Raw genomic sequence first — 72,089 nt, 5'->3', positions numbered from 1 at the left:
TTTTCAAAGCTATGATTTTCAAATAAAATTGACGTAATAAATACGCATTTAGCGATTACATGAGAAAACTAGATTTTTTTTAATGCGTTATACTCAGTATTTATTGATTTAAAAGTTTCCACATTTTTTTATAAAGAAAGTTATTCTCAACAAAATAATTATGCTGAATTATAATTGTAACATAAAAGTAGTTACCTATAACTTTTACTGGGTCACAAAAAGCTATAAACGTATGTATTAGATATTACAACAATTGCACTGCTTTGTTAAACATCAACAGAAAGAGACGGTATAGAGTGCGATGGAAAGGTTTTCGATATTCGTGATAGCAAGGGTGGCAACGTTTTCTACGCGTCTCGAGAAGAGGTACGGTTATCTACGGAAACACTATTAGTGGAAGGCCCAGGCGGCCTAGCCGTGCGGAGTGCCGTCCAAACGCCACTGATACAGGCGCCGCCAGGATCCGATTTACAGTAAGTTTTTATGAGTATAGTTAAATATCACGACGTGACGTTTTTAGTCAAAAAAATTAACTATATCAGTATGCATACTTAAGTGATTTATTAATTGTCCTATTTACCTGTACGTCATCATCTATATTATGATAATCGTTCTAGTAAGTATAGTGTTCTTCCTTACCCAGGGATAACCATTCCTTATTTAATAATCCTATTTTATATTTATAGGCTAGAATCCTTGACGAGACGACTAGATATGAGGGCTCCGCAATCCATATACCTTGAAAGTAGAGCAGGTAGCATTGACATAACTTCGCACAGCAACATCAAACTAGACTCAGTCGTGGGAGCTGTAAGTAAAGTAAAAAAAATTAAATCTCATTACTTAAAAATTGTTCTTGTCTGAATCTACATTTTGAACGTCTAATGTTTAATGTTATTTCATGTGTAGTATTAAAATACACGTTTAGTTGCTAAATAAAATTAGTATGTAATTTATTTCTTACAGATTAAAATTGATGCACCAAATATTATAATTGGTAATTTGAAGGAGGCACAAGCAACTGAAAAGTCACAGAAAAATTTAAGAGGGATAAAATTTTACCAGCTCTGTGCCTGCACGTCTGGTAAGCTGTTTCTAGCTGCTTCAGATGGTACATGTGCGGTGCAAGACAATGACGTAGAATTGTGTCGATGATTATAAAAAGTATACATTTATACTGATATTTCAGTATTTACAAAAATGGGCACGGACGAAACTGCACAGCTCTCTAATATTTTAATAAACAGCGGAAACTAAAAGTTGTTAGGAGAAAGACTAGAACCTACTAAAACGAATCTCTTAAATTATTCATAAGATAGGAGGAAAATTGGGCACACAACAAATAAATTTTAATATATAAATTTATTTATAGTATTTGTTAGGTAACAAATATTTATACAGTCTTTTGATTCAAAAATAAAATTTATATAAGAGTTAAAAGTTATCAGCGTAATTAATATACACACAAAAGTAAAATATTTTGATGATCAGCACAATGCACTATTGACATTTTATCCTAGATTACAATCTTCGTCCAAGAAATCAATTACATATAAGTATTGTAAATCATGATTAATAAAAACAAAATTAAAATAATGCATTCTGAGATGAAATAAAATATAGAAAATATATTTAAAGCAGTCCTTTTATTTCTTTACAGTCTTCAACAAATCTTAATGTTAATGTAACTTGAGCAAATATTTAGTTACATAGATCTGAAACAAATTTAATTCATTAATAAAGTTGCACAACATAATATTTTAATTTATTATATCTTAAATTTAAGTCGCAATTATTTTTAAAATAATCCAAACCAAACATTCATTGTTCAAGAATTCTTCAAAGAACTTTTGAATCGTCATTTTACAAATTATAATTACAAAAAAAAAGTGTTTAATACATTCAATAAAGTGTTAAGCTACCACCAGAATGAAATACTACCTGAATGTAAATTCTGCAAAGGAATTCTCCTTACGACAAGATACTCAGTAGTTACTGTTCATCAAAGAAACTTTCAATCATTACAAATTAAATCATGTCTTGCATAAAATACAGCGCCCACACATTTTTATCACTAATATAATATTTCTATTAACAATAGGCTTGTTACAACTGAAAATAATTTAAAGGCATTTTTATCCATATTTTCTTGTTCATCGTCGCTGGTACATCCCATGCGTAATCAATCTTAGCGGTTAGTCGCGTAACGTCAGCGGGCGGCTGTGCAACCGCTACTTGCCTCTACCCCAGTAATTACTACCTACGACCACCCTAATTGCAACCACAACGGGCTTTTTTAAACCATTTCCAACGAGGAAAAACATTAGGATTCATTTCTAAGGTTTTAATTGTTAATGATATATTAAAAATGCACAGTACTTTCAAAAATATGTATATTCGTTCATTTAATATCATTCAGATAATAAAATTTTATAAAACTTTACTTTGTTTACAAAATTAAATCAATATATATTGAGGATTCATTGTTACCAAGTATTACTATGTATTAAAAAAAGCAATAAATACTTATTTATTACTTTGACTAAGTTTTCAAACTTAATTTCAATCATTTGTAACTAAAATTTATTTACAGATCAAAATATATAATATAAGTTACCACGTTGACCTTTGGACAGATACAATCGACTAATTTCAATATCGTATAGCGTTGTCTCTGACCCACATCTACATAATGGACTATCAGTATTTCGTAGGATAGATCTAAATAGTCTAAGATCTCAACCACTCCAGACTTTTCTTATTTTTTGACGGACAAAATGTATACGATAAACGTAATATATTAGTCGTAGTATGTATTACGTACGATGAAATGATATTAACTTGTTTATTTTACATTACTTATTATATTAATAGAATATTGTAAAAAAATATAAAATTAATACTGCCAGACATCCTTTTGTCGGCAATATTTATTACCAGACACTCATTAGATTAATATATATATTAATCTTTTAAATCCGTACAAAATATTTTAGCAAACTTTTATACAATTATATTGTAAATATTTTGCCAAATTTGAAAACAAGGACGCCATCCTTATTTTCTGATTGTCTAGGGTCTTCAAAAGTGTAAAACTGTAAAACATCTTAATGTTTATAATAGTTACATAATATAGGTACCTACAAAATATCGACGATACCAGCATACAAATTTAGATTCGCAATTTTGAAATGTATGAATGTCTTAAACGTTCAATGATAACAATGACAAAACAAGCTACGCCGTGTGCCTTCGTTGATGTTTATGACAACAACTTCGGAATTGCAGCGTGAAGAATTATAATATAGCCTAAATTTATATATATAAATATAGCCTAATAATAATATAGCCAAATAATAATTGAATATAGCATATCAATTCCCTCGATAAAAATATTTGAACGCATAACATTTTTTAATAAAACGACTGAACGAACAAACAAACTCTACCGATTTTTTATATTAGTGTAAATAGTGTAATAGGAAACACATACAATAAGAATTTTATTTCTTGCTTCGTTTTTCCCCTCACATGAAAGAAACTGTGAACATTTATTTCAGCTTACTTTTTTAGTAACGACTCTATAAACAAAAACAATCAACTCTCAAATATTTGAACACTCTGATTCGTGTTTTACGAATGATTGTTTTTCGTTTTTACTTATAACAAATAGCAATATGAAACATATTTATAATACTTATATATAATATATTTTTTGTAACATTTGTCTTCGAAATACCATATCAATGACATAAAAACTAAATAAGTAACTCTTACTGGTACTTCTCTTACTGGTATACGACGTAGCAACAGTGAAACCCCACCTATCACATCTTATCGAGGTTTGGGGGAGTTCTGCTGAAACCAAAATAAATCAACTTCAAGTTTTACAAAATAAATTAATCAAATTGCTTTTGAAGTAAAACTTCTTTACGCACGCTTGACTCGGGGAGTAAGCCGGTGAATGCGTGACGAGAGCGTCACGAAAAGTGCGATCGGGCGAGGCGAACGGAAGTTGAAAGGAAGATATAAGCTAGTAAAGATAGAAAGAGAGAGAGTAAAATTATTACCTAAGTACCGTAAGTAAAATTATTACCTAACGCCTACTGAAAATATACAATGAAACAAAAATAATGCATATAAAAACCTTTACTTATACAACGTTTTTGCAATTATATCCGTAAAACACTCAATACGTATATTAAGAAGCAATCTTAGCACTCGTCGAGCTAGTTTTCGCGTTCTACCCAAGATTCGGACAAAATACGGTAAAACAATGATTACTTTTGAAGGTGCAAAAATTTATAACCAACTAGAAAAAATGTAAACTCAATTAACGTATTTTAAAAGGAACTTGCTACATTTTCGATAATAAGGTACTAAAATGTACATTTTCGATAATAAGGTACTAAAATTAAAATAATACCTTAAATTAGTCTTTCTTTTATTTAAAACAAAAGTTATTAAAAGAAGAGAATTATTAGTCACAAGAATCCAAAGAAAAGACCTCAAACAACGACGTCAACTTGTTTGCCTCGACTACACATTAAACATAGAAATATCTAAAGAAATATCAGAAAGAACATTAGTCAATTTGCATATTTTTTAAAGCTTTTATTTAACTTGCAGTGTATGAAAATATGTATGTATGTTTCTTGGGTTGGAATCTTTAATCTTTAGTAATTAAGTTCAATAACAGAAATTTCAAGCTATGCGTGAATAGTGAGATGCCAACTTTTGATACTTCTTTATTGAAGTAAAGAAATTTTACTTCAGCCGTGTGGTCTAAAGCACACTCGTTTTTTCCTTACAAGTGCTATGTCGAATTGTGTTTTTAATTGTTGTTATTAAAATGTTCTCATGTACGTGATAATTATGTCTTAATAAGAATAAATGTCTTCAAACCTAAACCAAGAATATTAAAATAGTGTGTTGCTTTGAAACCCTAACATAAAATATAAACTATTTTAAACTTTTTTATCGCCTTTAACTAAAACGAACTTTATCAAACTACTTAACAATAAATGTAATACATGTTTGAATCGCATTTATGTATATCGAATATAAATTGGGAAAAAATCTTTTACGATGCATAATAAGTAGTACAGTAGTTGCATAGTAGTGACAAAATTCTGAATCAATCTAAGAAAAAAAATCAATCTAAGAAAGATAAGGAGCACAAATCATCCGGTTGCTTTAAGTTCAACGACTTGTCCACATTATGTAGATGAAGCCGCAGGTGCTCGTTATGCGAGTCGCCGACGCACCTTGCTAAAACTTTCCCGAACCAAACGACCCTCACTATTTCAGGTGATACTCCATCTGTTGTTTATCTTTTAAGTAAGAAATGTAAAATATCCTACTTCATGTAAGATTATTATCTATACTTTATTGTATTAGTCTTATCTTATAATTCACAAAAACCTAGAGGGAGATTTATACATAAACTAAATTAAATTAATACAACAACACATAAAATATATAATCATAACTATCAACTTAACGCGTGACACTATTTACTTCATATAATTAAAAGCTGTGAATGTTAGAGTCAGTAATATATGAAATCGTAAATACTTACTTGACAAATGGTAACATTTTGTGGTACGCGGATGACAAATATGTCTATTAGAGCCACCTGACTGTAATGCTCTTCTATGTGGAATAATCAGAACAATGTACCTGTAATTAATTACGTACCAAATTATTTATACTATTACGTATTTGTGAGTATTATATCGTTTATCCTAATACATTTCATACATATGTCATTTTTTAAATATGTTATTTATATTTTCCCAATTTCAAAACAATGGGTATTAGTCACAAACTTTTGTACTACAAATGTTACGCATTAACACCTTTTTGCCCTGCTACATTGAAAAAGAAAATCACCATCGTCATCTTTATCTTAAAATTTTTCGTAGGAACATAATGAAAGCGTGCAAAATATAATTTTAATTTCGCTTCCAACCTTTTTTTCTCTCACCTGGCAGCGCTTAATCACAATCACGGCTGGGCGTGATAATCCCGCAGCTCGAGCTATGAATGAAGAGGAAACGACACACGTATTACTTTTTCTTGTTATCTTTATGAAGATTTTTCACACGACCCTTAAATATTACAATGCGATGAAAAGGGTGCTATCATTAATGATAAAAAGTACATCTTTATTTTAATAATCTTTATTTCATATAATTTGCTTCAAAAAAGAATTGTGTCTCATTTTTTCACACCTATATGTCATTACGTATATTCTTACGTATATGTATACTTAACTCTTTTTTGTGATTCGAGAAAATTAAATTGCATGTTTTTATTTATTTATGAATATTGTTATTAAAAGTACAATATAAGTATAATACACCATAGAGTATTGGTACTATTAAAATTGTCTTCATCCAACTAATTTGTATTTAATAGACAAAAGCAGGTGTGGTCGAGACGGACGCTTAAAGTTTCCCGAAAATAATTGCAAATTACCTTTCGTCTTAAGTTTTACAAAATGCCTGTCATTCTTATAAAAGTTTTTTCATTATTTATTATATACAGTCTGACTATGACGTGGGTGATTTGATTGACAAAGATAAACGAATTAGAGGCTCATCTAATTGAGAAAAATACCGTTACTTGTTTCTTTTTTTTACAGAAAAACATTCAATTTGCACATTTATATACCCAAAGATATGCATGAATTTTATATAGATAAAAGTATATAATTGTAGAATTATGTTTTTTTTTTCATATAATTTAAGCGCTCTATAATAATTTTATGAATTCCCAGACTAGCTTAACAAGATGTTTTCTTAGAAAGGTTACAGATTATCACATATCACGCTACTCTTTATAGGAAGCGAGCAGTAACTGTTAATATAAACTAATTTTACAAGTATGTTATTTTAACGCAGGTAAAACTGCAAGAATGTCTAGTAAAGATAGATAAGATATAATAGAAAAAATATATAATAGAAAGTAACTAACTAATGACTAAAAACAAAACATTTTCTTAGAAAAAACTAAAAACGCTACTCGTATACACTCCAAATCATTAGACAGATATTTTATAATCAAAATTACAACGTGTAGAAGCAAGTTTTACCAGAATTGAATAAGAAATGAAATATTTAATAGAAGACTTACATAATATATTGACGATTATTTACGGCAGTAACAATATGATTTATTAAAAGTCGCCTATAGACGTAGAACCGGTAATGTGGAATGTTTCACCTGCAACACTCACGTACTGTAATAACATTTACACAGGGGAAATTCGAACGTCGAACTATTTGCGCATTTGCCCCAAAATGGAATTTCTTTGTGATCTATACAAACGATAAATATTCTATGAACGGAGTGACAAAGACGAAAAAGTAGATATTTTATGCGTACATTAAATATTAAAACTTGTTTGAACATTTTTGCTTTACAACTAACAACACAAGCATGTTTATCGTGTTCGCTTATTTATAATTTGTAAATTTTTAAAATATATTTACCGCAAATTGTCTTTATCTTACGTAAATTTAAATCCGTTTTTCTATATCTATAATATATATAAAAGCGAAAGGTCACTCACTCATCACGAAATCTCCGAAACTATAACACCTACAAACTTGAAATTTGGCAGGTAGGCTCCTTATAAAACGTAGGCATCCGCTAAGAACGGATTTTACGAAACTCGATCCCTAAGGGGGTAAAACGGGGGTTGGAAGTTTGTATGAAAGTCGTATGTTTTTGAAGTAAGAGACTTGACATTTAAAATGTAAGCTCTATAGATGGTGAAAAGGTATCCAAATAATGTATCTTTAAAAATCAACTCCTTTTTGGGGTTAAAACGGGGAATCGTAGGTTGACTCACTGATCACGAAATCTCCGAAACTATAACAGCTGAAAAATTGGAATTTGGCAGGTAGGTTCCTTATAGGGCGTAGACATCTGGTAAGAACGGATTTTACGAAATTCGACCCCTAAGGGGGTAAAGCGGGGTTTGGAAGTTTGTATGAAAGTACTATGTTTTTGAAGTAAAAGACTTGAAATTTAAAATATATGCTCTATAGATAGTGAGTAGGTGTCCAAATAATGTGTCTTTAGAAATTATCTCCTTTTTGGTGTTAAAACGGGGGATGGTAGGTTGGCTCACTCATCATGAAATCTCCGAAACTATAACACCTACAAGCTTAAAATTTGACAGGTAGGCTACTTATAGGGCGTAAACATCTGTTAAGAACGAATTTTACGAAACTCGACCCCTAAGGGGGTAAAACGGGGGTTGGAAGTTTGTATGAAAGTCCTATGTTTTTGAAGTAAGAGACTTGAAATGTAAAATGTGTGCTCTATAGATGATGAGAAGCTGTCCAAATAATGTATCTTTAGAAATCTACTCCCTTTTGGGGTTAAAATGGAGGATGGTAGGTTGACTCACTCATCACGAAATCTACGAAACTACAACACCTACAAACTTGAAATTTGGCAGGTAGGTTCCTTATAAAGTGTCGACATTTATTAAGAAGGGATTTTATGAAACTCGACCTCTAAAGGGAAAAAACGGGGGTTGGAAGTTTATATGAAAGTCCTACGTTTTTGAGTAAGAGACTTGAAATTTAAAATGTATGCTCTATAGATGGTGAGGAGGTGTTCAAATAATGTATCGTAATCTATATATATAAAAGAGAAAGATCACTGACTCATTCATCACGAGAACTCAAAAACCGCTGGGACCATCCAGTGGTTTTTAATCCATCCAGGATGGACAAAGATGAAATTTGGTAGGTAGGTAGATTATAGAAAGTAGACGTACGCTTAGAACGAATTTTGCGATATTCCACCGCTAAGAGGGTTTAATTGGGGATTATAGAAACATAAACAGCAGCGAAACATAAGTTCGCCTTATCAGGCGAACAGCGGCCAGGTTATTTATACTGCAGCCTGAAAATAAAGCTAAAAATGTGGTGTATAAAGAGGTTTTATAAAAATAACTATTAAATTATACTAAATTGTGCCTTTTAAAAAGTCACTCAGTGTGATAACCATTTCAAGTGACTGAAATAAAAAAAAGTTTGCGTTAAACATCTTAATAGTAATGCGTATCTTCATAACCACGCGAACGTAGTCGCGGGCAACAGTTAGTGTATTATAAAACAAAGTCCCCAAAAGCGTATGTGGTCGATTCCCTCAAAATCTACTGAACGGATTTTCATGCGGTTTCACCAATGGAGTGCTTCAAGAGGAAGGTTTACGGAATGACTAAGCCGATTTTGATGAAAGTTTCACTGGAAGTTTGCTGGTAAAACTTTGTGAAACACTGATTTCAACGCGGGCGAAGCCGCGGGCACAGCTAGTACTAATATATAAATAAAAGCAGATGTGACGTACATGTTATAACACATATTATCATTCCATTAAATCGACTACATTTCTTGTTAGAATTTTGTCACGGTCGTGTTACTTTGAACACTTATTGAAACTGGTCTTAAGTGTTGTCCTTTTATGTAGGTACTCCATAAATGTTTGATAGGGCCATCTCGGGAAATCTCTGTCTCCATTCGCAGAGGGTCTACAGTCAAATAAAACGAGAATCTCAAATATTATCCCCTACATTTTCCCTATTCCTTCAATGCGAACTTTTATTTTTATGCCCTTACGTATTCTTATCAGAAGAGGAACACACTCGGAAAGATTCACTGACATACTGATACCACCTAATCCCACCTAATTCTTTACCCGAAAAATGTCTTTTTATTAAACATTTTCCTTTAAACGAATTTATAATTAATAAAAAATATAATGGGCTTTCTCTTTTGATTGCAATGAAATAGTTGTCAAATATTTTTATGATATTAGTATTTATTAAAACAATTCGTAAATGTTTGAAACTCATAAGAGCAGGTTTAAAATCACACGTTATAACTACTTTAGTTTTCTCAGCAAAAACAAAGAATTTATAAACAAGAATAGTATTAACAACCGTGACATATTTCATTCAACGAGTTTCGACCTATCCCGGTAAAATTAAAACAAATTTTTACCACATAAAACAACCATGAACGTATTACTCACCAAGTAACTTAAATGTAAAACAAAAAGTTTTAACTTTTTTTAGTTTTTATTTACTTTCAATATTTTTTTGTCTTTCGTGACTTGTAGAATGTAATCTTACTTTAAAGAGACAAAAGTGTTTTTATTCCAACAAAATATGTTGATTGCTCTAATTTTTATTTATGTCTTAAATTTTCTTTTGCGTTTAAGTGATGTGACATTTAAAATAACAAGTACCTGGGTGACCGAGCTTAGCTCGGTATTTTAGGTAAATCGTGTTTTTTTGAAATCATATTTAAATACGAATTACATATTGATAAAATATGAATAATATTTTCCAATTTTACCAACATAATAAAAAATATGAACTGGTTATCTAAATAAAAAATCATGAGTGCAATTAGAAAAAAAAAGGAAAAAATAATTGATCTCAGACCTGGGTTTGAACCGTGATCTTCTCGGTCTCGGAAATTTACTTCCGTATTCTGACGATATTGTAGCCAATTTTTCACTGCCTCAAAACATGGATAAAACGACATCTTTTAAAAATGAAGCTTGGCTAAATCGATTTATCACCCCCAAAATCCCCTGCATACTAAATTTTATGAAAATTGTTAGAGCCGTTTCCGAGATTCAGATTATATATATACAAGAATCGCTCGTTTTAGATAACGATATTGGAAAAATATTGTACTAATCACTATATATGATACCACCAGCGAGTAACATCGTTCATAATTTTATCGTACGGTTCTAAAGAGTGTACGAGGGACAGTATGTTATTAATGGTAACTCAACTTACCAAAACCTTCATGTGATGCCTAAACATCATATTGAAGGAAATCTCGTTGAAGATATAATAAACATAAAACAATACATTTAGTCATCTGATTTTACCACTTAATTTGTGTCGAAGACGATTAAATAATAAAATGTTTGTTTAGTTTACGCAATTTGTCTCTTCACTTGTATAGCACATGACTGTATCGTTGCGACCGATTACTAAACTTATGGGGTGGTCGTATTAAATTGTAACAAATTTTGTATTTCTGCTATTAACATAATAAAATCAGACGGGTATCTTTACTGCACCCATATAAAATCTGTTTATGCTCGAGTTAAGTTAAATGATAGTTCCAAACCCTTGGCTTATAATTTCGCAGTTGTAAGTTTTGTGAAAAAAAAAACTTAGTACGTAAAGTTACTACACAGTCGGCACCAATTTAAAAAAAAATATTTTAAACTCGTGGTTCGTTAATGATTTGCGTGACGGGGTTTTTATTTTTTGTTATAGTAGGAGATACAAACTATAGACGAACTTCACCCATCTGCTTAGTGATAAAACGGTTCAGCCTGTAATATCCCGCTGCTGGAAATAGGTCTCTGTCCCCATGTAGGAGAAGGATTAGAACTTTATCCACCACACTACTCCAATGCGGATTGACGGATAATGGATGGCGGCAGGTTGCGGGTAATGGATAAAAAATATTTTACATTTATTTTAGTATATTAGAAAAATAATCGTGAAAGCGTTGCCTGGCCAGGCTATATTTATTTATTTTTATTTAAAAAAGCACCTACGAGCTTAAAGAATAAATTTAATAAATACCGACAGTATGAAGCCTGTAGAAAAAGCAATCGTACGGTTGTCAATTATTTTCCTGGTATAACTACTGAGTGGCAGATATAAACAGGTATATTAATATATATTGTTCTAGTTGCTTTCACCTACATGTTTAATTAATAAATCTTACATTAAAATGAGCGCTGAGTCATTGCCAGAGCGATGGGTTGCCGGCCAAAAATCTGGTTTAAATGGCGGTCGCCGAATAAAGTATAGCCTGATCAGGAATTTTACAGCTAACTTTTTTTGCGATTTATCTTTAACATACTAAACAAAATAATAATTAATTTTTACCCATAAAACAGATGTTTGAATATCTCGCCTAGTTCGTATCATAGACTATTAGTTTTGTATGTAAACTATACAAGTATTTGTAAATAATGTTGAACAAAATTGCTTGATGCATTAATACAACATATCGCAACACCAGGTCCACCATTCCTTTTTTAATTAAGTTTTATGTTAGAAGAATTTCAATAGAAATTATATTACAATACCTACAAATCCTACAATACAAAGTTATATGTTGTAAGTACACCTGTCTATTCACTGGTCATAATATCCTCCGCAACACGGTTGCCTGGTAGAGATCGCTTTTTAGCGATAAGGCCGCCTATTGTACAAAGCTAAGACTAATTTTAATATATTTTGTTTTTATTTGATGTACAATAATGAATATTTATAATTATTATTAAAGTTTACTATGCCTAATCCTCGCACAACCGCTCCTTTATTCACAAACGATGTTATCACAATTAACAATAATACTAAACCAGCTCTCATGTGTTTGTCGTATTCGCTTCTCCGTGAACCCAACTTGCGGCACTAATTTACGTCTCACGATCAGTTGTACTATGTGTATAAACGGAAATTCGGAACTGTATAAGCGAAATAGTAATAACTTTAACAATAAAGTACACTATTATACGAATACGGCCACAGCTATTGCGGAATCAATAATTTGGTTAACCAAGTTTATTGTTGTGCTAAATTGTACACGTGGTCTGCGGTTTCCGCTCGTCAAATGTTTCAGCAGAGTCACCGATGAGCAGATAGATACCTCATATTAGTATGCCGCACCACAATAACCAATGTTGAATCACAAAAGATTTCCGGAGCGCGACTTACACAACGAATGAAAGCCAACATTGAGTAATCAGAAGGGTCGCAATCTCACCCCACTCCCGCCACTGTGTCGAACACGGCTTCATCAACAACGGCTCTTTCTAGTCACGGTGACATTCATTCCTCAAACCTTATTTCATTTCTGATCTCTCCTTTGATCTTCATATATGTTTTAGGAGAAACGCGGTTGATAAGTTTACCTAATGGTATATTAAATAATATAATACGTTAGTATAATTCGTAAATAATATAATACGTAAGGATTACAACACTTTATATTTTCTTACGCATTTGTTAATGAATTCACAAGCACCTATTTTTCTATTTTACCTCTAACCCTCTAGTTACAATAAAAATTATTTTCTGAATAAATAAATCAAGAACATTTTGTTTCACGCAACGTTAAAATATTTTTTATAAAACGTTCCGATGCCAAAGGCTCAGCATAATATCGTAGCCGATAAACGTACGTATACGCTACACCGCACTTCTCAACAGCAATAGTTTCACGTCTGAATTTCTTGTACAAATGCTATTACTCCTCCAATGGCTGTACGTCTCGCTGAAACAATTCACAATAGCGAGAACTCCAATGTCTAAAGAAAGAAGATTGGCACATTTCGATTCACCAATTTGAATGAAGCTAACGTGTGAAATTCAAAGATTTTTTAAATTATTAATTTCAAAGTTAACTTTACGGTAATAAAAAAACTAGTTCCGTAAATACTTCAATGTTTTAAATGCAATTTATGTCGACATTAATTTCTAAAATGTGGCACGCGAATCCTTTTTTTTCTTTTCTTTTCTTAACAAATACATATCTTATAATATATTTCTCTCTCTCGGAGGACTCGTATCACTTATAGACATTAAGTATATAATTTAAATAAAATTGCAAATTTTTAAATATTCAATTAACACTTTATTCCAATTTTGAAATTACATAAGGAAAAAGCAATATTTTAATTTAAAAATAAGAGCAAAAGTCTAAAAATAGAGAAAATATTGATAAAATCGTGGAACATGGTACTGGTCTGGTGGTGGTCTGTACATGGAAGATATACTAATGAAAAAAAAATTAGGACCTTTATCAACGCAAATAGCACCCAAAAGAATGATTGTTAGAATTTTTGTCTGTTTATCCGTGCGTTTATGCAAACTAATCTCAGAAACGGCTTATGCGATTTAGATGTGGTTTTCACTAGTAAATTGTGGTAGGCTTCACATAACATTTAGTATTCGTTTCATGTCAATCGGTTCATAAATAAAAAAGTTATGTCAATTTAAAGAAACACGTTGAACATGTAAATACCCAAAACGCGGACGAAGTCGCAGGCACAACTAGTAAACAATAAAGTATGAAAATGCAACTGACATAAAACGTACTTGACTTTATTTTAACACTGATTTACCTAACATTGACCTTTCGGGTATAACTTAAAACAAAAATTTTGTGTCTAGATTATAATGGTTTAAATTTATGTATTATACTGCTTTAGTTTCACTATATGTGTTTTTCTTAATCTATTAATACTGTTTATTTTTAATTAAGAATTGCAATGTACACATTTTAATTGATTAAATTATACATTAATAGAGATAGTGCGAATATGCAGATTTTTTTTAATAAATACTGCCAATAAGAATTTAAAAAGTCGTGAATATCTGCATAAAGTAATAACTAAAAGTAAGTTACAAAAGAATTATTTAAAAGGTCCAACTAGGATAATAGTGATCATTCATATTGTATTCAGCCGTGAGCAGTAATTAGAATTTCAAAGTTCTCGTACGCGCCAGTTGAAAAATATTACCCAATTTAGTTTTTAATAACATTAACTTTAATGTCAGATCTGAGAACTGAGATACTTCTGTAAAGATATCATGTACCTACTCTTATTTTTAAATCTACTTCGGTTCGAAGCTATTCCAATTCAAGGAGAATAACATGGCATTTGGTTTTGAGTGATCTCTAATAGACAATTTAGTACAAACATAATATGTATGTAATTATTAGTCCACAATTTTTAAATAGTTTTTTTTTTAATAGAAGCAGTACTATAGTGGAATTATCAAGCAGTAGTCACAGCACTAGTTTGTGGCTATTGGACTAGCGGTTGCGGGTTCGATTCCCGCACATGACAAACATTTGTATTGGTCAAATAGATGTTTTCCGTGGGCTGGGTGTTTGTGCAGTCCTTGAGGGTCTCCCCGTGCCTCATAAAGCACGCTAAGCCGTCGGTTCCGTTTGTTATCACGTACACCTGATAGCGATCGTTACTAATTGTCGGGAATATATCCACCAACCCGTATTGGAGCAGCGTGGTGGATTAAGATTCTCCTACATAGGGAAAGAGGCCTATGCCCACGTCTAGTACAGTCAGTCAGCCACGGCCACATTAACTTGTAGACTGCGTGCTATGTTAGTTATTTTCGTTCTCTCTCAGATAGTTTCATTTCTAATCCTATTTTTGAGAGAGACTCCAAGCATAGCCCGTTCCATTGCACTTCAAGCGACTAAAGTTTGCGGACCACACAGTCCCCTCGTCAGTGTCCACGTCTTGACAATGTATGTTAAAACAGAGAGGACGCATTGCTCGAAGACTATACAGTACAAACTTCTAAATATCAAACTAAAGCTATAGTTAAGTCTCATCTCAGTCATTAGTCTAGACAAGATGACGACCGGATCATCAAGGACAGCGCTTATGATTTTTATAGGTCGTTTAAATTATTAATTCCGTAATCGAGTAAAAATGCCGCTCCCTTTTTTTCTTTCCATAAAGCTAACTATTATCAATAACCTAAAGTGTATACATTTTATTTTGACAATTTTTTCTTACTAGCTGCCCGGACAGACTTCGTTCTGTCAAATGTTGATAGTATTGTTTTTAATTTTTTTTAATTAAAACCTTCCGTGGACCTTAAGGAACATACAAAAAAATAGTCGAATTAGTTCAACCATTCTTGAGTTATGCGTTTAGCAGCATTCATTTTTATTTATATAAATTTTTAGTCATAACTCAAAAATATATAAATTTGTTCTTGAACTATTACTTGATTCAAAGTAAACTTTCTTCTGTTTTCAACCAATAAACTAGTCCTTAACATATAAAAGAAAATCTTATAGTAATTATCATTACTATTTAACCACTTAATCGGAATCAAATAATTGGTATACTTCTACCCTTTTTGTTGCTGTAACTAAGTGACTAGAATGTGCTGTAACTAGAATGTAAAGTGAGAGTCACTTTACATTCTAGTCAATATCAAAAAATAAATATAATACATAATTAAAATTGTGACAACACAACAGTGTAATATCTGGTGCGCAAGCACGCCACTAATGCGAAAAGAGGCTCATTACATTGTGTTGACACCGACAAATGCCCTTTTACATATTCTCACAGAGATCCCGAAGATTGAGCCATGAAATTGAAAACGATCCCTTTGAAGAAATTTATTCCAGGCACGAACTGTTCCCACTCCAATGACGAGAAGATTTGCTCGTTTATTTTTATGAAATTATTGAAGACAGACTCAATTTTCATTAAGATGCGACATTGTAATTTTATCTACAAAACTTTCAATATGTGCTTACAAATATATTATTCAAAAGACCGATATTCGCATATCGTGACAAAAATATTAAAAAAAAATGCTAACTCGCTATTTAAACCACTCAACTAGCATTTAAGTTGAAATGAGAATAAAATTATGAATTTTAATTAAGTGGAGCTAGAAGTTTTCAAGGGGTTACCATTTTCATAACCCAATTGAAATTTCTACCGAATACGCTTTTCATTCGCTATAGAAATAACACTTTTAATGCGTTATTGGAATCTTTAATATAAGTTTTAAGTTGAAAATACTGTAATTGTATACTATTATAGATTCCACATAAAGATTAAGATGGTTAATAAAAAAAAAACATTCATTTTAGTCAATAAATAGTTTTAGGTGTTATTAAATAAGTATAATTTCTAATGTTTGCAAAATTCGTACGGAGTACAAACAACTTTTGTCCTTTTTCACCCTAGCTTGCCAACCACACGTGCTCTATTACACAAAACTCACGCTTTCCATTATCTCTGCAAACAAATTTGTTCAAAATTTTTTCCATGTTCGTTTTTAATTCAAAACTTTGAATTCCAACAACAACTTTTTTAACACATAACTACATAAATAACTTGCTTTCATTTTCACAATACTAAAATCATTAACATATCGCTATCTATGATCGCGTATCTTTTCATCTTCTCCATTTATTTAATATAATAACTGATATGCAATGACCTCACAGTATAAAGAAGCACAAAAATATCGTGAACGCAATTCGTCATGTCATTATGCAAGGAAAGGGCGAACTTTATGACTATAATAACGCGAGATGTCTGACTCGGTGTGCCTCATGAATGGTGAAACGCTCTTTATTGTACGATGTTTTATGTGAACGATTAACCTTTTAATGCTAGCAGGCCGTGCAAAATGAAAACCCTATTGAATATGAATTTGCTGTCCGAAAAATCATACATTTTTTTCTAGACAAAATTTGGTGTAGACATAATGAAATAACCCTTTATGTCATTGCGTTGCGTGGTTTAACAACTACCTAATGAAATGTGACATATCAACTTTATTTATTATTAATTTTTTAACCGATTTCAAAAAAGGAGGAGGTTACTCAATTCGACCGCATATATTTTATTTTTAACCGACTTCAAAAAAAGGAGGAGGTTACTCAATTCGACCGTATATATTTTGTTTTTTTTAATGTATGTTCGGGGATAACTCCGTCGTTTATGAACCGATTTTGATAATTCTTTTTTTGTTGGAAAGGAAATATCCCTAGATTGGTACCATGATAAGGAAGCCAAGATCCGATGATGGGATCCCAGAGAAATCGAGGGAAACTCTCGAATATCTGCATATTTTTTTACTGCGTGTACCGATTTTGATGATTTTTAATTTAATCGAAAGCCGATATTTATCATCATTCATCATTACAGCCTATACAGTCCATTGCTGGACATAGGCCTCCACAAGTTTACGCCAAAAATAACGTGAACTTATGTGTTTTGCCCATAGTCACCACGCTGGGCAGACGGGTTGGTGACCGCAGGGCTGGCTTTGTCGCACCGAAGACGCTGCTGCCCATCTTCGGCCTGTGTATTTCAAAGCCAGCAGTTGGATGGTTATCTCGCCACCGGTCGGCTTTTTAAGTTCCAAGGTGGTACCGGAACCGTGTTATCCCTCAGTCGCCTCTTACGACACCCACGGGAAGAGAGGGGGTGGCCATATTCTTTAGTACCGTAGCCACACAGTACATTTTAATGTATGTTCGGGGATAACTTCGTCGTTTATGAAAAGATTTTGATAATTCTTTTTTTGATGAAAAGGAGATATCCCTGGTGTGGTAGCACGATAAGGAAACCAGAATCTGATGATGGGATCCTAGAGAAATCGAGGGAAACTCTCGAAAATCCGCATAACTTTACATTAACTACATAATACTTAACATACTACTGGGTGTACTGATTTTGATGATTTTTAACTTAATCGAAAGCCGATGTTTATCATGTGGTCATATTTCATCGACATCTGATTAAAACTTTAGGAGTAATCTTTGACAATGCGTATTTCTTGACTATTTTTTCGTATACCTACGTTGTATTACTTGTCGATATAATTGAAGTCGGTTTTTTTTCGTTTGCCTGCAAACACAATTATTAATAACTAGCTGTGCCCGCGGCTTCGCCCGCGTTGAAATCAGTGTTTCACAAAGTTTTACCAGCAAACTTCCAGTGAAACTTTCATCAAAATCGGCTTAGTCATTCCGTAAACCTTCCTCTTGAAGCACTCCATTGGTGAAACCGCATGAAAATCCGTTCAGTAGATTTTGAGGGAATCGACCACATACGCTTTTGGGGACTTTGTTTTATAATACACTAACTGTTGCCCGCGACTACGTTCGCGTGGTTATGAAGATACGCATTACTATTAAGATGTTTAACGCAAACTTTTTTTTATTTCAGTCACTTGAAATGGTTATCACACTGAGTGACTTTTTAAAAGGCACAATTTAGTATAATTTAATAGTTATTTTTATAAAACCTCTTTATACACCACATTTTTAGCTTTATTTTCAGGCTGCAGTATAAATAACCTGGCCGCTGTTCGCCTGATAAGGCGAACTTATGTTTCGCTGCTGTTTATGTTTCTATAATCCCCAATTAAACCCTCTTAGCGGTGGAATATCGCAAAATTCGTTCTAAGCGTACGTCTACTTTCTATAATCTACCTACCTACCAAATTTCATCTTTGTCCATCCTGGATGGATTAAAAACCACTGGATGGTCCCAGCGGTTTTTGAGTTCTCGTGATGAATGAGTCAGTGATCTTTCTCTTTTATATATATAGATTACGATACATTATTTGAACACCTCCTCACCATCTATAGAGCATACATTTTAAATTTCAAGTCTCTTACTCAAAAACGTAGGACTTTCATATAAACTTCCAACCCCCGTTTTTTCCCTTTAGAGGTCGAGTTTCATAAAATCCCTTCTTAATAAATGTCGACACTTTATAAGGAACCTACCTGCCAAATTTCAAGTTTGTAGGTGTTGTAGTTTCGTAGATTTCGTGATGAGTGAGTCAACCTACCATCCTCCATTTTAACCCCAAAAGGGAGTAGATTTCTAAAGATACATTATTTGGACAGCTTCTCATCATCTATAGAGCACACATTTTACATTTCAAGTCTCTTACTTCAAAAACATAGGACTTTCATACAAACTTCCAACCCCCGTTTTACCCCCTTAGGGGTCGAGTTTCGTAAAATTCGTTCTTAACAGATGTTTACGCCCTATAAGTAGCCTACCTGTCAAATTTTAAGCTTGTAGGTGTTATAGTTTCGGAGATTTCATGATGAGTGAGCCAACCTACCATCCCCCGTTTTAACACCAAAAAGGAGATAATTTCTAAAGACACATTATTTGGACACCTACTCACTATCTATAGAGCATATATTTTAAATTTCAAGTCTTTTACTTCAAAAACATAGTACTTTCATACAAACTTCCAAACCCCGCTTTACCCCCTTAGGGGTCGAATTTTGTAAAATCCGTTCTTACCAGATGTCTACGCCCTATAAGGAACCTACCTGCCAAATTCCAATTTTTCAGCTGTTATAGTTTCGGAGATTTCGTGATCAGTGAGTCAACCTACGATTCCCCGTTTTAACCCCAAAAAGGAGTTGATTTTTAAAGATACATTATTTGGATACCTTTTCACCATCTATAGAGCTTACATTTTAAATGTCAAGTCTCTTACTTCAAAAACATACGACTTTCATACAAACTTCCAACCCCCGTTTTACCCCCTTAGGGATCGAGTTTCGTAAAATCCGTTCTTAGCGGATGCCTACGTTTTATAAGGAGCCTACCTGCCAAATTTCAAGTTTGTAGGTGTTATAGTTTCGGAGATTTCGTGATGAGTGAGTGACCTTTCGCTTTTATATATATTATAGATTAATTAACGCAAAATAAAAATAAAAAATGACGATAAATTAATGTGTATATCAAAGCCAGCAGTTGGATGGTTATCCCGCCATCGGTCGGCTTTTTAAGTTGCAAGGTGGTAGCGGAACTGTATTATCCCTTAGTCGCCTCTTACGACACCCACGGGAAGAGAGGGGTGGCTATATTCTTTAGTACCGTAGCCACACAGTACAAGTACAAAGGAGATATTCTAAGTGTGGTACCATGATAATGAAACAAGAATCTGATGATGAGATCCCAGCAAAATCGAAGGAACCCTCGAAAATCCGTATAACTTTTTACTGAGTGTACCAACTTTGATAATTTTTAATTTAATCGAAAGCCGATGTTTATCATGTGGTCACATTTAAATTTCATCGAGATCTCATTACAACTAATTAAATACATTTTTATGCAATTAAAAAAAATATTAGCATTCTGCACCCCTTCTCTATATAAACTATGAGTGTACGAAATTCTGTCCGCGCAATTTTCGTACAAAGTTTTTGCTTTACGTATTAATATATAGATTACACAAAATTTGCAGAAATATTTAAATATTACAAAGAAAAGTAATGAAGCTTCAATTTTTTTTTTTTTTTTGTTTTTGTTTTGTGATTTTACAAAAATTTCTGGTAAACCAAATTACAAACAATATTGTAAGTCTCAAAGTTTTTTAATATAGTTCGATTAATAGTTCCGAAAAATTACAATACAAGTAGGATTTTTACATGAAGATCGTAAAATTAGAACACATCCTACTAAGTTGACATCTTTTGAAAAATTATAAAACTGTTCCATAATTCGCAATGTAAACATCGATTAGTAATCCAACTTTTGTATTGTAAAATTAATGTAATTTAATAAATGTTATAAATTTTATAAAATTTAAAATTGATTTTGTTCCCTAATTATATGATAATCGAAAACTTTTATTTTGTGCTCTATTCAGTGTAAAGAGAAAAAAACTAATTTATTTTCATGAATAGAGCCCGCCTGAAGACGGTGTTCTTGTCAAATCATTCGCTTAATGAAGACTTGTTTTATGTTTTTCCTATACTCCAACAGAACCTACGTACACCATGACTTTTGAACATAAAATATAAAAATAAAAACAATTTAACAGATTCAGTCACTAATATTTTATAGATACATAAGAAATATCAGAGAGATATCAAAGTCGAAATTAAGGATAAAACGTGACTTGAAGGAAGAATAAAATAGGTTTTCATCACAGTGTTATTGTGAGGACACAATGATAGCAATTGCGGCCACACTCACATCTGATATAATTCTATGACTGTAGGATAATTTCAAATTAAGCTCTCTTTAAAAAATACAGACGGAGAAGTTAAGGTAATCAAAGTTCGAATATCATCATTAAAAACCATACTTTTATCCGACATGATATCGATGCATAATATTGTGGCTTACTTTGTGAGGAGAAAATTCATTAACGCTGCACATGTTCAATTATCGAATAGTAGATGTTATTGGATGGTGTTAACTGATATCGCGCTCACTCTATTGATTGATAAATAGGGTCAGATAACTTGAACTGTGCTTTATGTATTAGCTATGTACAGTAATTAAAATGTTATGTATTATTTCATATCTATACTTAATTAATTTATCGATATTGACCTTTTCACGTCATAAAGAGTAGCTAATTAGATATTTTTATTATAATGGCTTGAAATGGTTTTGTCTTAAATTGATTCAGATATATTTTTCTACTGCTTACATATTATGCGAGTAACATCTAAACGACAAGTCTAACGATTAAAGCTTAAAGATTATTATTTTTTTTAGAAAAGTAATTTATAACCAAAATTCATACGGTTTTTTATCAAGTTACAAAAAAAATACAAATACGATTTCATTTAATTTTTATTTTTGAAAATAAATTATATTTTGTAGTATTTTTTCATAATTAGCTTTTAGTCATAACGTTCTTAAAACATTCAAGAATTTAAATGTATGGATAAAATTATACTACCTCATCATTTATCTCATTGCGGCAGCCGCTAAAGCAGATATATGTTGCTAAACCCGATTATCCTGCTGAAGTTTCCCTTGTGTTCAAAGTGAATGTATTGGAGCGGAATGTTCCACGTCAGGGGTAAAAGCAAGTATTCATGTTTAATTTCGCCCGCGTATGAGGGCCCGAAAAAATCTTTTACCTGGACCCGAATTCCAAAGAAAGAATTGTTTCCTTAAGTTTGGGTCGATACTGTATAACTAAAAGTTACCAGGTATTAATATCATACTAGCAATACCCGTGCGAATAATTCGCATTAAATAAGTATAATAATTATCACTTTACATTTTTTTTAATTCGTTATTGCAAAACTTCTTTATAAATAAAATATTCGAAATGTAGATCGACCGTCAATCATGTTGACGTTGTTTCAAAATTAAAGCCGTCAGATGGCAGCATTGCTTTATAGTTTCGTTATGTATATCTACATATATAATTTTAATAATAATTAATTAATTCACAAAAACAAAAGCAGTCTTATTTTTTTAGTTGTTGATGCCGGTAAGGCAAGCAATTATCTATAAAATGGTATATAATTAAAGTGGAGTAATTATGAGTTTTTTTCAAAAAGGGAGGCAAACATTACCTTAGCGTATTAATATATATGATGATAGTATTAAACAAATAAAAGACAAAAATGTTATAAAATGTTTATTTGAAAACTACTATTACTATAAATTAACATGAACAAATAATAATTATTACTCCAGTATAAAGTTTTTTATGAGTAGACAGCGGGAATATGGTCTTCGCTCCAATCAATTTCAACAGTCTTTCCAGTGCGAGCACTCTCCTCAGCTGCCGTCGCAATCTTGCTCACTGCGAGAGTCTGCCAACTAGCCACGTCCGGCGTAACTCCATCTATTAAAAATAAAGAAGCTGTATACTGACTGTAAAGTTAAACAACGTAGTGTTATATCACCTAATGTTTAAATGAAGTCTGTCTTCAATATTACTTACATTGTACAACGTCCAGGAAATGTTCAATCTCACGTCGATAAGCAACATTGAAACGTGATGGAAAGGAATAGTATATAGGGTTCAGCATAACCCCAGTCTGTCCAATGTACATTTCCGTCGAATGAGATGGCCTCTCGTTTTCCACCTTTATCATACCTAATTTTAAGGAAGACATTAGGAAAAAACAAAGAACACTATAATAAGCTCACTCATTACTTAGCTTTTTAAATACCATTTTTTCCAAAAACTTCGAGTCTTTGGTCATATCCGTAGGCGCTGTAACGACTATTATCACCGATAGCAATGGCACCAGAAGGAAAAGTAAGGAGAAAAGCAATTGTGTCAAAGTCATCGATAGCCTTCACCTCTGGGATTAAAGCTGAAGCAGTTGCTTGTACACGAACCGGTAGCTCACCGAGGACCCAACAAGACATATCGAAATCGTGAACCAAGCAGTCGTGGAAAACACCACCTTATTCAAGACAAAAATATTTATTATAGTATCAACAACGTTTGATTTACATATATTTTATTTGTATGATAAATAAGTACCTGAAGTTTTCAAATAATCAATGGTAGGGAGTGGTGAATCTCTAGCTGTTACCTTAAGAATCTGCACGTGACCTACTTCTCCTTTCCTGACTCTATCTTTCAACGCTCTGTAAGCTGGGTCAAAGCGGCGATTAAATGCAGCAAACAGAATACGGCCCTTAGCCTTAGCGGCTTCATAACATTTCTTCGTATCTTCGATACTCTCAGCGATCGGTTTTTCGCAAAAGATATCTTTATTATTAGCAATTGAATTTACAACGATTTCGTGATGAGTGTAAGTTGGTGATCCAATAAAAACTACATTTATACTGAAAAAATCGTAAAAATAGAAACTTTGGTGTTTTATTAAGATACATCTTCAAGATACATCTTCAAAGTTTCTCGATTTCTATTGGCCATTTACCTATAAATGAAATTGGTTAGATAATTTATTATAAAAGCTATTTATATTAACCCTACTTACGATTTATCGCTGTACACGATATCTTTATGTCTTGAAGTAAGAAATGTAACATCATCGTTTAATTTCCAGTGCTTTTTAAGATCATTAAAACTTTCTGGACGATCATCGACTATATACTTTAAAATAATTCGAGGATTATTTATTATATTACTTAAGTGAATAGAACCAGCGCGCCCAAGGCCAAAAATAGCTCCAACAACAGGTTTTGCTTCTGTTTTGCTACTTGGAGCAACATTATTGATGTATCTGAAAAATCGAAAAACAAAACTAAATTATCCTTCTTAAATATAGACATTAATTTATACTTTCATGTAATTTTATGAAAATAATTGTGTTTGCAGGCAAACGAAGAAAAACCGACTTCAATTATATCGACAAGTAATACAACGTAGGTAGACGAAAAAATAGCCAAGTAAATACGCATTATCAAAGATTACTCCAAAAATTGTAATCAGATGTCGATGAAATTTAAATGTGACCACATGATAAACATCGGCTTTCGATTAAATCATTAAAATCGATACACCCAGTAAAAAGCTATGCGGATTTATGAGTTTCTCTCGATTTCTCTAGGATCCCATCATCAGATCCTGGTTTCCTTATCATGGTACCAAACTATGGATATCTCCTTTATAACAAAAAAAGAATTATCCAAATCGGTTCATAAACGATGAAATTATTCCCGACCATACATATATATATATAGTCGAATTGAGTAACCTCCTCCTTTTTTTAGAGTCAGTTGATAAAAATTAAAAAAAATTAGATTGTATTTTACCAATAAGATATTTGAGTGAAACGTGATTAATGATATTGTAGTATTTTGAGAGCCGTTACAGTATTGTGATCCAAAACCCCACGATTTTTATTTTTGTTTTTTTTTTTTTGCTTAATAAGCACTTATTAACCTTAATACGAATTATTTATTAAAATAGTTATAATAGTTAATCATGTTATTCAACGTGAAGTTTCACTAATATGTTAAAACTTAACATCTAAATAGTAATAATAATAAAATACAATGAAATAGAAAATGTTCGAAAATTAAACAAAATTCTATATTAATAAATAAAGCTTACTGGGTATGCAGGAAGTCAACTTCTGGATACGTAGCTTTCAATGTGTAAGGAGAAGGTCCAGTAAACTTCTTGGTGGCCATTACTTAATCAAATGTTTTTCTTTTTTTTCCTACAAATTAAAAAAAATATATCTGTTAAATAATTAGAAAATTGATAACATCAATTTATAAAAAAATACTAATAGCTAATAATGATTAAGATTATTTTGCACATTTGCAAGTTTATTTATATGTTTAAATATATAAACTTGCAAGTGTGCTCGCAAATGTTAAAATTAATTATGTGGATAGATACTAGATAATCAGAACTTACTCTAAGAGACTAAGACAAGCTTATGTTTGATCAAGAGCTTGCTTCTATAATTTATTATCTTTTACGTCATAGAAACATATACAGAATTCTTATCAATTGTTGTTATTATAATTAAACTAGATGATCCGGTGAACCCTATATGACCTACAAATATTTGTGAAAAATATGGTCAAAACTTGATAAAAAAATTTTGACTTGTTGAAAAAACTTTTATCTACATTAAATGCAACACATTAGTTATACACTAAATCAATTTTCGTAATATAATTTCCACTGCTGGACGTAGGCCTACACAAGTTCACGCCATTTTTCGCGTGAACTCATGTGTTTTGCTCAAAGTCACCACGCTGGGCAAGCGGGTTGGTGACCGCAGGGCTGGCTTTGTCGCACCGAAGACGCATTTTTAATAATCGTCTTGAAACTTATTTATTTATTCTCTATTTGATAATCAAGTAGATTTTTTTTAATTTCTCAAAAGACAAAAGACCAATTGACAATATTTTTGACAAAACTCATCAAATGTTTCACAGCTAGAAACATTTTGTATTTGAAAACTAAATTGTCGTTTTTAGTATTTTCCATTTCTTATTATTTATGTTGCTCACTATTTAAACCATCCCCGAACTTCCATAAATATTTCAAGATCAAAATTAGCCAAATCTGTCCAGCCATTCTCGCGTTTTAGTAAGACAAACGAACAACAATTGATTTTTATACACCTATATATAATTATATATATATATATATATATATATATATATATATATATATATATATATATATATATATATATATATATATATATAAATCAATTGTTGATCGTTTGTCATCTATATGAAAAATGTGTTTTTTTAGCTGGTGTATTGGAGCCTGGGATAAACTGGACTTGTAAGAAGGTTGAAGCTTTTGAAATGTAGGTATACAGGAGAATGTTGAGAATATCCTGGAGAGATTAAATATAGAACGTAACTGTGCTAAGTCGTGTGAAGAAGAAAGCAGAAGTTGTTTTTAAGAAAAGATAGCTTGAATACTTTGACCACATTATGAGAAATTCAAAATACCAGCTGCTTCGATTTATTATCCAAGGCAAGCACAGAGTGGGTCGTAGAAGAACATCTTGGCTAAAAATCTACGCCAATGGTTTGAGAAAATCACCCGTTCGTTATTCAGGGCCGTGGTATCAAATCTAAAAGTTGTCAAAATGATCGCCAAACTTCGTGAGAAGATGGCACTTTATGAAGAAGAAGTATTTGATGTTGTCTTTAAGTTTAACGAAGTAACATAAAAAAAGTTCTGTTGACTACAATTTTTTTGTTTACTGCCTATGCCTCATGGCGTAGGCCACATTATTTGCGATCCCATGAGAATATTGGTATCAAAAGCTGGCCTATATGTTATTCTAGAGATATCTATATACCAAGTTTTACTACAATCAGTTTAGTAGCTTTTTGTGTGAAAGAGTAAAAAACGACACTCATCTATCTTTACAAACTTTCGTAGGTACTCATAATATAAGTAGAATTGTTTTTTATTAAAATTATATTGGTAACATTATTTAGAACGTTATATTCATTTAATTTTTCAATTCTGTCATTACAGTAAACAGAAACAGTAAAAACTACACAAACATATTTAAGGACATTTTAATTCCGATCTTCTTTTTATTTCACATTGCTATTATGTTTTACATTGATCGAATCAATAATTTTAAATAAAATTAAAGTGTTATTCAAAAAAAAAATGTTTTTTTCAAGTCCATATAGCTATTTACACGATACTTTTAGTATCACACACACAAACGATTTTAAAATTTTTGTCTCTCTGTCTTTCTGTTTGTCCGAACTAATCTTCTGAACGGCTTAACCGATTTTTATGAGACTGTCACTAGAAGATAGAGGAGGTTCTGGAGCAACATGTAGGGTACTTTTTATCCCGGAATTCCCGCAAGATCCCGTGCGAGTTCCTACCGCTTAGATAGACATGGAATAACCAAACATTTTTCTATTAAATACGACAAGTTTTGTGCGCAAAAAAAAACTGAAAACCCAAAAGGTGTAAATTATAGAAAAAATAACGATTAATTATAAAATAACTGTGTTTTATATAAAGGAAAACACGCGAACGTAGTCGCGGGTACAGCTAGTGAGAAATAATACATTTATTCAAATCATATTTACTGATTGTAGGTATGTATTATACACAATGAAGTCGTTGCAAAATGGTATATTTATCACTGTACTCGCTTCAGCAGTACGTATAATAAAATTGGAACGATACAGAGAAGTTTAAGATGGCCCCCAAGTAAAGGTAGAGATAGTCAATTATATTAAAGAAATAAAAATATATAAAGTAAACTTCAAGTAAGCTGATATTTTAATAAAATACTCAAGAATTCAAAAAAGACAAAACAAGAATTTTATTTTTAAACTTATCTTTTGTATATCTATTAAAAATAACTCAATTCTAAAGTTTACTTAAGACGTGGAAACGTAGCAACCAGCGCGTCTCCACATCGTTTCATCATCATCATCATAATTTTAGCCTATCACAGTCCACTGCTGGACATGGGCCTCCACAAGTTCATAAGAAAATACATGTATGTTACATATACTACGGCACTAAAGAATTTAGCCACCCCCTCTCTTACCGTGGGTGTCGTAAGAGGCGACTAAGGGATAACAAGGTTCCACAACCACCTTGGAACTCAAGAAGCCGACCGATGGCGGGATAACCATCCAACTGCTGGCTTTGAAATACACAGGCTGAAGACGGGCTGCAGCGTCTTCGGTGCGACAAAGCCAGTACTGCGTCACCAACCCGCCCGCCCAGCGTGGTGACTATGGGCAAAACACATGAGTTCACGTTATTTTTGGCGTAAACTTGTGGAGGCCATGTCCAGCAGTGGACTGTATAGGCTGTAATGATGATGATGATGATGAAAGAACTGAGTTTCAAAGTAATACGATTTTATTCAGCCTTTTGCAAATATAATTTATTAAAGGTTGATGATGGTTGTTTTATGATTGAAGGTTTGTGATATTGTATTATTACCTTTCATTATTATTGCCATTCATTTATTACGTAAGACTATTTAGGGGTGGTTGGGGTCAACCATGTCTTATTTTTTCTTACAAGGGAAGGGGAGAGTTTCGATAGTACTTACGTAAGATCACAAAAATGCACAAAGTTAAAATTATACTTTAAAAAATCGCGGACAACCGCGCGAATGTCAAAGTTCGCTATGCGTCACAGAAATAGTAAATTACTATTTCTGTGCTATGCGTACTAAACGATTTGTATTTCCATGGTAACGAACCCGCGCAACCCGCACTGCGGCTCCCGGGAACTCCCCGCTTGTGGACAAGTCACTTGTTTGCGTAAACAACGCTCGTTATTGCGTTTATGATTTTAATATTGTAGTTAAGTGGTAATTGAATTATTGAACTGCGTGAATAGATTCTTTTATTTATTTCTTTTGTTGAGCCTCTGCACTGAAAATCTTATGTCGGTAAAGATGAATAATTAAAAATCAAAGTTTATTACTACCAAAAAATAAAAATTATTAGTACCTTTGTAAGTACAAATTTTTATTAAATCAAACCAAACTTGTATTCATTTTTTCTTTTAGATTCTTACGTAATAGATAGTAAACAGGGGTCGGCTTATTCTTATTTTCTTATAATAGGAGGGGGTTGAAAACTAATAAAATTCATCTTACGTAATAAATGAATGGTCCCTAAACAGTTTATGTTAATTTTTGTCCAAAATTCACATCATTTACCTAGTCAACAAATTTGTTGCTTAAACGAGTGAAATATCTGTGTATTTTTGCCTGTCCTACGCCAGGGTTGGCGCCGCGTTGGCGCAACGGTTACAGCCATGGATTGTACCTGTTGCGCTGGCGGATGCGGGTTCGATCCCCGCACATGATAAACATTTGTATTGGCCATACAGGTGTTTGCCGTGGTCTGGGTGTTTGTGCAGTCCTTGTGGGTCTTCCCACCGTGCCTCGGAGAGCAAGTAAGCCGTCGGTCCCGGTTGTTATCATGTACACCTAATAGCGATCGTTACTCATAGTAGGGAATATATCCGCCAACCCACATTGGAGCAGCGTGGTGGATTAAGCTCTGATCCTTTTCCTACATGGCGAAAGAGGCCTATGCCCAGTAGTGGGATATTACAGGCTGAAGCGTAAGCCAGGGTTAAAATAGGAAGGGCGATTGGAGCATGTTTGTTTAACAAAGGTAGCCTGCAGCGTTTGGAAGTAGGTATTCAACCACTTGATAGCTAAATTGTACCTACTAAATACCTGTTTTATGTCGCCTGCACAACTAGGGCGCCCAGGCGACACGTAATTATTTTCGTAGATAACTGTTGGTTAACTTTACTTGGAAGTTTATTAATATTCATGTTATATGTATATTTTTTGTAACATATGATCGTCAAATAAATATTGATAGTAATTCATCCGTCACCCGTATTCGGGCAATGAAGAAACGGGGAAAGATAGATATTGATTAAAATCGTTACATTTTTAAGTTTTTATTTAACCTACCTACCTGCGTACTGAACTAAAAAAATATGTTCATATGTAGATAATAAACTAGATGTAAGTATTTAACCGACTTTAAAAAAGGAGGAGGTTCTCAATTCGACTGTTTTTTATCTTTGTTACCTAACAACTTTTTACTGTGTAGACCGATTTCAATGATGCTTTTCTTTGTGGAAAGCTAGTGTTTGTCATGCAGTTCCATTATAAATTTGATTAAAATCTGACAAGTATTTTTTGAGTTAAACCTAATAATGCGTATTACATTGATTAATTATTTTTTGTCCACCTACGTTGTATCACTTGTACCAGAAAACCTTTACACATTGTTATTGTACTATTAAAACTACTTTATATTAAAAATGCAAAGTTAAGTGCACTATAAAGCTATATTTCTTCTTCACTTAAATAAATTTTAAATAAACAAAAAGCGAGCCGGTAAAACCTTTATTTTAATTATCAAAAAGAATATGTATAAAATATGTGTAAAAATTGTTAGTATTATTTTGTTTATTCTAATCAACTCAGTAATGTGTATGATATCTAAAAAAAATTATTATCGCGAATATATTCTTACATTGTGTACATTTCTATTAAAAGAAAGACGAAAGTACGTTAATCCAACATGTGCGTGATATAGTCGGCAATAAAAACTAATATTGTAAGAGCTTACAGTTCGTTTGATGCTTAACAGCTTTGACTAACAAATGGTACTTGTTTGAGCGCCTGAGCATTTCTTCGAGCAACAAAGAACCGTCCTTTATAACATAATTTATTTAGATATGATATTAAAAAATATTTAGATTTTCCTAATGTGTGGGTAACGCAAAAATAAAAATCGTACAAATTAAAAATAGCATGGGTGTCGTCTTTTGTCAAAGATTTTCATTGTAATATGAAACTTTGAATAGTTACGGGTTTCTGTAAAGAACTCACTATAGACGGCGCCACGGTCGCTTAGACCGAATATAAAATCATTATATCAAAATTTTCAATCGATCGGGTACATCGTTCCTTAACTTAATTGGCTAGAACACCGACACGGTCGGTCGGAGATGCAGGTTTGATCCCCGCTGGAACGGTCGATTTTTGATATGATATTAAAAAATGTTTATAATTTATATTTTTATACTATCAAACGCATTTAGTTAAAACGAGCGTTATGCTTTCTTAATTTTATATTTTTTAAATTTTTCGTTCCTTATGAAACTCCAAAAAGTATAACTAATAATAATAGCTGGAGAAGCTGGAGAGCCTGACGTCATGCTATGCTTTCCAAGGCCCGAGTACGGCTACTCTCATCGCCTTTTGGACAAACATATGATTGGTGGGGATAGAGCATGATGAAGGCCTTTAGATTGCAGCGATTCAGAACGCATGTGCTAAGATCGAGTCTATGAACTCGATTGGCATTTCTACGAATAACGTAGCTGGTCTGACTAGTATTAGCCCAGGGCCTCACTAAGACGCAAGTTCTCACCGGGCACGGCTGCTTTGGTGAATACTTGTGTCGGACGGCCCAAAGGGAGCCGACGACTGGATGTCACGATTGTGGTGCGGCGGTGGACTCGGCCCAGCACACCCTCGAGGTGTGCCCGAGATGGGCGGCGCTACGTCGCGATCTGACGACAGTCCTCGGAGGGAACTTGTCACTGCCGAGCGTTATCACCGCGATGCTCGGCGACGACGAGTCCTGGAAGGCGATGATCTCCTTCTGCGAGACAGTAATGTCCCTGTGTATGGGCAAACATGTATGGGCTCTGTCCCCACCTACCAACATACATGGAACTGATACCAAGGTGTTCCTAAAGTGCCCCCTATCTGATTTAAATCATATGTTTTAGATAAATCATTGGAAATATATTTAAAAAAAAAACAATTTGTCACTATTAATGAAGGTATCTATATGTTTAATTTTATTCGTGTAAATATGTTGTGTGTTGTAATTAAAGTACAAAATATGATTTGGTAATTAAACAAAATATATAAAATCGGATCGAAATCAAGTACACGTTGAAACTTATAACATTTAGAAACCGCGATCAATATCCCACCACCATCCTCGCCTCTGTCAAAACCACGGCTCTCACGGTCCCGCCACTACGGTACGGTAACTTAGCTATTCTGTCTACTGAAAATTCTGAAATTCGAAAAGATACTTTTGCGGAATAGAAAGCTCGGAGAAAAGAATTTTATTAATAAAATAATCTTATTAAAAGTAAAATATTATCTTAATATATATAAATCTCGTGTCACAATGTTTGTCCTCAATGGACTCCTAAACCACTTAACCGATTATAATAAAATTCACACACCATGTGCAGTTCGATCCAACTTAAAAGATAAGCTATATTTTATTTTGATATATTATGTTATTATTATATTTCAGAAAAAAATAACGTGATACGAAGTTCGCCAGGTCAGCTAGTTTCATTATAAATATTTCTATAAGCCTATGCTATTGAAAAAAAACTTATTAGACATTTAATTTAGTTGCACATAATATTATCAATAGTCTTGGATAACTACTTACATCAGTGGCTTCTTAAAATTAAATACTAACATGACTATTTTTACTGGGATGCCGGAGGGCCCCATCCAAATACCTAATTTGTAACGGGCCTCAGATGGTATAGTTACGCCACTGGCTATGATATCAACAATTGTTCGGATAATTTTAGCAGATATACCCCAGGGGTCAGTGGTCTTCTTAATTTCTATAGTTGTAAATGTTTTAACAATCGCATTAGCGTCTATGGGTCTGAAAACAAAATCTGTGCACGCATTTACATTTTGTTTAAGCAACAATTCAGTGACTTCAGGCGAAGATATAAACGCTTTAGTTGTCGAAAGTTGAATATTGGCAAAGTGTTTTTCAAAAGCTTGTTGCCACCTAATTATTTGATTTAATAGACTGATTGTCAATGATCATTTATTTATTTATTTCATAACATGCATAATATGTAAATATGGCTGTATCTACACTAGTGGTCTTTTTTATTTCTCATAGTGCGTATGAAAAACTCTCTTACTTTGATTTTATTTTTTGTATGTGCGCCTTCCAATTAATATGACTGTCTATAATAATACCGAGCAAAGTGAATTCATTTACGCATTCTAATTTTATATTGTAGTATCTGTATTTTTAAATTTAGTGCACATTTTTGGTAAGGATGAAAAGTCATTATTTTAATTTTTTCAAAATTTATTTTAAGATGGTGTTCATTTAACCAGTCCGTTTTTTCAAGCAGAGAGTCAAGATTTTCATGGACATTATTATTATCATTATTTTGACATGAAATTTACAAAGATATTGTTATGAACACGTCAATATGTCGTCGGCGAACAATACGCATGGCTCTTCCATGATCTTAGGAAGGTCGTTGATGTATATTAAAAATAATAGACATCCAACGACACTTCCCTGGAGGAACGACGCGTTCATATTTTTGCAGTCTGACCGTACGTAAGATATTCTTTTAGTTGCAGCATCAAAGTGCTCGATGTCGACAAACTACTGTCTGTCCTTTAGGTACGACGCCAGCCACTCGTGAGCAGCACCGCGGATGCCTATATCGTACAATTTATTTAAGAGTATATTATGCTGGACGCGGTCATATGCCTTGGTCATGTTGTCTAGTAACACGCCAATACCGTATTGTTTATTGTCAAAATTTTTTAAATCTCTAATATACTTATACTTAACAGTAGACCTGTCTTTACGATAGTCATTTTGGCAGTCATCAAAAATATTGTATTTTTCGCAAAATTTAGTATTTCAATTGCAAACAGCTTTTTCAAAATTTTTGGAAACTGATGGTTAAAGGGCGATAGGGCGATAATTGCTTGGGTCTGTTTTTTCGTTTTCCTTGTGAATAGATTACCTATTCTTTTTTAGTCTTTTTTAGTAGAGACGGAAAAGTCGCTTCGTCAACGATTCGTCAAATGATTGGTTTTTTAAAATAGTGCAAGGATATGTTAATTCTGCAGCACAATATTTTATTAAGTTTGGCGGCGGCTCATCAATACCACGGTTTTTTTTAACTTTCTTACGATTTTATATACTTCTTGACAGTCTACTGACTAAGGTACATAGAGTTTTCAGTTGAATTCAATACTGGACGACCGCTGCTGCAATCGGCGGCATTAAGCGGCCCGATTGACGCAAAGAAATTATTAAATGAGTTAGCTACTGATTTTGGATCTGTGACGAGCATATTATTTATTTTTATTTTAATATTTGACTTTTCTTTATTGTTTACTTTATTTGTTCTCTGATTTATAGAGTGAGTCTGATTTGTGGAGCATCCACATAGTTTAAACTTTATTAATTTTTGTATTGTAATTTTTTCGGTTGTATTTTTGTTTTTGTTTTTAATATTTTTTCATATTGTTCATAATGTATTTTTAGGATCGGATTTTTTGATATGGTTGATCAGTTCACTAACACCTTTAGAATCTTTAGCTCTTCTTTTTTATCTTTTCTATCTTTAGATCTATAGTTATGTTTTTTATTTTTATTTTTTTGAAGTGAAACTTTTTTAGGCGCATGAGGGTAAAATTGTTACGGTTGAAACGAAAACGTTTTAGTCGATGGCGCTGGAACGGAAATCTGAAGCTTTAGATTTGTATAAATATAAACGAGACTTAAAAATTAGTTTTCAAAAATTTCACTTTCAACATGTGTGTACTTTATACGCACGCACTCTTTTTTAAATATACTTAATATACTTAGACGCAGCACAAACAAGTTTAAATATTTTTTTATAAATTTCTGCCATAATTATAAAAAGCAATCTTTTTATTATACTATTTTCCATGTAAGAGATCACATTACTTTTGCCTACCCGGAGATATAGATTCCCGGAGTCGTCCAATCATTGAATGACTTGCAGTCATTGTGTGTCGCAGTGAATACTTTGGAGATATTCCTAAAAACATCATTAATATGATCGCTTAAAACTTCATATTTTTCATTAACACCACCTATTCATTACTTAATATATGACCTCCTTATAGGACATCGACATCCGCTAAGAACGGATTTTACGAAGCTCAACCCCTAAGGGGGTAAAACGGGGGTTGGAAGTTTGTATGAAAGTCCTATGTTTTTGAAGTAAGAGACTTGACATTTAAAATGTGTGCTCTATAGATGGTGAGAAGGTGTCTAAATAATGTATCTTTAGGAATATGCAAAATAGAATCACACACTGAAGGTTCTACTGTTTTACAATATTTATTTATACAGGGTGTCCCAGAAATCAACGTCAAGCCGGCAATGGGCGATAGGCCAATTGATGGTGGTTATCAGAAAAATAAGAAAAAAAATATTTATGAATAATTTAAAAAAATAATGGCTTTTTAAAAAAAATCGAGAAATTGACACCCTGTGACAGTCTTTCAAGCTTTGTGACTAGAAACCTTGACTATGCTTTGTTTTTTTTGTGTAACGGGTCCCTGAATAACTGTTTTATTAATTGTAATCTAAAATTAATACTAAAATGCCTCAGCTTTAGAAAAACATCATTTTATTGCGCAACCATTACGCAAAAAAGATAACAACATCTATCTTTATGTGACTGTCTTGTAAAAAAAATGTACTACGCTCTTTTGGCAAGTGGCTTTAAAAGATGGCGCATTTAGTCTGGATTCTAAAATGGTACTACATTTAGTAGTTTAAACCTAAGATTCGGTAGAAAAAAAAATGTAAACCAAATGAAAGTTAATTATTTTTATCACTCAAATTGCTATGGACCGCGTTTGAGTACGAATGCTATAATATAGTGACCCTATTGTGCCGTGTGTGAGCGAGACAGACAGTCATAGTATTGTAAAAAGATGGCGCATTTAGTCTGGATTCTAAAATGGTAGTACACTTAGAAGACTACACCTAACATTCGGTAGAAAAAAAATGTAAACCAAATGAAAGTTAATTATTTTTATATCACTCAAATTGCTATGGACCGCGTTTGAATACGAATGCTATAATATAGTGACCCTATTGTGCCGTGTGTGAGCGAAACAGTGACACTAGACTTAGAAGACTGTTACTTAAATTTGGACAAAAAAAAAATACGGTTGAAATAAAATTCAGTTATTGGAATCAAAGTTTATTCATTCATAACAAATTTTCAAATTGTTTGCCTTCGGCCGAAACGCAAGCCCTACATCTTCTTAAAAAAGAGCGGTTTACAAGACGAGCGTACCTTTTCGAGTTGATCTCTTCAACAGCTGCCGCAATTTTTTCTCGTAATTCGTTTAAATTTTGAAGTGGTTTAGAATATACTTTTTCTTTTAACGTTCCCCAGTAAAAGAAGTCGACTGGATTTAAGTCCGGTGAACGGGCTGGCCACGAAATTGGACCAGACCGTCCTATCCATCTACCTCGGTATTCTAGATCGAGAAATTCTCTGACTGAGCGAGTATAATGTGCTGGGCAGCCATCTTGTTGAAACCAAATGCTTCGGTAAATGTCAAGTGAGACGTCTTCCAGTAAATTTGGTAAATGGTTTTCTATAAAATCCAGATAAACCTCGCCGGTCAAATTTTCTGGTAACTCGAATGGCCCAATAATTTTTCCATTTAAAATGCCGGTCCACATATTTATTTTAAATCGATACTGAGATCGATCTTCTCGCATTAAGTGTGGATTTTCCAAATGCCACTCGTGCAGATTATGCAGATTCATGTATCCGTCTCTTTTTAGGGTAGATTCATCGGACCATAGAATTTTGTTTAAAAATTGCGGATCTTCCCTATACTTTTGCAACATCATTTGACAAAATGCAAGCCTTGCAGGGTAATCCTGGGGCAGGAAACTTTGTACTCGTTGTACATGGTACGGGTGAAACTCGTTTCTCTTTAAAATTCGGTGTGCTGTACTTTTTGACACCCCCGTCCTTGCTTCAATTAAACGGACTGAGGTACTCGGGTCGTAACTGACTTCTTGCAAGACCATGTCTTCATTAGAAGTATTTGGTCTTCCCTCACTAGTCACTTGGTTGGGGAATCGACCCTCTGAGAGTAACCGGTGCACATTTATAAAAACTCGATGATCCGGATAACGTTCACGATTTGGATATCTCTCACGATAGAGTCTAGCCGCAGCAGTAGCATTGCATCTGCATTCCCCATAAATGAGGTGCATGTTGGCATATTCCTCAGTCGTGTACAGATGCGGCATCACGGACACTCACTGTCAAACGAAACGTTTATACAACAAATCCAGATCACAACACAAACAAGTCCAATAAACAATCCAAAATTGTAAGTACGAAATCAACACGAATACAGAAAGATGCGTAGTAAACGAAGAAGCGTAACGTACTAAAGTATAACACAAAATGGCAGATGCATCATGGTGGCGTCACTATCTGTCTCGCTCACACAAGACACAATACTATGACTGTCTGTCTCGCTCACACACGGCACAATAGGGTCACTATATTATAGCATTCGTACTCAAACGCGGTCCATAGCAATTTGAGTGATAAAAATAATTAACTTTCATTTGGTTTACATTTTTTTTTCTACCGAATCTTAGGTTTAAACTACTAAATGTAGTACCATTTTAGAATCCAGACTAAATGCGCCATCTTTTAAAGCCACTTGCCAAAAGAGCGTAGTACATTTTTTTTACAAGACAGTCACATAAAGATAGATGTTGTTATCTTTTTTGCGTAATGGTTGCGCAATAAAATGATGTTTTTCTAAAGCTGAGGCATTTTAGTATTAATTTTAGATTACAATTAATAAAACAGTTATTCAGGGACCCGTTACACAAAAAAAACAAAGCATAGTCAAGGTTTCTAGTCACAAAGCTTGAAAGACTGTCACAGGGTGTCAATTTCTCGATTTTTTTTAAAAAGCCATTATTTTTTTAAATTATTCATAAATATTTTTTTTCTTATTTTTCTGATAACCACCATCAATTGGCCTATCGCCCATTGCCGGCTTGACGTTGATTTCTGGGACACCCTGTATACAATAGAACCGAATGCTTGTGGTTCCATTTAGCATAAAAAAAGACAATTAAATTGTATATTTAATTTACGCATCACCATACCACAGAAACTTGGTTCCATTTGGTATACTATTAAACGAGCAATTCTTGTATATATATATATATATATATATATATATATATATATATATATATATATATATATATATATATATATATATATATATATATATAATCTGATTCTCGGAAACGGCTCCAACGATTTTCATACAATTTAGTATATAGGGGGTTTCGGGAGAGATAAATCTATCAAGCTAGGATTCATTTTCAGAAAATGTCGTTTTATCCCTGTTTTTAGGGAGTGAAAAAATATCGTTAGAATACGAAGGTAAATTTCGCATTTGTTAACTTAGTTGCAATAGCTCGGTGGGAAATCGGCCAGTCGGGATCAACCGAGAAGATCATGGTTCAAATCCCTATGTCCCTGATCAATTATCTTTTCTTTTTCTTTTTCTAATTGCACTCGTTATTTTTTATTTAAATAGGTTGTTCTTATTTTTTATTATTATGTCGGTAAAATCGAAACATATTATTTATATTTTATCATTATTATTTTTTAATTATTTTTTATTTTTTATATTTTTTTATATTTTTTATTATTGTCGGTAAAAAAAAAATATTATTCATATTTTATAAATAATGTAATTCGTATTTAAATATGATTTTCAGAAAATAAACACGATTTGTTGGAGCGCCTGTCAGTTTTTGAGAAGCAATTACTCTCAATCTTGTAATTGTGTGTGATACGCGTTGGCGCAACGGTTACACCATGGATTGTACCTGTTGGCTGATCAGACATAGTAGACGGTAAACTGGAGGATGAATTCTTGAAAGCCGATCTGGAGCATTTAGTACATTTTGCCAAACAAAAAATGGTTTTACTTCAGGTGAAATAGCTTCACAGAAACTTTTCCATCCTTCCCATTTCTTTCTTTTGAATAATTTTTAGTGGCAATAATAGCAGTATTTAATATTTCAAAATTTTCTGAACTTAATAAATTATAATTTAATTCCGCTTCCTTCCTTTCTTTGACAGCCCAGGAACACTCACTGTCCCACCAGGGAAGCAATGGAATATTATTTGAGCAAGGCTTCTTTGATGGAAAAACTTCGTCAGCAGTCAATAATGCATGTGCAAAAGCTTCAGAACTCAGATACTCATCACCTTGGCTTAAGATGGAAAGACTTAAGATCTTATTATCTAGGGTAGCTTTGTATAAATCCCAGTCTGCGCTAGCCAACTGATATTGAATTCGGAAAGATGTTTTAGTTTTATTGAAATTTTTAAAAGGTAAATTTATTAAAATGGGAAAGTGATCACTACCATAAGTGGAGTTTAAGGTATGCCAAATCAATGATGAGGCTAAACTAGGTGAAGAAATGGAAAGGTCTGGAGCACTTTTACCTTCATTAATATTGGTTCTTCGTGTAGGAGTGCAATTATTTAAAATACAAAGATTAGGTGAATCTACAATTTCCAACACTTCATGTCCATAGTTATTATTATTTGAACTACCCCATGACTGGTATTGAGCATTAAAGTCACCTAAAACAAGTATAGGTTTGGGAAGAGATACTAAAATATTTTTAACTTCTTTTAAAATTTGAGAAGAAGGATGAGGAATATATAACACGTGGTTCAATTAGTCCCGAGACTAAGTACTTAAAAAAGGTCTTTTTTATAAAATTAAATATTATTCATCAACATAGTCTCCTCCAAGAGCGATACAGTCTCTCCAACGCTTTTCTAACTTTTCTATCCCATGTGTGTAGAACGATTTGTCTTTGACTTCAAAATAAGCCTCCGTTGCTGCGATAACTTCACTATTTGAGTCAAATTTCTTACCCTGAAGCATTTTTTGAGGTCTGCAAACAGCCAGTAATCGCTGGGGGCCAAGTCTGGCGAATAAGGGGGATGAGGAAGCAATTCGAAGCCCAATTCGTTAATTTTGGCCATCGTTCTCACGGACTTGTGACAAGGCGCGTTGTCCTGGTGAAACACCACTTTCTTTTTGTTAATGTGAGGCCGTTTATCCGCAATTTCGTACTTCAATCGCTCCAATAAGCACATGTAATAGTCACTATTTATATTTTGCTCCTTTTCAAGGTAGTCGATGAAAAGTATTCCATAACCTTACCGGCCGATTTCTGAGTCTTTGGACGCTTCGGGCGGCTTTCACCAGCCGCTCTCCACTCCGCTGCCTGCCGATTGGATTCCGGAGTGAAATGGTATATCCAGGTTTCATCCATTGTTACATACCGACGTAAAAAATCCTTTTTATTATGATTCATCAGCGCCAAACATCGCTCTGAATCATTGATACGTTGTTCCTTTTGATTAGTTGTAAGCAAACGCGGCACCCACTTAGAAAAAAGCTTTTTCATGGCCAAATTTTTATGTAAAATAGTGAAAACACTACCAGCTGAAATCTTCACTATCTCGGCTATCTCTCGCACTTTTACCTTCCGATCTTCCAATACGATTTTGAGGACTTGGTTAATATTTTGTTGAGTCACTGCTTCATTTGGACGACCTGAGCGTTCCCCATCATTTGTGTCCATGCGACCGCGTTTGAAGTCGGCATACCACCGACAAATGGTTGCTTTAGAGGGAGCTGATCCTGCATAACATTTTATAAGCCATTGCTGTGCTTCAACGGTATTTTTTCCCATTAAAAAACAATGTTTTATCAACACGCGAAACTCGTTTTTTTCCATTGTATCGAAATTACAACCGTAGCGTCACTTAAATGTTTCAAAAACAATAATTTTATTGTTCCATTTTTAAAAATTTGACACATGTTCTTGTATTGATAGCCAGTACTTTTTAAAAATCAAAAGAGTTTTTAATATATGCGCCATTTCCAGGTTAGTCTCGGGACTTATTGAACGATCTAGTATATAGAGACAAAGCAAATGCTATTTACAATGATAGCAATGATTGAGAAATTTTATCATGAGAAGAAATATTTACATGAGAAAAGGGAAAAGGATGTTTTACTAATATTGCAAGACCACCATAGCCATCGGATCTATCTTCTCTAATACAAGAATATCCTTGAATTTTAAAAATGGATTCAGGTTTTAGCCAAGTTTCTTGAAGACATACTACGGTGGAATGATACTTATTAATAATATGGATAAGATCACTTTTCTTACTATTTACACTACGACAATTCCACTGATTTGCCTCGGAGTAACTGTCCATTATGACTAATATAATTATTTATAATTTCCATTATTGGTTGGACCACGTTGACCGGTTGATTTTGATTTAAAAAATTTAATAAAATAATTAAAAGTTCGACAATAGATTGTTTAGATGAACATTTCATTGTTAAGAGCACAACCATTTTTAGGGGAAGGCAAATCAAATTCATTGTTGAATGTTGACGAGGTTTAAAAATGCAGTCTTCTTATAGGAAACATTTTGAAAATCTTTATTATTATTTAGGTATATGAGTTTTGTTGATGACAGAGGTTGAAGGAGTGTTTGGGGAAGTTGCTACAACATCAGAATATGATTTGGTTATTGTAGGGAAGATTTTGGATGCCTCTGCATAAGAAATAATCTTTGATAATTTTTTTCCTTAAAAATTATTTACATATTTTATTTGTTGCATAGTGGGAACCATGACAAATACAGCAAAATGCCTTGCCACATTTAAAGCAGCGAGGAGTTGATCTACACATATCTTTGACATGTCCATATCTTTGACATGTCCATATCTTTAACATGTCCATATCGACAACATTTAAAACATTGTATAGTAGGGTAAATATATAAGTCTACAGGAAAATAATTAAATCATATGAAAATTCTTCTCTTTATTTGCCTTGCCATGACGCTTTCTTTTCTTATTGCGATGTTTACATATTCTTAGAGCTTTTGTGTGCTTTCTCAGTAGCTTTGCATTATTCACAGAACTAACATCCGTAGCCATAGAAGATTCACAATGCTCAATCGTGACATAATGAGATACCTGTGGGACTGTGCCGCCAGGATCGGAGGTTCGTGTCCCATGGAGAAAACAAAATAAATAAATTAAAAACTTACCCTTAATGAAGAAATATTTACACTAACTACAAAATTTAAACTAAAAAGAACTAAAATAACAAATATTTACACTACTTTACACCTATCTGAACCATTAAAGATATTTTTAAATTTTAAATTGCAAAAAAAAAACACTCCCGCTCTTTCCACGTTTCCCGCGCTTTTTCTCATCAAATTATGTATCAACCAAATATTTAGTTACCTCACTAGTTTTTTTTTTTTTTCAACTTACCGCGTTTTATCAGCTTTCGTGTCATTATATTTCTAGTCTGTGGTGTTGCTGTCATTCAAATTTCGAAAGCGTTTCAAAGCACAGCCGGGAAACAAACTATAGGTAGGAGTAGATGACAGTTTCAAAGGTTGTGCACTGTAAAACTTCTTGCATGTGATATTTTTACTGACAAATCTTAAAGAAAATTCTTTTTTTTTCGTGGTTGTAAATTTGTAAGTTAATTTTTTAGTCTTTTACTCTATACTTTTACTTTGTTCTATATAATAATAATTTGTACACGTATGATTTTAAAAACATGATCAATATTTTTGATATTTTTTTCTTATAATTATGAATCATGCTATTATAAAATATTAAGAAACGATATTTTTACAGCGTCAATTGTAAAAATGGCTAATCAATGGGGACAAAAGGCGGACGAGTTGGAGATTTCCAATAAAGTTGCTGGAATAGGTTTAGCAAAAAAACCATCCAATCAAAAACTGGATAACACTGATGATTCCCCGGATACTGCTAATCCTGCTGAAACGTCTCTATTAATGAAAATCATTCGACAAGGTTTAGTTGAATCCAAATTAGATATTGAGGTCCAAAGAAAAGATCCCAATTCTCCTCTTTACTCTGTTAAAACTTTTGAAGCTCTACATTTAAAACCAAATTTATTAAAAGGTGTTTATGCTATGGGGTTTAATGCCCCATCAAAAATTCAAGAAACTGCTTTACCAACACTACTAGCAGATCCTCCACAAAATATGATTGCACAATCACAGTCGGGGACTGGTAAAACTGCTGCTTTTGTTTTAGCAATGTTGAGTAGAGTTGATTCAACTAAGAATTATCCACAAGTATTGTGTCTCAGCCCCACTTATGAACTTGCAATTCAAACTGGAGAAGTTGCAGCTAAAATGGCTAAATTTTGTCCAGAAATAAAATTAAAATATGCTGTTAGAGGCGAAGAAGTGCCAAAGAACACTAAAATTACTGACCATATTCTTATTGGAACCCCAGGTAAGATGTTAGACTGGGGAGTAAAGTTTGGTATCTTTGATTTGAACAAGATTAAAGTGTTTGTATTGGATGAAGCAGACGTTATGATTGACCGTCAAGGGCATCAAGACCAATGTATTCGTATCCATAAATGCCTTCCTCCAACTTGTCAAATGATGTTCTTTTCTGCTACATATGGTAGTGCTGTTATGGAGTTCGCTGAAATTATAGTACCCAATCCAATAATAATCAGATTACTGAGAGAGGAGGAATCCTTAGACAACATAAAACAATATTATGTCAAATGTAAAAGTCCAGAAGAAAAATATAGAGCTATCTGTAACATTTACGGTGTGATAACGATAGGACAAGCCATTATTTTCTGTCATACAAGGAAGACAGCTAGTTGGCTTTCAGAAAAAATGTCACTTGATGGGCATTCAGTCGCTGTCCTATCCGGTGAGCTTACAGTTGAACAAAGAATTGCAGTACTTGACCGTTTCCGAGGAGGCCTTGAAAAAGTTTTAATAACTACCAATGTCCTTTCACGTGGCATAGACGTTGAACAAGTTACTCTCGTAGTCAACTTTGATATGCCAATGGACATGAACAAAAAAGCAGACTGTGAAACATACTTACACAGGATTGGCCGCACTGGAAGATTTGGCAAAGCTGGGATAGCTATAAATCTCATTGATTCACCCCAAGCTATGGACATATGTCTTGATATAGAAGCACACTTTGGTAAGAAGATTCAACTTCTAGATATTGAAGATGCAGAAGAAATTGAAAAGATTGGTGCCTAAAAATCATTAATATTAATAATTATTTGGCTTAAATCTTCTTATTTGCATAGCTGCTTACTGTTGCATATAAAAAAAAAGTAATAATCCATAACATTTATAATAAAACACATTTGTTATACTACAAGTTTTTATTTCACTACTCATTGTACAACATTTAAATAGTATAAATTAAATAAATTATTTTAAAGGAATTTGGTATCGCACGATTCAAAGTCAGCCTCCTCCCGTGCCCTGGTTTAACCATTACAAAATAAATAGATCTTATATTATAATAGCTCATCGTCTTAGGTCGGGACATATTCCATCAAAAAGTTTTGGATTCCTTATGAAAAAAATTGGCTCTCCTAATTGTGATACATGTGGAACTAAAGAAGATTTATATCACTTGTTGATGGAATGTATCAAATTGCGGACTCAGAGACAAGTATTGTTTAGGAACTTAAAACTTTGTTCGTTCGATGTTGGGGCAGTGCAAAGTATTCTAGCGGATCCCTTATCAGAATCTGCTAGAATGATTTTTGATTTTTATAAATTATCCTTTGTTTGATTTATGTAACTAGATTTTAGTAATTGAGGTATTTTTTTTTTAAGTTTTTTGTGCGTGTTCCGATTATTTTGTAAAAGTTATAATGGGACTGGCATATCCTTGTAGGACAAAAGTCCCTAAAATCAATAAAAGAAAAAAAAAAAAAAAAAAAATAAATTATATTTTATTCAAAACAATTTTTGGAATTTATCTTGCTTGACCAGCAGGTTCTGGATTTGCCGCTCCAGATATCATAACAAATATGGCGATAGGTACAATGTACATCCACTGAAAACAAAAAATTATAATTAAAAATATAAAAATAAAATTAAAAATATAAAATATTAATGAAAATAACTTTCACTAACTATATTGTTTATTAGTATTGATTTAATTTATAGACAGCCAGAACAAATAATTATTTAATAATGTAAAGATTTTCTATACTGTGTCACCTATTGTGTAAATTGTAATTCTTTTTTTTTTGTCCAAATTTTTTTTATTTCTAAATCTTGAGTAAGTTTTACAACATTTACATAAACACTCCAAAGTTATAACATAGACAAATACTCAAAGCTCTTAGACAAAATTATTAATTTTTCAATACAGAAACTAAATTTAATAATTACAATTTAATATAAATTTAACAAATTTAAATATTTTTCATTGTAAATTCTCAAGTAACAGTGAAATTAGACAAACTTACATATTTTGCTAAAAATGATCTATTATCTTTTAACTCTCCCTTTTCTCTGGCCTCTCTCTCACGCTCCATTTTCTGTATATAGGATGCTGTGTCAGGTCTGTTGAATAAACGCTAATTGAATTAGACTATTCTTCTAGAAGTCAAGATATAAACAACGCTTAAAACTTACAATGGAGCCTGATCTACATGACGAATATAAAACGATGAATTTAGCTTGTTATCTGTACTTTTATATTCGATAGGCTTTGTTTGTGAAGTATTTCCTGCTTGAAGGCTCAGAGCAATGACTTCACCATTCGGTAGAACCCATGCTCTTATAATATCTGACAAACCATTTTCTAAAAATGATTTTGCCTTAATAAATGTGACAATTTCAACATCTTTACTCTCAGCAGTTGAAACTAATGTTCGGAGAGTATAAAATTCATCAAGCTCGGCTAACTGCTGTAATACAATTAAATTTAGTCTTCAATTAATATACAGGTTATTTTTCACAACAAAATTATTGATTTATGCACATTTAGAAAATTACCTTCAGTTCTTCAATATGATCCTTGTTAAAACTAATTTGATCAATGACAGCTGTCCCTGCTCTTATACTTTTTAAGGTGATTGAACCACGGGAGCAGTATTTTTCATAGTTACAATTTAATGAATGTTCCAGTTTAATATTTAACCATCCATCATAGTCAAGGCAAAACTAAAACATTTTACAATACTACATAGAAAGTATGTTATAAAATAAACACAATTTAAAGTTTTACATATATATAAAGTCAGAATTATTCATTAGCATTAAAAATTAATTACAAAAAAATATCTGTATAAATTTACCGCATTTGGAAGTAAACAGATCGCTAAGAAAATAGTAGTAAGCTTCATCATTTTAAAATTGTATTATTTAGATCTTAAAATAAATTACAATAGAATGTTTAGAATCTACTTATATTATTTTCTTATAGTACTATGTACTACATAAATATTGATTTTTATTGAATATCAATAAAAAACCTTTGAAATTTTACATGACACATTGACAATTTGACAATTGATGTTTGAATTTGAATTTAATTCACACTTTCAAAGACAAAAAAAAGACAGAGTACAATATAATGAAAATATTGTTTTTATTGGTTTAATTGTTAAGTAAAGCGATGTATTTTTATATAGTATAGTATTTTTGTAATATGCTCGTACATATAGTCATATGGCATATGCTATAGACAATATACAAAATAACAATGAATAATGAAATGATATATTAATGATAAAATCAGGGTTTGGGATACCGTAAAAAAATTGGTAACGTTAATTTGTTACGGCAGACATAATACGTTACCCTGATAGCCACACTTTTTCTGTTCAAGACTTAGAATATCCGTAATTACAGTAAAATTAACGATTAGTTTTCGACAAATTCTTGCTGTTTAGGGTATTATCGATTACATGCTGTAAAGCTGTACAGAAAGTAGCGGAAAGCTGGTACCGTTTTTAGAGTGAAAGAAATCTGAAAAGATTGCTCTACAATGAGTTGCTTTAAAGATACCACCTATATCATTTATGGAATAACGATATAGCTGAATAGCGTGATTTTGGAGCCATTATACCGGTATTAACTCATTTAACGTTATATTCGTTTACGTATCGTTATAATTCTATTTACCGGTAACAGCAACGATAAAAAACCATTCTGTTACGTAATTAACGTTAAAAATTTACGCTATTTATAAAAGATATCGAAAAAATAACATTATTAACCGGTTTTTTATAATGGTAATTAGTAACAAACCCTGGATGAAATGGTAATACCATTACACAAATGTCAGTTTAATACTAAAATATTTGTTGAAAATTTAACATAACCTAAAACGATTATAGTCCTTTGCCTTTCCCTATTGGGGATAAATTTTAAAACAACAATTAACCTAAAACTAAGCAATTTAATGTAAATACAGTTAAAAATTGAAATTAACAATGTTTCGTAATTTTCGTCGGTGTGTACTTAAAAATAATTACACACAATATTTTATATCAAAACAAACATTTTTAACTAATGAATATAAATGTATCGAAGCTTGGAATTCACAAACATCTTCTCCGCTATTGACTAAAGTAAATTTACACGATTTCTATAATATATTAGATCAAAACTATTCTTCAAAAGGAGTAATTAGTGCAATTGATGTGGATGTCTTCGCAAATGCAGTAAAAGATCCTGCTTATCTCGATGAACTTAAAGATCTTCTGCATAAACTAAGGCTATCAGCCGAAACAGGAAATACATTGGAATCTACAAATCACGCTACTATAAGGAACTTTATCGAATTCGGAAATTTACAAGATTTAGTTCAAATTCTTAAAGATCCTTTGAATTTTGGTTTATTTCTAGACTTTTACACGGCAAACATATTATTAGACAAACTAATAACTTCCGAAAACTACGAACTCGGAGCCAATGTAGCTTCTCTTATTATGCTACAGGAAGATTATTCCAATGAGATCACAAATACTCTTTGTCAATATGCTTCTTACAAATATTTATCTGAACATAAAGTATCCCCTCAAGAACAGCCACCACAAGAGGAAAAGAATAAGAAAATAGAGGAAATAAAAATAAGAGTCAAATTTTTGAGAAATCCTTATTTTGATGACCACTTTGACATCACAGATTTACAACTATTGTCAGGAAAGACTTTAGCTTGGATATCGAGATCATCAAATGATAATGTCAATTGTAATTTGCAGTTGATTGGATGGTTGTTCTACAAAAAATATGATGAAATGTTATCTTTATGTGAGAAACTTGTTGCTACAAAAACATTTAAAGTGTACACTGAATTAATAGATTTTATAAAAAGGGAATCTGAACACGCAGAAGAGAACACCAAGAAATATTTAGCTAAAACTATCGAAATATTGAGTAAAACTCCTTTAGCAGATATAAAATTAGAAGAATCTATTAAAATTTTGGTAGAAAATGCAATAAATAAAATACAAAATAGAGATATATCGGATCAAAAAGAGGTAACATACTATAATCACATAATAATTCATTTACTCATAAAGAATTATGTTCTATCACATATTAATAACAAAACTTATGGGAATATTTAGTACAATAATAACATGAATATTTCAAACTTGATTTTCCTAACATTACAAGGAAACTTTGAGCTTAAGGTGTTTACTGCAAGTGTTTATAATTACTAGACAAACAATTTTATTTAGTTTCAAACAACTTTTTCATAACAATTTCACATCAGTAACTAATTTTTTAAATCTTTAAAATGTTCAGAATAGCACCTTATTCTGAGTTCCAATTTTATATTCTATGTAAACTCTACTAGAACTTGTAGAAAAACTTCATTAAAAACACTCCATATTAAAAAGGTGATGTAACCTAAAAAAATTCTTTGTGGTAGATTTTTACACTATAAAAAAAATTATTTTGTTGTGCCTATAACAAATTCAGACATTAAATAAACATTTTTATATACTTTTAACTAGAAACAAATAATTTCAAGTATTGTTTAGATATTTAGCAATTTTTAAAAATTCATGCTTATCATAATTTTACCAGTATTTACAATTTTTCAAAAATATTTAATGGTAATTTTTCAACTATGCAACCCGAATAAAGCTTCAAAACAAACTTGGCTGTTTGTTACAGCTTAGAATTTCTTATTTTGATATAGTATTATTTATTTGTATTTTTAATTGCATTAAAATTGTATTATTTAGTTTTTTTGTGAAAAAAAATTACAGAAATATACTTTTTGATTTTCAGTTATTCAAAAATTGGGAGATAATAAGGCAGCAAAGACTTGAAGAGCAATCAAAACGTTTAGACAGAGCAAAACGCATGAAAATCATTGAACAAAAGCAAAAAGAATTACAAGTAGAAGAACAGAAATTGTGGTTCTTCGAAAATGAAGAAAATATTGACTTACAAATTGAAGAAAAAGAACAATTAGAAGATACAACTACAAAGAAATCAAACCAAGAAAAAACTGATGATGATTATATACCACCTGAAATATTACCTAAGAAGAAATGAGCTCTAGGTCAACAAAGTAAAATGTTTTGTGTGAATTAGTATTTTATTGTAAATATATAATGTATAATTTAAAAACTAAGAAGTTTCCTTTTGCAGTTTAGCAAGGTCAATTTGAATTTTCTTCAGTATATCCTCAGTTCTCTTTGATTTTTCAGCTTTAATATTATCTTCTAAATCTATTATATCCCTGGATAAAGTGCCAGTTTCATTGACTAATGATACAATAGTATTGCATTCAGAATGAAGTAAAGCCAATAATTTATAAGCTTTTTTTGCTTGGTCATCTCTCTTGGCATCCTGAAACAAAACAAAAATGAACATTAAAACAAGTATATTTATGAAATAAATAAAATTAATTTCCAATTCAAAGAACATAGTCAATGATTTAGTTCTTATTATCTATTGTTAATCTTTAAAATAAATTTGAATATGATATAAATAATGTTTTTAAAATTGATCAATGATAATATATCTTGCTGTCTTTTTAACCGACTTCAAACAAAAGGAGGAGGTTACTTAATTCGACCGTATATATATTTTAATAATTCTTTTTTTGTTGGAAAGGAGATATCCCTAGTTTGCTACCATGATAAGGAAACCAGTATCTGATGATGGGATCCCAGAGAAATCGAGGGAAACTCTCGAAAATCCACATAACTTTTTACTGGGGGATTTTGATGATTTTTAATTTAATCGATAGCCGATGTTTATCACATTTAAATTTCATCGAAATATGATTACAACTTTTGGAGTAATCTTTGATAATGAGTATGTACTTGACAATTTTTTCGTCTACCTACGTTATATTACTTGTCAATATAATTGAAGTTGGTTTTACTTCGTTTGCCTGCAAACACAATTAGTTACTATTAAGTCAGTGGTATGGAGAAATAAAAAAAAACTTAAATAATTGTGGCGGCATCTATCTCGCGACATACAAAACTAGAGAAAACTAACGTATCCTACAATGCGATATCATAGATCCGAAGGCTTAACATAATATATACAAGAACCCGAAAACAAGCGTCGGGGCAGTAGCCCACCAGACACAACACCCGTCTGGTCCGAGGATCCTCCCTTTTCAATGGAGGATGAGTGACTTTACCTGACCCTGTCCCTCGCATCTCCTCCAAACTGGTGACCCCGACGTGATTCTTCACACCCCCAAATAATTAAGTAATTTTACTTACTTTAAACAAAGTTTCGTCTGCAATTGAGAAACATCTATCAAGTTGACCCTCCAGGGTATTTATTTCTTTTTGAAGTTGTCGAGTATCTTCTAAAATCTTCTTGATTTCAGCATTTTGTTTTTCAACGTTACCTATTATTTCTAAAATGCGCTTAGTGTAAATATGCCTAGAATAATAAAGTAAACCAATGAGAACCAGTATATATTACAATAATTCAATACTCATCCAGTCTATTACATAGTTTTAATATAGACTATGTTTATTAGAAAATAACATTTAACATTTATTGTAGTACTTTCTTACTATTGCACTTTGGGGCCATCCATAAATTACGTCACAGGAATTTCACGATGTTTTGATCCCTCCCCCGTCCTTGTCACAAATGGTCACATTAATGATTCCTACCTAGTGTGAAATGAAATGAAATCATTTATTTCGCCATAACTTGATACACACACTTCACGAAAGTCAAAAATAATATTAATTACAAAAAAAAAAAAACAACAAAAATAATAAAATAAAGGTAAAATAGCAAAATTATCAAGAATAAAATAAAATTTTAAATCTTAACAAAAATTACAAACTTAGTTAAGAGGAAAGGGTACCGAAGAGACTTTTCAAAAATAGGTATTTGAATAAAATGTTTCTGTCGCGCTGCATGCCGCTACCGCGCCCCGCACCATCTCCGCTCCGTTTTTTCTACGTGTGACTGTCGCGTTCTTAGTGTGCGTGCGCCGGCTATTCAGCTATTAATTGTTGACGATATTTGAGTATTCGCATCTTTCGTTTCTTATTGACTACGAGTACATTTAGCGCATAGTGCTATTTTTCTGAATTTGGCTTGTTTTATTGAATTTGTTCTGCATCGTATTGCTGTGATTCGGCTTTACTATTATTGGATTTCGTAAACTACTTATTATTATGTTTTATTATTTTGACTTGGATACTCTTTGTGACTTGATACATTACTATATTTTTGTGGGTAATTATCGAAATACTTAGGTACTTTATTTATGAATTAGGTATGTAATTACATGGTTGAGGTGTGTGTAAGAATGGGTATTGAGATACATACATAATTATAGTGTATACATGTAGTATATAGTATAAGTGTAAGAATAATATATATATTATGTAATGTAGTACATACATAGTATAAAACGTTTGTCTTAGTACCTATATAATTTGTAATGTCTCATGTTTGTCGCAGTTATTAATACATGGGTATAGGTTATATATATTAATTAACATATAATTGCGGCGATATAACAATGGTTAAAAATAATATTATAAATAAAAAAAAAAAACAAGAAAAGCCGCCTGCGTGAAGAACAACTATTAGAAAGTCAATTGAAAAAGCTGGAACAAGATAAAAATTCAATAATTACACAAAGATAGCTAAATAAATTACACCAATTTCAAACATTATGTACTGTACACTTATAAAAATCATGAAGGCGACTTTTTCAATTATTATTTTATTTATGTTTTTTTAGTTAGGCAAATTACGTAATCGATTGAATTTTTTTAAAGAGTGGTTGATTAACATGACATAACATAACAATACACTTTATTGAACACCAACAGAAAATAATAATACGTATCAGATTGATTTTTAACCGACTTCCAAAAAAGGAGGAGGTTCTTAATTCGACTGTATTTTTCTTTTTTTTTTGTATATATGTTACTTCAGAACTTTAGACTGGGTGGACCGAGTTCGACTTGTACGCAAAGGAAAAAAAGCCGACTTCAATTACATCGACATGTAATACAACAAAAGATTACTCAAAAATTTGTTATCAGATCTCGATGAAATTGAAATATGACTACACGATAAACATCAGCTTTCGATTAAATTAAAAACCATCAAAATCGGTACACCTAGTAAAAAGTTATGCGGTATAATACAACGTAGGTCGACGAAAATAGTCAAGTAAAAACGTATTATTTATATTACTCGAAAAGTTGTTGTTAGATCTCAAATAAACTCAAGTGAGACCAAATGACACACACCACCTTTCGATTAAAAAAAATTTTGTAGAAATCGGTCCACTCAGTCAAAATTTCTGAAGTAACATACATAAAAAATACAGTTAAATTGAGAGCTTCCTCCTTTTTTGGAAGTGGGTTAAAAATAGAAACCGATTTTACACGTCTATAGAATTCCTAAGTCGACAAGCTTGAACAGTGAAAGATTTAGTATAAACGAAAGAGGAGTGAGAGGGAAATTCAAGAAGTAAGCTTTCCTCAGAACGAAAACTGCGTTCATTGGAATCACTAAGAAACTTAAATCGTCGTTTTAGATAAGCAGGTACAACAGGATTAAAAAGAATAGAGTAAAGTAAGTTGAGAATATACGTATTCCTGAAGTAGGGAATTGGGTGCCACTCAGGGCGTAACTATTGCCGTATCAGCCGTATCAATGATACGGGGCCCCCTATTTACAGGGCCCCTAAGGTGTGTAAGCAAAAATTAGTAAAATGCTATCCACAATGTCACTTAATCTTGTGCTTCCTGGAAAAAAGAATAAAAAAACTGTCATACATACCTATAGAGTTTTAACTTCAGAAATGACTGAAGTCTGAAAAGCAGTCCCCTTTTATCCGAGTCAAGCGTGCGCCCAATTGTTGATAACATTCTGTATCGTTTATTTCGGGATTCAGTTAATCATTATGAACAATGAATTAATCTTTTTTATATAAGAATGGGGCACACAAGCAGACGAAGCCATCTGATTTATAACGGCTACCGTCGCCCATGGCCTTTAGAGAAAAGATGTAGACACTAGACGCTTTAAAACCCCCAAATTTTAGCAAGATCATTCCACACTTTGAATGTACGCGGAAACATTGCGCACGAAGCTCGCACATTGGTTGCAAACCACTGGTGGATACAATTAGCACCACTAGACTTCTTGACATCGAAATAATGCAGAACACGACAAACGACACTGCCCATAGTGCACATTACGCATCGCGTGTTCGCACCGTGGAATGCTCGGTGGTGCTTTTCCCTCATCGTCAAGAGTTGAATTCGACGCAAAAAGAGTGCAAAGAATTTCGCTTACTTTTTCGCATAATATGCCAGAGAGCCTTCAGGTTCGCGCAATGATGGAAGTGTAGACTAAAAAAAGTTACCTTCGACAGCTTTTGTAAGAAACAAAAGGCATGGGTTCCATTTGGAAAGCCCAATAGTCTCTCGCCAATTCTGCTGTGTTTGAACTTTGCCCTAGCGATTTACTACCTGTAAGACCTGGAGGCAGCGTTGAATCTCTTCTTCAGGTTATGCGCCTGTGAATCCCCCATATAGATGCGGAAGATTCATAGGAATTCACTAATAGTATTGGCCTCACAGGCTGAAGCGAACGATCCCCCGCATCTATTGCTGCAGGTCAAGGCTAATAACTCTCCAGCTTGGAACTACAAGCTCTTTAAATTAGCTTAAAATCCGAAATTCAAAACATTCATTCCATTAAAGAACTCATGGAATTATTACTGATAAAATTCAATAGCCTTGCATCCAATATTCCGGAGGTATTAACTTGATGTTTTTCAAAACTAAAACTGATAAAAAATTACCTAAGGATTTCGATGGAACAGGAACAGCTACAGCAGACTACACTCACTATTGTCTATTCTAGGAGGAAGTTATAACTTATAATCAATAAACATTTATTTTAATTCAATGCAAGCATTTTTTGTGAGAAATCTTTACCCATCATTTGCCTGCCCCCCCCCCCCACTAATTTTGATACAGGGTCCCAAGGTTCCCAGGGTTCCAAGGAATGCTACGCTAGTGGGGCCGGGGCCACTTGAGTTTTTTACGCAATTCAGAAATATGATTCTATTTGCGAAGTCCAAATACGAATCGCATAGGTACATAGATTCGACCAAATTTAATAATCTGCTCCTCAGTAATGTCAAGAAAACAACTAAGCAATTTTTTACCGATGAAAAAAACAGAGGAGGTTCTAAAGTCGCTACGTATCTATATTTATTTATGTTTGACCATGCATAGCTTTTTACAAAGTATTCCGAAATTGATAAAAAAATATATTGGAAAGAGTAAACCCCGAAGTTGTTTTTCGCCTAGGAGGCGAGGAAGAAGCGCGGCTCGCAGCTTGCTTGGCATAGGCATGGGAAAGAGCAGTCCTAATTTTTTAAACTTTCTTATTGTATTTTTTATTAGTATTACGGTAATAATAATCATAATATACTTTTTTGAAATCCTTGTATTGAGCCCTTTTGGTACCAAAAACAAACAACACAGTTATTTACCATAATTATCATTGTTATTTCTTAGCGAAACCCTTCGTTAGCCCAGGTTTGCACAGTGTTACAATAAAAACCGCATATACAAATACGGTTTTATTGTAGTTATGAAAAGAGAAATTATTTAATTTTGTTAATACGAATTTTAGAAAATATCGACTAAAAATAACATCACTAGTGTATCGATATAATTGTCGACTATGAGGCATCACTTCGCTGGCGTATATACGTATTGCTTTGACCCTTCCCTCCCCCAGACCTATCCCCCAAAAAGCAAGAAAGGGACAACTGCAGCTCAGACCGTTTTAGGTATATAATTTTTGACCAAAACAGTGTTTCGTAGTCGACTGTTTTCTCCTCAAAACATGGCAATTTTTTAAAAATTTTTTTTTTAGAAAATAAAAGAAGACTTCGGCTATGCCCCTATGTTTTCATTTTTTTGAAAATATGCATATATTTTTTTTAATGAGTGTCTGAAAATGTACAAAAAATTATGCAATATTTCGAGTTTTTGAAGTCTCCTAATTCCTATGATAATAAGAATATGAAAAAAATCAAAACATAGGGGCATGGTCATGGCAGCAAAGAGTTCTATGTCACAAAAATATTTGATCTAGTGTCATTATCCAGGGAGAAAACAGTCGACTACGTTTGTATGGAGACAGACCCGGTACCCTTTCCTCTTAATGTATCCGTGTTCTAAGCAACCGTAAGAACCATTTCACAAAAAAAGGTCCAACAATCCGCGAAATTGTAATATTTTGACGTCATTAACGCAGTTAACGTCGTTTTTTATATTTTTGAAATATAATAGAGCAACCTTTGTTGTAATAACATAACGAATCCAAATCATTATTTATATATGTTACTAGCTGTGCCCGCGGCTTCGTCCGCGTTAAATTAGTGTGTCACAAAGTTTTCCCGGCAAACTTACAGTGAAACTCTCATCAAAATCGGTTTAACCGTTCCGTAAACCTTCCTCTTGAAGCCTTCTCTCCATTGGTGAAACACTTTTGGGGACTTTGTTTTATAATACATTAACTGTTGCCCGCGACTACGTCCGCGTGGTTAAGAAGATATGCATTACTATTAAGATGTTTAACGCAAATTATTTTTTATTTCAGTCACTTGAAATGCTTATCAAACTGAGTAACTTTTTAAAAGGCACAATTTAGTATAATTTATTAGTTATTTTTATAAAACCTCTCTATACACCACATTTTTAGTTTTATTTTTAGGCTGTATATGTTTCATACAAACTATCAGCCCCAATTAAACCCCCTTAGCGGTGGAATATCGTAAAATCCGTTCTTAGCGGACGTCTGCTAACTATAATCTACCTCCCTGCCAAATTTTATCTTTGTCCAACCTGGATGGATAGACCATCCAGCGGTTTTTGAGTTCTCGTGATGAGTTAGTTAGTGAGCTTTCTCTTTTATATATATAGATTATGATGCATTATTTGGACACCTCCTCACCATCTATAGAGCATATATTTTAAATTTCAAGTCTCCTACTCCAAAAACATAAAACTTTCATACAAACTTCTAACCCCCGTTTTATCCCTTAAGGGTCAAGTTTCGTAAAATCAGCTCTTAGCGGATGTTTACGCCCAATAAGGAACCTACCTGCCAAATTTCAAGTTTGTAGCTGTTATAGTTTCGGAGATTTCGTGATGAGGGAGTCAACCTACCATCCCCCGTTTTAACCCCAAAAGGGAGTTGATTTTTAAAGATACATTATTTGGACACCTTCTCATCATCTAAAGAGCGTACATTTTAAATTTCAAGTCTCTTATTTCAAAAACATAGGACTTTCATACAAACTTCCAATCCCCGTTTTATCCCCTTAGGGGTCGAGTTTCGTAAAATCAGTTCTCAGCGGATGTCTACGCCCTATAAGGAGCCTACCTGCCAAATTTCAAGTTTGTAGGTGTTATAGTTTCGGAGATTTCGTGATGAGTGAGTGACCTTTCGCTTTTATATATATTATAGATTATAGATAGATTATAGATAGATATAGATGGATTATAGATATAGATTATTGTATGTACAAAATTATTGACCTTTACATCAGACGCCTCCCTGGGTAAATAGGTCGAAATGTATACTTTGAAGTCCTATTTTTCAATAACCCCTACCTTAAAACTGTAAAATATGGTAATTTGTGGAATATGTTTTTGTTGATAAATAACGCAGATTTTTTTCATTTGTATCTCCGTTAATCCGTAATGAAATGAAATTAAATGAATTTTAGAAACAGAAACAGTTACGTTATAAAATACAGACAAAACAGTATATATATATAAGGAAGCTCTATTTCTAATCTATTCATACGTATTTCCTTAATCCTTTAATTATATTAATTTCTTTTTAAGTGCTCACTTATACTATAAAGAACCTTATTGATTCCTCCAGTAATTATAGCAGAAGTTAGATATATGCATATGTTTGTGTATATATATATATATACTAGCTGTGCCCGCGATTTCGTCCGCGTGGAGTTTTCGCTGTTGTGGTTACGGCAGTAATTGTATATTCTTTACTGCCGTAACCACATAGCATTATATTTTCATTTTTATTCATTCTATTATATATAATATATTACTGAAACCTTTTTTTTGTAGATGAACTTTAAACATCGACTTTTATTCCCAAGAATATCTTTGGGATGAAAGCCATAAGCACTAAAATAAGTTTCTTAATATTTTCGTGGTTTATTGCAAATACTTGCGGAATATATCAAATATATTTCATATTTCAATTTCATTAAAAGTCCAAGTCATTCGCGGTGTCATAACTTGGATTCTAACGAAATTCGACGATGTTATCAAGTGACCTCAGACTAATCATGCAATAATCAATACATGTGAAGGTTTGTACAAAAAAAAAAAAAAAAAAAAAAATATATATATATATATATATATATATATATATATATATATATATATATAGGTATATCAAATATCTTAGGAGCAATCGATTGTACACATATAAGGATTGCAAAGCCTTCTGAGGATGCAGCAGATTATTGTAATAGGAAAAAATATTTCTACATAAATCTTAAAGCATTAATTGATTCTAATATGAAGTTTACTAATATTTATTGTGGTGAGCCAGAATCTTTACATGATGCTTGAGTTTTACGATGATCGCCTTTATATGGAGAATCTCAAAAAATATTTTTCAACAATTAAACATTACTAAGAATACAGTATAAATAAAAAATTTCGATCAATGCAATTTAAAGAAAAATCACTTGTTAATTTTTTGCCACTGAGTTGTACTGAGAAAAAATTAACAAGTGTTTTTCAATTGTGCGAAGCGTTGCCGCATAATGCGCTTTAGTACTGTAATTGGAAAACTAGGAATGTCATACAACGTAAATCCCCTACCCACACTCCGGGTATGACGTAATTTATGGATGGCCCCTTGTCATTCAACATAACAAAACACTAGTGATTTTTTTTACAAATGTAATTCTTTGTGACTAAAAACTTATTGCGACGAAAATAAAAATAATAATACAGCCTATGCTACTCAGAAATATTGTTGCTTTCTACTGATGAACAACTATCAAAACAGGTTAAATAGTTCCTACAAATAAATTAACAAATTTTAACTTTTTATAATATTTATTATTTTTAGTTTTACCTTTTGTTGCCACCTTTCAGTTTTTCGTATTTAAGTTTTAACTGGTTCTTTAACCCTTCTTTCTTTTCACACTCATCTTTCAAACTCTTGGCAGTTTCCTTTAAGTTTGTTAAGGTGTTTCTACATTTTATCTGTTCTGACTAAAAAGCAAAGCAAAAGTTTCTTATTATTTTCTTAGTCTTTCATACATTACATGTAATATATAAAATTTTCGTGTCGCAATGTTTGTACTTAAACTCCTCTGAAACGGCTCTGAATTATAATCATAAAGTACTTGTCAGATCTCGATTACATTTAAATGGGATCAAATGACAAGCACCATCTTTTGATTAAAACAAATCATCGAAATTGGTACACGTAGAAAAGAATTATGAGGTAACACACATAAAATACAGTCAAATTGATAACTCTCTTTTTCAGAAGTCGGCCGATAAATAAGAAATGATACATAAATGAATGTTCCTGCAGAGAGGATTAAATGTTTTTTTTTTATAAAGCATGTAAATATTTTAACAGTAAGTTTATAATTTTATAAAAATATTTTAATGGTAGAGTAAGAAGTAAGTATCCTTTACTTACTTCTGAAGAACTAATTTTCGTTTTCATTTTTTCAATTTCAATTTTAAGTGATAAGTTCTTTGATGTTATTTCTTCACTTTTATTGTGTAGCATGTTTATATTGTTATGAACCTTTTGTAATATATTCTCAATTTCATCGGATTCAAATTCAGTTATTCCAACACTGTTCAGAATACTTTGCATATTCCTTAAATCATTTTCAGCACGCTCACTATTTTTTTGTGCCTAAAAGTAATTACGACAAAGGAAAATGATATTGCAGTCATTCATCATCATTTCAACTTAATACAGTACACTGCTGAACATAGGCCTCCACAAGCTCACGGCAAAAATGGCGTGAACTTATGTGTTTTGAACATAGTCACCACGCTGGGCAGGCGGGTTGGTAACCGCAGGGCTGGTTTTATCGCACCGAAAACGCTGCTGCCCGCCTTCGGCCTGTGTATTTCAAAACCAGCAGTTGGATGGTTATCCTGCCGTCGGTCGGCTTTTTAACTTGAAAGATATTGCAGTAAATAGAATAATAATGTTCCAGAAAATTTATATGTATTACTGAGCTTTTCAGGAATGTAAAACCCACCTGAGAAAACTCCACATTCATTACATTTCTTTCACTTTCAAGAGTATCTAGTTTTTGGCGAAGTAAGATCACTATTTCTTGTAATTCTTTCAGAGTCTTGTCACTCTCAGACATCGTAACTTTGTTATTAATTACCACAGTTTTACTTGGCAGGACATTATGACTAACTTCAGATTTAGGAATGGTATTCCTCATTTTATTAATTTTCGAAATTTTTTCAATAATTTTATCAGGGGATATTTCTTTATTCTCTGTTTGATCTGAAACTGAAATTTCGAATTTAATTTAGTACAGTTTTTATTTAATACTTATACTCAATGATATGTTTTTATTTTACCTTGACTATATATGAAATCTCCTACATTACTTTTTAACGAAGGTTTACAACAGGGTGGAATCCAAATGGTGTTCAGATCTTCTCCAATTTTATTACTTATATTTTGTAAAAGCTGATATTTTGCATTCATAGGCTTAACTTTAGTTGTGAGCTTTTTGTCTTCACTTGGTAATTTTTCTATCAGGAACATGAAAACTTGTCTTAATTCTGTCTCATTATGATAGAGGAATGTTTGATATCCGACATCATTCTGGTAACCTAGATCCTGTTAAAAAATATATGATAAATAATATAAACAAATAAATATCTATTACACACACACACACAGACACACACACAACATGCGCCCACGCGCATACGCATTTTTTTTTGCACATTTTGCACTCGCACATTTGCAAACACACACGCACATGCGATTGACAAAAGGACATATCCTGCAGGATTTTAAGCAGGATTCCTGCTTAAAATCTAAAGCACCCTGAATGGAGAAGTACCTCAACCTTTGAGAAGATTGCAGCTAGATAACATTGCTGTTAATTAGTATTGTATTTCAGAGGCGAGTAAAGTAGCCAGAGCTCCTGAGGAGGGTTAGGGATAGGGTTGGCAATGCCCTTGTGATGTGTGATGTGCCATCTGGTACTGCAGATGTCCGTAAGCAGTGATATCCGTTTACCATTACATGGACCAAACACTTGTTTGCCTTCCTAGTACTGTAAAAAGAAACCAAACATCAATTTCAAAACAAAACAAGTCCACTTTTCCAAAACTCTGCCTTGCACTAACACATTTAAAAATAAACATTATTTATACTTAATAGAAACTATTATGTTTCAGAAATTAACATTATTTTTGACTTGCATTGAAATGAATTATATTGTTTCCAGTCCTCAGGAATGTGGTAAAATTAGTTCAAAAAGAATTATAAATATGACCACTTTTGGAAACCTTCTGAATTATCCTTCTTCTGCTTTTGAGTTTAAGAAACCTAAATAAATAGAATCAAATTTACCTTACATATACCAGCCACTTGCGCAGCTACTTCTATTCTTTGTGATACACCAGAGGGTAATTTACATGGTACTTTTACAGTTGGATTAATAGCTTTTATACATTTTATAGCTGATTCTACTATTATTTCAACTGGTAGCTCGCTAATGTTTTTAAAGTCATTATGAATATCTCTGAAATAATGAAAGAATCATAAATATGTCAAAAGATTATATTTATAAAAAAAAATCGTTTTTACTTTATGAGTTAACATTGTTGTGGGCCACCATTCAGAATAACTGTTTTCATTGTTTAATAATCATTAACAGGCAGCTTTAGATAAATCTATAATATAAAAATGAGTCGCTGAATGTGTTTCTAAGCGCAAAACTCGAGAACGGTTGGACCGATTTCGCTAATTCTTTTTTTTAAATATTCCTTGAAGTACGAGGATGGTTCTCACAGAGAGAAAAATTCTAAAAAAAAAATTAAATTTCCTGAAAAACTCAAAAAACAACACTTTTCTATACTCCCATACAAAAGGTTTGTGATAATACTTAAAAGTCACTGTTAGGCGATACGAAGTTCGCCGGGTCAGCTAGTAGTAATATAAATCAAGAATGAAATAGGTAAATACTTACATATTTAACTGTCGCAGAAAATGCAAAATAATAGAATCCACTTCTTCCATTTTTTATTACAAAGTAGAGACACCGTTCGTATGATTTTTATTGATGTTTTAATAATACAAAAAAAATTAAAGTTTTATATCTTCTTAAATATAAAAAATATGACACTAATTAATTAAATATTAAGGGGCCTGTTTTACCAGTTGTGGATAACGCTTTGATTCTTTTACTGATGACATTAACCGATAGTAAATTCCTTTTTACCATCGAATTCTACTATCTTTATTAGATATTTCTATTCGTATAATATAATCTTAAACTTGAAGTTTACTAAAATAAAAAAACTCATAGCGTATCATAGATTAAATATTAATTACAGCTTATACACTTATATACAAAGGTTGTATACTGGTTGTTGTTGTTGTTTTAAAATTTATCCCCAATAGGGAAAGGCAAAGGACTATAATCCATACAGCCTAGTCTGAATTTGTAAGTTTCGTTCTGATATATCAAAAGGCCGGAGCCAAGTCTGAAGTAACTTTATTGTTCTTCTGATTCGATGACTGGTAGAGTAAGGCCGAAACCAAGTCTGAAATTTCATATTTTCGTCTACTCTTCTTTGTCTATAAGTGATAGGCGAGGTCGAAACCAAGTCTGTAATAGGCCGAAGCCTGAAATATCACAATAAAATTTCACATCCGATGAATGAAGGTCCTGATCCTGTTTCAAATATCATTGATAGTATTGCAAATAAATTCAAATATACTAGTATAGTTATCCAAATTAGTCAATAAATCTTGTGTATTGCGCGGGACATTTTTTGGTCCAGAAGTTGATAACAAGTTGGCTATAAATAAGAGGCGTTCCAGATTAAAAGCGGAGCATTCAAAAAATATGTGATCTAAAGACTGTGTAGAGTTGTTGGTGCAATGTGGGCAAACGGGCGATGAGATGATACGCATACGATTCAAATGTGCATTAAATCTGCAATGTCCAAATCTCAAGCGGCATAGTATTGTATAATATTTTCTGCTTCTATGTTGATGCGATTTAGTAAACCAAGGACTTTTTCCAATATCTTGATTTATCTGAGCATACCAAGATCCTTTTCTTAACAAGGTTTGTCGCCAAAGATCACGCCAATCAGATAGGATTTTTGATTTAATAGCAACTAATAGATCAGTGTATGGTACGGCAACATTCTCATCAACAGGGCTGCCGCTGTCACTGTCAACAATTGAACGTGCCAGAAAGTCCACATGTTCATTTCCCCTTACTCCTATATGTGAAGGTGTCCACAATAATTTGATGTTGTAGTTTCTTCTGGATAGTTGATAAAGGAGATGTCTTATTTCTAAAATGATGAAGTTTGTATTAGCACTGAATTGATAATTATCTAAAGCCTTTAGAACGCTCATACTGTCAGTAATGATCAGCCAATATTGATTAGTTTGTTTTTTAATGAATTCTAGGGCAGCAGTAATTGCTAGAGCTTCAGCTGTAAATATTGATATCTCCTTTTTCAATCTGACGCCTTGGCCAAACTTCAGATGAGGTACATAATAGGCCATGGAAACATTTATATCATTTTTTGATCCATCTGTGTAAACTTGTTTGAACTTATCAGAGTATTGTGCTATGAGGTTGTAAACTTCCTGGCGCTCTTTTAGCTTATGGTCAATAATAATATCGATTTGATTAATAAGACAGTCAAACTCCTTTTCGTAACACATCCAATTGCTAGAACTGTGTATTTTGTGTTGGTTATTTAGATTTAACATGAATGAATATTCGAAGAGAATAAATGGGTTATTAGAAGTTAATGGAGCATTTACAGGATATTTACTATGTAAGTAATTAAGCTTTTTAATTAGAGGATGATTACTAATGGAAAACAGTTTTAGCAAAAAACAGTATTTCAAATATTTAAATCTAAGGTGTAAAGGGGAAATGTTGCACTCGACCTGTAACGAATTAATTGGGGTTGTTTTCATGGCGCCAGTGATAAGTCTCAGGCTGTGATTTTGAATAATATTTAATTTGTTAACCAACTTGTCATTAGCAGAAAAACATAGAAATCCATATTCAAAATGACTGCGTACAAGAGATTTATATAGGGTAAGAAGGATTTTTGGATCAGAACCCCAATATGTTTTTGCAAGAGACTTTAAAATATTAAGAGCCTTAAGAGCTCTATCAACTATGTGGTCTACATATTTGTTCCATGATAAGTTATTCATGAATATAACACCTAAAAATTTAACTTCATTTGTGATAAGAAGAGATATATTATTATAGTTTATTTTAATTCTTTCAGACCCTACTTTATTAAAAACTATGACTTTAGACTTTTCAAAGCTAATGTCCAATGCAAGATAATTAAAATAAGAATTTAATTTAACTAAAGCTTCGTTTAACTTAAGATTTAGGGTAGTTATATTATTACTAGAACAATAGACTACCAAATCATCAGCAAACTGTAAATTGTATATATGAGAGCCTAGAATTAAGTTTAATCTATGTATATAAAGTGTGAAAATCAATGGACTCAAAATGCTACCTTGACATGTACCTTTATGAGAAAGCCTTGGACCAATAAGTCTATTATTATACTTAACAAATACCTTCCTACTGTGCAAAAAATTAAAAATCCATTGTATAACTTTTACAGGTAAACCAATCGCAGCTAATTCCGTGGATAGAATATGATGGTTAACATTATTAAAGGCTCCAACTACATCGAAGAAAACTCCAGCGAGAGCTTGCTTTGATTGTATAGCATTATAAATATCAAGATGTAAGTGAGCAATGCTCTCCCTTGAAGACCTGCCTCTTCTAAAACCAAACTGATTAGAAGGTAAAATATGATTAGACTCTATGAAATGTTCCAATCTTTGTTTTAAAAGTTGTTCAAATATTTTTCCCATGCAAGAAGTCAATGCTATAGGTCTATATGAATCAAAGTTAAACTTGTCCTTGTTGGGTTTTAAGATAGGTACTAAACAATCAACCTTCCAATCCATAGGAATAAGATTATGCTCCCAAAGAAGATTCAGGATATTTAATAAAATTAGTTTAGATTGAGAAGACAGGTGTTTAAGCATTTTATATGAAATGTAGTCAAGGCCAGGTGTAGAGTCTTTTCTGGATGAAATAGCAGAATTTAATTCGACAATGGTAAAAGATTTTATAATAAAATTTTGATTAGGAAGAATATGGCAGAAAGAATTAAGATTAAAGGCTGGCTCTACAGTATCTGGAGTATATTTTTTGAGAAAATCAAAGATCCAAGAATAGTCAGAGTTGTTATGGGAAGGTGGAGAGTAGCTTTTGTTAAATTTTCGCATATACGTCCAAATGACTGATATAGGAGTCGATCTGTTAAATTGTTCACAAAGTTTTATCCAACTGTTTCTTCTCTCATTTCTGATAATATATTTTTTGGTGGCTTGTAGTCTTTTAAAATTAATGTAATTAGCCTCAGTGGGATCAGATTTAAAAGTCAAATAAGCGTTTTTGCTATTTAATACGGCTTTGGTGCAATTGAAATTCCACCAAGGAAGAAGTTTTTTTTTTTTATTTAAGTTAGAAGAAGAGCATGAAGATAAAGCTGTATTAACCAAAGAGTGCTTAGAAATAGAAGATGATTTCCACAGTGCTGAGTGTAAAATATCTGTAAATTTTGTGTAGTTATGAAGGGGGTCTTGTGTATCAAGAGAAAATTCAGTGAGCAATAGTTGGACATTTAAATTATAAATGTTCCAATCAACGTTGTTCAGGTTAGGGAAGCAGGGTAGTGAGCTACTATTGGGAATAGGAGTGGCATTGTAATGATTGTTATTAAGTAAAATTTTTGTGATTACAGGAAAGTGGTAGCTGCCTAAGGGATCGTCATGTACTGACCAGTCACACTCTAGAGCCAATGAAGGTGATACTATGGTTAAGTCAAGAGCATTCTGTCTCCATATGTGCGAACCAACAGTGGTCATACTTCCGTCATTAAGTATAACCAAATTATTGTTATTGATAGACTCTAAAATGTCTTTGCCTCGACAATTAGAAGTAGAACAGCCCCAGGCTGAGTTTAGGCCATTAAAATCTCCTGCTAGGAAGATTGGTTCTGGTAAACTTTTAATTAACCTGTCTAGTTTAGATTTAGAAAAAGCAGGATTGCAATTAGTTGGACTGTAAAAGCTTATGATAGTAAGTTCTTTGTTGCTAGAGTATTTTATACGAACAACAACATTTTGAATGGAGTCATCATAAAAAGTATCAATTTTAGAATAAGAAATAGAGCTATGTATTAATATGGCTACGCCATTGTGGGTGTTTCCTGAATCAAGACGAATTACATTGTAATGACGTATCTTAAATTTTTGACAAGGCTTTAACCAAGTCTCACAAATTAACGCAATGTGAATATTTTTGTCCAAAAGGAAATAATTAAAAATATGTTGATTGTGTAGAATACTCTGAGCATTCCATTGCACAATATTTAAAGTATCCATAAAGTACAAATTATTTATTAGTAACCTTTTTTAATGTATCTTGCAGGACATTTTTAATATTTTGGGAAGAGATAGGTATTTCATTATTTTTGTTTAGTGTTATAAGTTTTACTAAAGCTTCTGTAATAGATTTGAGTATTATTTCGGAATTTAAAAGAGATAAGAACTGATCAGTTTTGTTTAATGATGGAAAGTGAGAGCTGTTTAAAACATCAACAAAGCTTTTTTTCTGAAATTTATCTCTGTTAAGCTGGATTTTTTCTTTTTTAACAGGGCATGCAGGGGATATGGCAATGTGATTGCCAGAGCAGTGACAGCAACTGGCTGCAGTATAAGGAGTCTGACAATCTTTAAAATTGTGACCTTCGCCACAAATGCTGCATCTTTGTGAATTTTTACAGAATTTTGCAATATGACCATATCTTAAACACTTTAGACACTGCTTTACTGGCGGGATGTACTGCCGTACTTCGAACCGCCAGCTGTTGAGGTCCACACTATCTGGTAAATTGGGACAGGAAAAGGTTATAGAAATTGTTTTTGTGGGGATTAATTTTATTTCTCCATTTTCTCTTACACGTCGCATAAATCTACGTATAGATATAATATTTTTCGTGCTAGTTAGAGCTGAATATATTTCTTTATTGGATAATTCTATAGGCACATGAGAAATTACCCCAGTGACCTCTGTAGCGGCAGCCGGAAGGGAAGCTTTAAGTTTGTACCCATCAAGATATTTTTTGTTGCCTAAGACCGCGTTAGCAAAAGCAGGTCTATCAAAGATAACTCCAACTTTACTTTTATTAATGCGTTTTAGTTGTTTCACGCCTTTATTATATTTTTTTATGCTATTAGCGAGTGTCATCATGTCTCTTGTTCCGATTGGCTTGTCAGCCTCTGTACTCTCCAGGAATACAATATAGTCAAAATTACCCCCGTTCTCAGGGTAGTGCCGCACGTAATCGGCTACCCGAAACGGGGCATACCTTTCGGCGTCTGTTAGCTCAACAGATTTTATGGACTCGGAGTCGGAGCTCAACGAGTCGTCCTCAGCGTTACCTTCCTCCTTCTTTTTCCTTTTCTTACTTCTCCCCATCTCTTGATTAATTTATAAGTATTTATTTATAGAAAACTCCAGTGAATGAATTATAAAATTAATAAAATATTTTTGAAAAAAAAAAGACCGCCTTTTCACTTCAAAGTTCCCGCGCTTTTTTCGGTTGTATACTGGGTCCTACTGGACACTAGGCAGGGCTGCCAGGTGCAAAAAAGTGTGATCTTATGCCAACTATAAAAACAAAAGTATGCCAAGGAAATTTTGAAATAAAAAGATCATACAGCCTTTTAAAACTAAATACTAATTTTTTATTATAAATTATCAAAATTCGTTTAGTTTTAGAAAATAAATGCAATAAAAGCATTCGTTACACCCATACAAAATTTTCTGTGGTCATAATTTTTAACAAAAGAATTTGTTGGCCTAAACTTCGTATAATTTTCGTTTCTTCTTATTAATAGCTTGGCTAATAATGTCCTCTTAAGTGTATCATTGGATAAACTGTTTCTAAGTTTTGTTCTGATTAAATTACCTTCGCAGAATACTTGTTCACAATCTGTAATGGGGAATACAAAACAAATTTAAGGCAAATCGAGCCAGTGTTATAATTTTCAAAATTGTTTTTTATTTCAAAATATGTTTTTTTTTCAAGTCGCAATTAGTACCACAAGATAAATTATAAGTTTCATTAGAAAGCAAATAAATACAGTTTTTATATGATTTTTCAAAAAGTCTTCATTCAAGTAAAAGATCTAGGCATGGGTTAGGTAGTTGGGGAATTCAACGAAATTCATGCTTGCCGGTCGATTACGTTTCTTAAATTTTGAAATGTTTCCAGATAATCTTATATATAAAAATGAATCGCAAAATGTGTTGCTAAGCGCAAAACTCGAGAACGGTTGGACCGATTTCGCTGATTCTTTTTTTAAAATGTTCCTTGAAGTACGAGGATGGTTCTTACGGAGAGAAAAATTCTAAAAAAAAAAAAAATTAAATTTCCTGAAAAAGTCTAAAAACAACACTTTTCTATACTCCCATACAAAAGATTTGTGATAATACTTAAAAGTCAATTTGAACATTAATACCATACGATAAAGTTTGTGTTAGGCGATACGAAGTTCGCCGGGTCAGCTAGTAGGAATATAAAAATCGTACATTTTGCGTACGATCTTGGTCTAGCGATTTTACATGAGTAAAAATGCAAAAAAATCGTATGAGTACAATTACAATCGTACATTTGGCAGCCCTGCTACTGGGTATTTTAACTTTTAGCTCCTACTGTCAAAGTCTACTAATGTACGTGTGTCTTGTATCACGGTCTTGTATCAGGTCATACAACTAAACCCAATTTCAATGGTGAGAGATTACTAGCAAAGAGTATATAAAGATAAATTATTAGTACGATAGTGTCTTATGACACTTTTAGTTCGCGATAACGTCGCTGTACGTCACTGACATTAATATATGCGGTAACGTGGTGCGGAGCACAGTGCGCATTGCGCACGTTGGTGGAGTGACGTTTCATTCTAATTGGTTATATTGAGTAACGTTTCATTGTAATTGGTTATATTTTAAAACATAAATGCATATCGTATGATAGAAAAGGAAACAGAATGCTATTCTGTCTTCGTTGCATAGCACACCCATCGATTGTCATGCCTCTGGGGGCCGTAAATTAAAAAGAAAAGCGCAACAATTAAGCCGACGTACCCCACTATTGTTGTTGCACGACCTGTGTATAAAGGCTTTTTTACACCGATGCTACAATGTTCGGCATTGGGATCAATGAATTTGGCCCCACTATTTACGGTTATTGTTTTTTTTTTTTTTAATATTGGTTCATCGTTTGTTCGTTATTGTTCGAATGTTCAAATTGTTTGTTCGTCTTTTATTAATTTATTATTAATTAAACAAATGTTCACCCTTAAGTTGGCTCCCCTTACTAGATATTTTTATTTTTGTCACTCAGATTAATTAGTTTTTATTCATTATCGTTTTTTCGATCACTATTGATAATTGTTCGATCATAAAAACAATTAAATTGTTAATTACTATTTTTGAAATATCAATTTGTGTAATGAAATATCGTTCCGTGACGTCTCCGGCATTTCGGAAGGTGCGGCACCTTTGCCCTTGCGTAACAAAATGGTGACACCCACGTTCGCCTCCGCAGCTTCGTCTTTTTGGTCGCCTTCGACGACCAGTCTCAGCCACTCCAGCTCACCTTTCTGCGTTTCTGCATTTTGTTACAGCGGACGGCGGCTGCCCTCCCTAGCGATAAAAATCACGATATTATCTAGTTATGAGGGCCAACTTAAGGGTGAACGTTTGTTTAATAAATTATAAATAAGTAAAAAACGAACGAACAATAATTTTTACATTCGAACAATAACGAACAAACGACGAACAAACAATTCAAAGTAAAAAAAGTTAAAAATCGAATAAAGGAGTGCCAAATTAAGGCAATTAGTTATGAATTTGAACTCAATTTGAACTTGGAAAGTTGGAAACACATTTTTGTTACAACGTTAAAGTCAGGCACATGTCATTTTTGTTGTCATTAAAATTGAGTTACTTGTCATTGTTAACTTAGAACTTCCAAGCAGCTTTATTTGTATTATTTTGTATTAACTTTGATATTTTTTAATAAAAAGAACTATAACAATTAAAGTTATTCATCGTCTACTAATTAGTTTCGCTAAGTAAATGTATCTATCATTGCATTTATAATGATTAAGTAATTGACTACGTCACTACTCGGAGGGAACTTCTATAAACCCTGTGATTATTTTTGATAGACGATGGGTGATTTATATATTGCAGTTGTGTGTTCGTCCAACATGAACAGAAGTATGGAAGCGCACGCCTTTCTAGCTAAAAAAGGCTTTAAGGTTAAATCATTCGGAACTGGCGAAAAGGTTAAGTTACCCGGAGCATCGGCTGATCGTCCAAACTGTTACGAATTCGGTGTCCCCTACGACGATATTTACAACGATTTACTAGAAAAAGACAAGGCATATTACACTCAAAACGGTCTCCTACACATGTTAGACAGAAATCGGAGAATAAAGCCATGTCCAGAAAAATTTCAAGTCAGTAAAGAACGTTTTGACGTAATTATTACGTGCGAAGAGAGAGTTTACGATCAAGTAATCGAATGGTTTGGATCGAAGAGATCAGTACATAACCAGCCAGTTCATGTGATAAATATAGATATTCAAGATAACCACGAAGAGGCTACCATTGGTGCTTTCCTCATAAGTGACATGGTTACTAAAATGGCACAGAGTGATGACTTAGATAATGACATTGATGAACTTCTGCATGACTTCGAATCAAAGTGCCATAGACCAATCTTGAACTGTATTATGTTTTATTGACAAATTATTGTGTAACATTGCCAATAATGCTTAATGTTTGTATTGCATTTCAGTGCTTGCTGCTGACAAATGAGAATTTCCATGAGATATTAACTAGGAAGTTTAATATTTTTATACTGAAGCAATATGAGTAACAATAGCTTTGAAATATTATTACAAAAGACAAAACATCATTTGTAAATTTAAGATTTTTATTAATTAACCTTTACAATTTTCCTAGTTCCTATAGCATAACAAATTAGCTTGCATAATATATACACAAGCAATGTTCTTTGTAATGACTCAAAATATTAGACCAGCTACAGTATTGATATTTATAACCTAAAATATTGGTTTTATTTACAATTAGGATATTATTTTTTAAAAAGATACTGATTAAATATCTTTCATATTAGTTTGTGTTAATGATATTTCTGTCAATTATGTACTGTGGACATTAAGGCCCTGTTTCACCAGTGCTAGAAAAAGTTTATTTATGTTAATAGGTCATTACAGCCTGTTTTACCTCAAATAATAAATAATAACTACAAGTTTTAGCTTTACTATTACGAATAAGAATACCCATAAATAGATTGGAATTTGATCGGAAAAATAAAAATTTATCTGTTAATTTATCTGTTAGATGCCATCATACCTCAGATAGCTTTAACTACAACATTTATCTTGCACAAAATAGTGATAGGCTTCATCAGCAAAGGTAAAACAGGCCCTTGACACTTACACATCAACTAATAAATACTTTAACTTTCTGATTAATATGTTGTGAATGTAAAGAAACATTTGAAGTATAAAGTGTACTTTGATGGTTGAAAAGAAAAATATAAACTTTATCAGCTAGATACAGTTAAACATCAGTTAGCAGTACCAGCGACCCGTCAAATAGTCTTTAACATAAAATCTAAGTAATAGCGAATTTTGTACAGTGGTAATTCTTATTATTAGAACTTAAATATTTTGTATTTAAGACAAAAATAACAATTATCCTCTGATATAATTGAATTTGTTTTTATTTGATGAAATAAATAATGTTAATTATAATGTAAAAAAAAATGTATATTATTGTATAACTAGAAGTTTCCTGCCCTACTTATCACAATTCACCTCTTTCTGGACATTTGAAACAATTTTTGTTAAAAATAAATATATCAGCTTTTATATTAATTTACACAAGACATTAACCAAATTTTGAGTCACTAAAACACTAGTTTGAGTATGTCTATTAAACCACTGTTGCAAATTTTCA

General features: G+C 32.5%; 7 protein-coding genes and 1 non-coding gene across 9 annotated transcripts in view; 5 read left to right on the top strand and 3 right to left on the bottom strand.

Annotated features, from left to right (window-relative positions):
* Positions 1-1,277, top strand: part of LOC123669894 (delta-sarcoglycan-like) — a 2,294-nt gene extending 1,017 nt beyond the window's left edge. The window contains exons 3-5 of the mRNA XM_045603413.1: positions 281-473; positions 687-810; positions 967-1,277. Coding sequence (XP_045459369.1) covers positions 281-473; positions 687-810; positions 967-1,155 — 506 coding nt within the window. The 3' untranslated portion in view covers positions 1,156-1,277. The remainder of the gene's footprint in view (positions 1-280; positions 474-686; positions 811-966) is intronic.
* A 21,727-nt stretch (positions 1,278-23,004) lies between these two features.
* On the bottom strand, positions 23,005-25,767 carry LOC123669893 (uncharacterized oxidoreductase YrbE-like). Its single transcript, XM_045603412.1, has 7 exons — positions 25,733-25,767; positions 25,421-25,529; positions 24,342-24,587; positions 23,879-24,186; positions 23,559-23,798; positions 23,327-23,482; positions 23,005-23,227 (listed from the first exon to the last, which is right to left on the bottom strand). Exons 2-7 carry the CDS (start codon positions 25,498-25,500, stop codon positions 23,088-23,090), a joined length of 1,170 nt encoding a protein of 389 aa, XP_045459368.1. The 5' UTR covers positions 25,501-25,529; positions 25,733-25,767; the 3' UTR covers positions 23,005-23,087.
* A 2,200-nt stretch (positions 25,768-27,967) lies between these two features.
* LOC123653352 lies at positions 27,968-28,076 on the top strand. Its single transcript, XR_006743075.1, has one exon. It is a non-coding gene; the product is annotated as a U6 spliceosomal RNA (small nuclear RNA).
* Positions 28,077-42,697: 14,621 nt separating this feature from the next.
* On the top strand, positions 42,698-44,504 carry LOC123670205 (DEAD-box helicase Dbp80). The gene is made up of 2 exons (XM_045603713.1): positions 42,698-42,805; positions 42,969-44,504. The coding sequence occupies exon 2, from the start codon at positions 42,983-42,985 to the stop codon at positions 44,384-44,386; it is 1,404 nt and encodes a 467-aa protein (XP_045459669.1). The 5' UTR covers positions 42,698-42,805; positions 42,969-42,982; the 3' UTR covers positions 44,387-44,504.
* A 13-nt stretch (positions 44,505-44,517) lies between these two features.
* LOC123670206 (ER membrane protein complex subunit 10) lies at positions 44,518-46,546 on the bottom strand. Of its 2 annotated transcripts, XM_045603715.1 has the most exons (6): positions 46,453-46,546; positions 46,151-46,318; positions 45,788-46,062; positions 45,619-45,715; positions 45,094-45,200; positions 44,518-44,567 (listed from the first exon to the last, which is right to left on the bottom strand). In XM_045603715.1, the coding sequence occupies exons 1-5, from the start codon at positions 46,501-46,503 to the stop codon at positions 45,120-45,122; spliced, it is 672 nt and encodes a 223-aa protein (XP_045459671.1). In that variant the 5' UTR covers positions 46,504-46,546; the 3' UTR covers positions 44,518-44,567; positions 45,094-45,119. The 2 variants fall into 2 exon arrangements, with proteins under 2 accessions (XP_045459671.1, XP_045459670.1); XM_045603714.1 differs by lacking the exon at positions 44,518-44,567 and having other exon boundaries at positions 44,999-45,200.
* Positions 46,547-47,535: 989 nt separating this feature from the next.
* Positions 47,536-49,750, top strand: LOC123670204. Its single transcript, XM_045603712.1, has 2 exons — positions 47,536-48,642; positions 49,406-49,750. Exons 1-2 carry the CDS (start codon positions 47,593-47,595, stop codon positions 49,673-49,675), a joined length of 1,320 nt encoding a protein of 439 aa, XP_045459668.1. The 5' UTR covers positions 47,536-47,592; the 3' UTR covers positions 49,676-49,750.
* Positions 49,700-61,988, bottom strand: LOC123670203 (coiled-coil domain-containing protein 22 homolog). The gene is made up of 8 exons (XM_045603710.1): positions 61,914-61,988; positions 61,295-61,466; positions 60,286-60,550; positions 59,949-60,214; positions 59,369-59,593; positions 58,790-58,929; positions 50,866-51,031; positions 49,700-49,972 (listed from the first exon to the last, which is right to left on the bottom strand). The coding sequence occupies exons 1-8, from the start codon at positions 61,961-61,963 to the stop codon at positions 49,751-49,753; spliced, it is 1,506 nt and encodes a 501-aa protein (XP_045459666.1). The 5' UTR covers positions 61,964-61,988; the 3' UTR covers positions 49,700-49,750.
* Positions 61,989-69,990: 8,002 nt separating this feature from the next.
* On the top strand, positions 69,991-71,027 carry LOC123670202 (RNA polymerase II subunit A C-terminal domain phosphatase SSU72). Its single transcript, XM_045603709.1, has one exon. It carries the CDS (start codon positions 70,268-70,270, stop codon positions 70,844-70,846), a length of 579 nt encoding a protein of 192 aa, XP_045459665.1. The 5' UTR covers positions 69,991-70,267; the 3' UTR covers positions 70,847-71,027.
* The last annotated feature ends 1,062 nt before the right edge of the window (positions 71,028-72,089 follow it).

The sequence above is a fragment of the Melitaea cinxia genome, chromosome 4, assembly GCF_905220565.1.
Source record: "Melitaea cinxia chromosome 4, ilMelCinx1.1, whole genome shotgun sequence".
Taxonomy (NCBI): Eukaryota; Metazoa; Arthropoda; class Insecta; order Lepidoptera; family Nymphalidae; genus Melitaea; species Melitaea cinxia.
Note: the sequence above shows the minus strand (reverse complement) of the source record. Positions and strands in the feature narration are given on the sequence as shown.

Excerpts from the sequence above, each read along its gene's own strand:
- LOC123669893 (XM_045603412.1), bottom strand. The coding sequence starts at position 25,500 with ATGGCCACCAAGAAGTTTACTGGACCTTCTCCTTACACATTGAAAGCT. Across the intron at positions 24,588-25,420 it reads GTTGACTTCCTGCATACCCA|ATACATCAATAATGTTGCTC; the intron begins GTAAGCTTTATT and ends TCGATTTTTCAG. Across the intron at positions 23,228-23,326 it reads TTTCCTGGACGTTGTACAAT|ATGGAGTTACGCCGGACGTG; the intron begins GTAAGTAATATT and ends TATTTTTAATAG.
- LOC123670205 (XM_045603713.1), top strand. The coding sequence starts at position 42,983 with ATGGCTAATCAATGGGGACAAAAGGCGGACGAGTTGGAGATTTCCAAT.
- LOC123670206 (XM_045603715.1), bottom strand. The coding sequence starts at position 46,503 with ATGATGAAGCTTACTACTATTTTCTTAGCGATCTGTTTACTTCCAAAT. Across the intron at positions 46,319-46,452 it reads TCTGTTTACTTCCAAATGCG|TTTTGCCTTGACTATGATGG; the intron begins GTAAATTTATAC and ends AAAATGTTTTAG. Across the intron at positions 46,063-46,150 it reads ATCATATTGAAGAACTGAAG|CAGTTAGCCGAGCTTGATGA; the intron begins GTAATTTTCTAA and ends ATTGTATTACAG.
- LOC123670204 (XM_045603712.1), top strand. The coding sequence starts at position 47,593 with ATGTTTCGTAATTTTCGTCGGTGTGTACTTAAAAATAATTACACACAA. Across the intron at positions 48,643-49,405 it reads ATATATCGGATCAAAAAGAG|TTATTCAAAAATTGGGAGAT; the intron begins GTAACATACTAT and ends TTTGATTTTCAG.
- LOC123670203 (XM_045603710.1), bottom strand. The coding sequence starts at position 61,963 with ATGGAAGAAGTGGATTCTATTATTTTGCATTTTCTGCGACAGTTAAAT. Across the intron at positions 60,551-61,294 it reads AAGTGGCTGGTATATGTAAG|GATCTAGGTTACCAGAATGA; the intron begins GTAAATTTGATT and ends ATTTTTTAACAG. Across the intron at positions 58,930-59,368 it reads CGAAAATTAGTTCTTCAGAA|TCAGAACAGATAAAATGTAG; the intron begins GTAAGTAAAGGA and ends TTTGCTTTTTAG.
- LOC123670202 (XM_045603709.1), top strand. The coding sequence starts at position 70,268 with ATGGGTGATTTATATATTGCAGTTGTGTGTTCGTCCAACATGAACAGA.